At 39.3% G+C, this 61,053-nt stretch overlaps 4 protein-coding genes across 4 annotated transcripts; 2 read left to right on the forward strand and 2 right to left on the reverse strand.

Annotated features, from left to right (window-relative positions):
• Nucleotides 1-29,995: 29,995 nt before the first annotated feature.
• LOC125583192 (glutathione S-transferase T3-like) lies at nucleotides 29,996-30,877 on the reverse strand. Its single transcript, XM_048749815.1, has one exon. It carries the CDS (start codon nucleotides 30,875-30,877, stop codon nucleotides 29,996-29,998), a length of 882 nt encoding a protein of 293 aa, XP_048605772.1.
• A 1,401-nt stretch (nucleotides 30,878-32,278) lies between these two features.
• On the forward strand, nucleotides 32,279-35,081 carry LOC106389388 (GDSL esterase/lipase At1g29660). The gene is made up of 5 exons (XM_013829619.3): nucleotides 32,279-32,725; nucleotides 32,885-33,009; nucleotides 33,112-33,357; nucleotides 34,172-34,427; nucleotides 34,723-35,081. Exons 1-5 carry the CDS (start codon nucleotides 32,482-32,484, stop codon nucleotides 34,944-34,946), a joined length of 1,095 nt encoding a protein of 364 aa, XP_013685073.1. The 5' UTR covers nucleotides 32,279-32,481; the 3' UTR covers nucleotides 34,947-35,081.
• Nucleotides 35,082-38,944: 3,863 nt separating this feature from the next.
• LOC106389386 (GDSL esterase/lipase At1g29670) lies at nucleotides 38,945-40,476 on the forward strand. Its single transcript, NM_001316006.1, is given in 5 exon segments — nucleotides 38,945-39,179; nucleotides 39,325-39,449; nucleotides 39,574-39,819; nucleotides 39,910-40,162; nucleotides 40,253-40,476. Coding segments are annotated over 5 exon segments (1,083 nt in total).
• Nucleotides 40,477-55,423: 14,947 nt separating this feature from the next.
• On the reverse strand, nucleotides 55,424-58,760 carry LOC111204241 (MACPF domain-containing protein CAD1-like). The gene is made up of 6 exons (XM_022698514.2): nucleotides 58,291-58,760; nucleotides 57,734-57,972; nucleotides 57,446-57,641; nucleotides 57,187-57,370; nucleotides 56,939-57,093; nucleotides 55,424-56,351 (listed from the first exon to the last, which is right to left on the reverse strand). The coding sequence occupies exons 1-6, from the start codon at nucleotides 58,576-58,578 to the stop codon at nucleotides 55,713-55,715; spliced, it is 1,701 nt and encodes a 566-aa protein (XP_022554235.1). The 5' UTR covers nucleotides 58,579-58,760; the 3' UTR covers nucleotides 55,424-55,712.
• Nucleotides 58,761-61,053: the final 2,293 nt, after the last annotated feature.

Below are 61,053 nucleotides of genomic sequence, written 5' to 3' on the forward strand. Positions count from 1 at the left end.
GGGATTCAAATTCGAGATTTAGGGTTTCAGATTCAATATGCAATCAATCTAGCTGACTTAACTCACAATCAATAGAATCAATCAAGCAAGCAAACCTTATGGCTAAGGTTTATGGCTCACGGCCAAGAAGAAGCCACACGACCATGAGGAAGCCACACGGCCAAAACAGGAAAACAAGCCGCACAGCTAATGATTCAATTCAGGATCAATGCATATAGTTTGTTATGTAATTGCAATCCTAGCATAGATGAATTCTATCAGTCTATACGATGTACTCAACACAACCAAGCTAATCGGCCAAACAAAGAACAATCATACTTGATTTCAATTTCAATTTCAATTTCAATACCATCCTAACATGAGATTCTAAGTGCAATTGCAATCAATCAATGTGATTAGGTTTAGGTATGAATGCAACAAGGCCACACGGCCACAAGTATGATTATGTCTAGAACAGTTTAACCTAATTGTATACTTTCAGATTTTGATTTTTAAACAATCTAAACTAGATCATTAGGGTTTTGATTTAAACAAGCCAATTACTTCAGATTCAAGATTCAAGTTTAAACAATCCTAATCATAGTTCTAGGTGATCAATCAATCAAACAAAAATTTTTAAAATCCAAACAATTAAAATCGATTTTTCAAATTAGGGTTTTGGGAATTCGATTTGATCTTAGATCAAGGGAGTTTAATTTTGAGATTCAAAACCTTCAAGGTTCTGATTTTAATTGATCAATGGATCAAATTTCGATTTTAAGGTTTGGATCGAACTTATAGAGCTTCGATTTACTCATAGGGTATCGATCTATTATCCTATGGCTTTCATCCTTTTAGATATTATATTTTAGGGTTTCAATCTTTACAAAACAACCAGATTCGATTCATGTTTTCAGAATTCGAATTACCTTTAGGTTTCGAAGATTGTAGAATCGGACCACCAAGAGAACCTCGAGCTGGACGGGACGCGAGCTGGAAGAAGCTGGAACGCGAGCTGGAACGAGCTAGAACAGACGCATGCTGAGGCGCGATCTTGAACGGAATGCGTCTGATCGGGAACGCGAGTTGTAGCTGTCCGGGATGTAAGCTGAGAACGAATGGAGCTGAGGCTGAGTTCGTCTAGTATCAGGAACGCCTTAGGGTTGGGGCTGCACTACAAGAAAACACATGCTTAACGACGAAAATTAACGAGGAAAAACAATCCTCGTAAATTTGCGTCGAGTTTACGACGAATTTACGTGAAAAACTAAAGTCATCGTTATTTCCTCGTAACGTAACGACAAAACTGTTTCGTCGTAAAGTGGATGTAACTTTACGAGTATTTTACGAGGAAAAACTATTTCCTCGTAAATACGACGTAAACTTTGCGTGGTATTTACGAGGGAATAGTTTACGTGTATTTAGCGAGGAAATTTTTGAATCCACCAACTTTATAGGTGTTACACGTTTTTTTTGCCCACCTAATTAATTTTCGTCGTAAATTCATAGCAAAATTACAACTACCAGATTCGAATTTTCCTATAAATATGGATGTTTAAACATCATTTTAAACACACCAACAACAAAAAACGTGAAAGAAAAAAAAATGGCTGGCTCCGGGAATATTTACGAGTTGCGGAAGTGGATGTATATGCATAGAGATGCTAACGGGAGAGTGACGAAAGAATACCTTGCGGGTCTGGAGACATTTATGCATCAAGCAGATTCAACACCGCTCGCCCAAGAAAGTGGTAAGATGTTCTGTCCTTGTCGGAAATGCAACAATTCGAAACTGGCAAACCGTGAAAATGTTTGGAAGCATTTAATAAATAGAGGTTTCACGGCAAATTACTATATCTGGTTTCAACATGGAGAAGGTTTTAATTATGATCAGAATGAAGCTAGTAGTAGTAATAGCAATTTTCAGGAAAAAGAACCGGTTGATCATCATTTGCATAATGAACATAGTTACCAGCAAGAGGAGATGGTAGATTATGATAGGGTTCATGATATGGTAGCTGATGCATTCGTAGCTCATGATGGAGATGAAGAACCTAATATAGATGCAAAAAAGTTTTACGAAATGTTAAACGCGGCGAATCAACCACTTTACAGTGGTTGTAGAGAAGGTCTCTCTAAATTGTCGTTAGCTGCTAGAATGATGAATATTAAAACTGATCACAATCTACCTGAAAGTTGCATGAACGAATGGGCGGACTTGTTTAAAGAGTATTTGCCGGAAGACAATGTGTCTGCTGATTCTTATTATGAGATTCAGAAACTGGTTTATAGTCTTGGGTTGCCTTCTGAGATGATAGATGTTTGCATCGACAACTGCATGATCTATTGGGGAGATGATGAGAAGCTAGAAGAATGTCGATTCTGCAAGAAGCCACGATTCAAGCCGCAAGGACGGGGACGTAATAGGGTACCATACCAAAGGATGTGGTACCTACCAATTACAGACAGATTGAAAAGATTGTATCAATCAGAGCAGACTGCTGGAAAGATGAGATGGCATGCCGAGCATACTCAGACGGATGGTGAGATGACTCATCCATCAGATGCAAGAGCCTGGAAACATTTCAACAAAGTACATCCAGATTTCGCTAGCAATATCCGGAATGTGTATCTCGGATTATGCACAGATGGATTTAGTCCGTTCGGAATGTCAGGGAGACAATATTCATTGTGGCCAGTCTTTCTTACTCCATACAACCTGCCACCGGAGATGTGCATGCAACGGGAGTTACTATTCTTGACCATATTAATACCTGGTCCGAACCATCCAAAAAGGTCCCTGGATGTTTTCCTACAACCACTGATAAAAGAGTTGAAGGATTTGTGGTCAACAGGGGTGAGGACGTATGACTGTTCAACGAAGACGAATTTTACGATGCGAGCGATGCTTTTGTGGACCATAAGTGATTTCCCTGCCTATGGGATGTTGTCTGGATGGACTACACATGGGAGATTAGCTTGTCCATATTGTAATGGAACGACAGATGCGTTTCAACTGAAGAATGGTAGGAAGACAAGTTGGTTTGATTGTCACCGTCGATTTCTTCCCATTGGCCATCCTTACCGAAGAAACAAGAATTTGTTTAGGCACAAAAGGGTTGTGAGAGACACTCCTCCTCCATATCTAACTGGAGAACAAATTGAAGCGCAAATCGACTACTACGGAGCTAACGAAACAGTTCGTTGGGGTGGTAATTGGCATGTCCCTCGTAATATGCCAGATTCTTACGGTGTTCATCACAACTGGCACAAGAAGAGTATATTTTGGGAGTTGCCATATTGGAAGGATCTTCTTCTGCGCCACAACCTCGATGTGATGCATATAGAGAAGAATTTCTTTGAGAACATCATGAATACAATATTGAATGTCCCAGGGAAGACAAAAGACAACATAAAATCGAGGTTGGACTTGCCGGATATTTGCTCAAGAAGCGAGTTACATATTAAAAGCAATGGACAAGTTCCCGTTCCGATATTCAGATTATCTTCAGAAAAAAAGTCGGTGTTGTTCAACTGGGTGGCATCAGAAGTGAAGTTCCCCGATGGGTATGTTTCGAATCTCTCTAGATGTGTTGAAAAGGGTCAAAAGTTCTCCGGGATGAAGAGTCATGATTGTCATGTATTTATGCAACGACTACTGCCCTTTGCATTTGCGGAGCTACTTCCAACAAACGTACATGAAGCACTTGCAGGTACGTAGTGTATTATATCACAATAATTTACAAAATAATATATGACTAACAATGTGTTTAATTTTTTTTTGAATATAAAAGGCATTGGAGCATTTTTCAGGGATCTGAGCACACGCACTCTTAAAGAAGAAGTTGTGGAACAGCTTCAGGAGAACATTCCCATCTTATTGTGCAACTTGGAGAAGATATTTCCTCCCGGATTTTTTGACGTCATGGAGCATCTAGCTGTCCACCTCCCATATGAGGCATTGCTTCGTGGACCTGTACATTACGGATGGATGTATCAGTATGAGCGAGCCATGAAATATTTGAAGGGAAAAGCAAAGAACCTCGCCAAAGTTGAAGGTTCTATAATTGCTGGAAGTTTGACGGAAAAAGTTTCTCACTTCACATCGTACTACTTTGCGTCAAAAGTACGTACACGGAGAAGAGCTCCAAGAAGATATGATGATGGTGGTGTTGCGCCAACATATGCAGTTGCTGGTGTTCCAGACATCTTTAGCCAGATTGGGCGACTCGGTGGGAAGTGTAAAGAGGTTTGGTGGTCGAGTGAAGAAGACGCTCATAGTGCACACACCTATATTCTACTCAATTGCGAAGATCCATTGATGCGTTATTTTGAAAGGTAACATATATTGACACTTCGAAACACATATAAGTATAATTAATTGTATAATTGCGAGAGATTCATTCCTATAAAATGTGATTTTACAGCCTATTTGTTTCTCAAGTCGAAGAAACATTTCCTGATATATCCACAAGTGACGTAGACAAAAGGAAAGATCAACACTTCATTAAGTGGTTGCGGAATCAGGTACTAACTAAAACTTTTTTTCATACATTATCTGTATTTCATTAACATTCTCTTTATTTTTGCAGGTTGATTATGACGACGACGATGCAGATTATCCTAAGTGGTTACACGAAGTAATTCAATCTCCACTTGTAAAGGTCACCACATCACAGATGTATTTCACACGAGGCTATACTTTTCATACATATGACTATGGTAGACAGCGGGCGACCAGTAACTATGGAATATGTGTGAAAGGGGAAACAGATTTCTACGGGATCTTGACGGAGATTATTGAAGTCGAATTTCCAGGGATACTGAAGCTGAAATGCGTCCTCTTCAAATGTGAATGGTTCGACCCCGTCGTCAACAGAGGTGTTCGGTCTAACAAATTCGGTGTAGTTGATGTCAACGGTGGACGAAGGTACAACAAATTCGAGCCTTTCATCTTAGCTTCACAAGCAGACCAAGTTAGCTTCCTTCCATACCCTCGGATGAGAGATTCAGGTATAAATTGGTTAGCAGTGATCAAAGTTACACCTCGAGGACGAATCATCAGTGGAGAAGAACCACCATTGCAAGAAGAACAGATAAATGAAGTCGAGGAACCTGAACAAGAAATTGATGACATCCTTCTCATTGATCCGCATAATCACGAGTACGAAGATCTTACCGATGATGCCACAGACGAAGCTGTTGAAGACGAGTTTAATGAAAATGATGATGTTTCTAGTGATGATGAGAATGTCGATGTATCCGATTGATGTATTTGTTTTATGAATAAGATGAGGGAGTTTGTTTTATGAATAAGATAATGTGGGGTTTGTTTTATGAATAAGGTAATGCTGGGAGTTTGTTTTATGAATAAGCAAATGTGGGATATTGTGGTTTGGAATGGAAATAAAGATGGAGTTTGGAATATATGAAGTAGAAAATAAGGAATATGGGGTTTCGGGTTTTTGGTTTCGGGTTTTGGGTTTTGGGTTTCGGGTTTGGGCTTTCGGGTTTCGGGGTTTGGGGTTCTAGGGATATATGAAGTAGAAAATTAAAGATGGGGTTTGGAATTAATATATGAAGTAGAAAATTAAAGATGGGGGTTTGGGTTTCGGGTTTCGGGTTTCGGGTTTGGGGTTTCGGGTTTGGGGTTTCGGGTTTCGGGTTTCGGGTTTCGGGTTTAGGGTATGGGGTTTGGGGGTTGGGGTTTCGGGTTTCGGGTTTCGGGTTTCTGATTCTAGGGATTTAAACATAACACTCGTTAATTCCACGTAAGCACAAATCGTCGTAAAGTCCACGCAGGATGAAATCGTCGTAAACTCCACGCAGGATGAAATCGTCGTAAAGTCCACGTAGGATGAAATCGTCGTAAGGTCCACGCAGGATTAAATCGTCGTAAAGTCCACGTAAGACAACGAGGAAATAACGACGAAACCTAAAATTAAATATGGGGTTTGGGGTTCTAGGGATATATGAAGTAGAAAATTAAAGATGGGGGTTTGGAATATATGAAGTAGAAAATTAAAGATGGGGATTTGGGTTTCGGGTTTCGGGTTTGGGGTTTCGGGTTTGGGGTTTCGGGTTCCGGGTTTGGGGTTTGGGGTTTCGGGTTTCGGGTTTCGGGTTTCGGGGTTGGGGTTTCGGGGTTGGGGTTTCGGGTTTCGGGTTTCGAGTTTCGGGTTTCGGGTTTGGGGTTTCGGGTTTGGGGTTTCGGGTTTCGGGGTTGGGGTTTCGGGTTTCGGTTTTCGGGTTTCGGGTTTCGGGTTTGGGGTTTGGAATATATGAAGTAGAAAATTAAAGATGGGGGTTTGGAATATATGAAGTAGAAAATAAGGAATATGGGGTTTGGGGTTTCGGGTTTGGGGTTTCGGGTTTCGGGTTTGGGGTTTCGGGTTTGGGGTTTCGGGTTTCGGGTTTCGGGGTTGGGGTTTCGGGTTTCGGGTTTGGGGTTTCGGGTTTAGGGTATGGGGTTTGGGGGTTGGGGTTTCGGGTTTCGGGTTTCTGATTCTAGGGATTTAAACATAACACTCGTTAATTCCACGTAAGCACAAATCGTCGTAAAGTCCACGTAGGATGAAATCGTCGTAAAGTCCACGCAGGATGAAATCGTCGTAAAGTCCACGTAGCATAAAATCGTCGTAAAGTCCACGTAAGACAACGAGGAAATAACGACGAAACCTAAAATTAAATATGGGGTTTGGGGTTCTAGGGATATATGAAGTAGAAAATTAAAGATGGGGGTTTGGAATATATGAAGTAGAAAATTAAAGATGGGGATTTGGGTTTCGGGTTTCGGGTTTGGGGTTTCGGGTTTGGGGTTTCGGGTTCCGGGTTTGGGGTTTCGGGTTTCGGGTTTCGGGTTTCGGGTTTCGGGGTTGGGGTTTCGGGGTTGGGGTTTCGGGTTTGGGGTTTCGAGTTTCGGGTTTCGGGTTTGGGGTTTCGGGTTTGGGGTTTCGGGTTTGGGGTTTCGGGTTTCGGGGTTGGGGTTTCGGGTTTCGGGTTTCGGGTTTCGGGTTTGGGGTTTGGAATATATGAAGTAGAAAATTAAAGATGGGGGTTTGGAATATATGAAGTAGAAAATAAGGAATATGGGGTTTGGGGTTTCGGGTTTGGGGTTTCGGGTTTCGGGTTTGGGGTTTCGGGTTTGGGGTTTCGGGTTTCGGGGTTGGGGTTTCGGGTTTCGGGTTTGGGGTTTCGGGTTTAGGGTATGGGGTTTGGGGGTTGGGTTTAGGGTTTAGGGTTTAGGGTTTAGGCTGACTTTAGAGTCCGAACCTTATAGGTAATAGCCTGTACGGCCAAGCTGTTATATTCGTGTTTATAGTATGGTCATGGACCACGGATTTGTCCTCACTCCCCCTCATGATCATACTATAATCTGCAGATGCTTGGGACATTATAGCCTAATGAGTTTTCCTTGTGTACATGTTACACAACGTGAGATACTATGGGATAACTCTGTGTGCCCTTTTAATATCAATCTTTTTCATCAAGTTTAGACCAGGATGGCTAATCCGGTCATGCCATATAGTGTATAATTTTCATGGGGTATACCAATCTGGTTACCATGGCTCTTGCCTCTTATCATACTGATCTTTGCATAGTCTAGATCAGTAGAGAATGCAGGTATAGTTTTGGCCACTCTTTGTTTCCTTTGCCCATTGTTTCTATATGGAAACCATTCTTATATCATATATCTTATAAATTCAATGGGCTTCTATGGGTGGATATAGAGCATTAGGTCTTTCAAGCCTGCATGCTCTTTTTAGGCACCAGTGTACTTAGCCTCTTTAGGCGCCAATGTACTAAGTCTAGCCGTAGCCCTTTAGGCAATTCTATACCGGTTGCAGGCCCTTATCTGACTGACTATACCCGCAACATTGCCTTATATATTGGCGTTTTCTTAGTCATATCTAAAGTCATTCATTCATCTTATAATATAAGTTCTTAATTCAAGAAAATCACAAACATAAAGCAAAGCAAACACAGAAGTCGAAATCAACATTATTCTTTTTTTAGACAATCAGATGTTTTAGCCTAATGATTCACCATTACATATCTTATGGCACACTGACTTGGTCGAATGTGGTGGCTTAGAAATGCCACAGCCTCCTCTCCTTTAACCATGGCCAAAACTGGGTCCACAACCACGGTTATAGTGATTCCTATGTCCATGGTCGTATAAGGTGGTTTGGCTATGCCCACGTCCTTTCCATCCATCACGGTTACAGCCGTATGGTTTATCATGATGGACGTGGTTGCTTTCTTTAGATTTTTTTTTCTGCAGCCTCATTGGCTTAGGGTTGGCGAGTAATCATTATTGCCATGTATCTACTACTTTCACTTGCATTATTGTCCTCGATGATACATTCACCGAGGCCCTTTGATTTCAGGAAAATTTCTATGTCTAATGCCCATTGTAAATAATTATCTCCAAAGAGATTTAGGGCAGCATAATCTAGATTGCTGATTTTCGACATCTGTAATCATATATCACTCAATTTTTATAAGAAAATAAATCGTGTGACCAAGTAAACAATCAAGTTAATGCATTCCTAATAAACAAGCCACACGGCTATAGGGGTGATGTGCAATGAGGCCACACGGCCTAGGTGATGTATGATGCGGCCAAGCAAGCAATCAAGTAATGATCAATGCATCAGTAAGTAAGCCACACGGCTATGAGGGTTTAATGTAATACAATCACGGCCACACGGTCATACAGTCATGATGCAAGCAAAGAGGCCACACGGCTAGATAGATATATGATGCATACGATCTTAGCTTTCGGATTCTATATGTTATCAAGGTGATATGATGTATGCAAGCCACACGGCTATGATAGTAAGGTGCAATAAAGGCCACACGGCCAAGCTATGATGCAAACAATCTATGTTGATCCAATTAGGGTTTTATCATCTTAGCAATACAAAATGTGGCTAGGGTTTCAGATTTTATGAGAATCAAAATAATCTAGCACCTTAGCTTTCAAGACATCAATTAGATCAGTCAAAATAACAAGAATCAAACCTAAACTCATTTTGGATCAATATCATGCGATTTAGGGTTTCAAGGCCCTTAGGGATTCAAATTCGAGATTTAGGGTTTCAGATTCAATATGCAATCAATCTAGCTGACTTAACTCACAATCAATAGAATCAATCAAGCAAGCAAACCTTATGGCTAAGGTTTATGGCTCACGGCCAAGAAGAAGCCACACGACCATGAGGAAGCCACACGGCCAAAACAGGAAAACAAGCCGCACAGCTAATGATTCAATTCAGGATCAATGCATATAGTTTGTTATGTAATTGCAATCCTAGCATAGATGAATTCTATCAGTCTATACGATGTACTCAACACAACCAAGCTAATCGGCCAAACAAAGAACAATCATACTTGATTTCAATTTCAATTTCAATTTCAATACCATCCTAACATGAGATTCTAAGTGCAATTGCAATCAATCAATGTGATTAGGTTTAGGTATGAATGCAACAAGGCCACACGGCCACAAGTATGATTATGTCTAGAACAGTTTAACCTAATTGTATACTTTCAGATTTTGATTTTTAAACAATCTAAACTAGATCATTAGGGTTTTGATTTAAACAAGCCAATTACTTCAGATTCAAGATTCAAGTTTAAACAATCCTAATCATAGTTCTAGGTGATCAATCAATCAAACAAAAATTTTTAAAATCAAAACAATTAAAATCGATTTTTCAAATTAGGGTTTTGGGAATTCGATTTGATCTTAGATCAAGGGAGTTTAATTTTGAGATTCAAAACCTTCAAGGTTCTGATTTTAATTGATCAATGGATCAAATCTCGATTTTAAGGTTTGGATCGAACTTATAGAGCTTCGATTTACTCATAGGGTATCGATCTATTATCCTATGGCTTTCATCCTTTTAGATATTATATTTTAGGGTTTCAATCTTTACAAAACAACCAGATTCGATTCATGTTTTCAGAATTCGAATTACCTTTAGGTTTCGAAGATTGTAGAATCGGACCACCAAGAGAACCTCGAGCTGGACGGGACGCGAGCTGGAAGAAGCTGGAACGCGAGCTGGAACGAGCTAGAACAGACGCATGCTGAGGCGCGATCTTGAACGGAATGCGTCTGATCGGGAACGCGAGTTGTAGCTGTCCGGGATGTAAGCTGAGAACGAATGGAGCTGAGGCTGAGTTCGTCTAGTATCAGGAACGCCTTAGGGTTGGGGCTGCACTACAAGAAAACACATGCTTAACGACGAAAATTAACGAGGAAAAACAATCCTCGTAAATTTGCGTCGAGTTTACGACGAATTTACGTGAAAAACTAAAGTCATCGTTATTTCCTCGTAACGTAACGACAAAACTGTTTCGTCGTAAAGTGGATGTAACTTTACGAGTATTTTACGAGGAAAAACTATTTCCTCGTAAATACGACGTAAACTTTGCGTGGTATTTACGAGGGAATAGTTTACGTGTATTTAGCGAGGAAATTTTTGAATCCACCAACTTTATAGGTGTTACACGTTTTTTTTGCCCACCTAATTAATTTTCGTCGTAAATTCATAGCAAAATTACAACTACCAGATTCGAATTTTCCTATAAATATGGATGTTTAAACATCATTTTAAACACACCAACAACAAAAAACGTGAAAGAAAAAAAAATGGCTGGCTCCGGGAATATTTACGAGTTGCGGAAGTGGATGTATATGCATAGAGATGCTAACGGGAGAGTGACGAAAGAATACCTTGCGGGTCTGGAGACATTTATGCATCAAGCAGATTCAACACCGCTCGCCCAAGAAAGTGGTAAGATGTTCTGTCCTTGTCGGAAATGCAACAATTCGAAACTGGCAAACCGTGAAAATGTTTGGAAGCATTTAATAAATAGAGGTTTCACGGCAAATTACTATATCTGGTTTCAACATGGAGAAGGTTTTAATTATGATCAGAATGAAGCTAGTAGTAGTAATAGCAATTTTCAGGAAAAAGAACCGGTTGATCATCATTTGCATAATGAACATAGTTACCAGCAAGAGGAGATGGTAGATTATGATAGGGTTCATGATATGGTAGCTGATGCATTCGTAGCTCATGATGGAGATGAAGAACCTAATATAGATGCAAAAAAGTTTTACGAAATGTTAAACGCGGCGAATCAACCACTTTACAGTGGTTGTAGAGAAGGTCTCTCTAAATTGTCGTTAGCTGCTAGAATGATGAATATTAAAACTGATCACAATCTACCTGAAAGTTGCATGAACGAATGGGCGGACTTGTTTAAAGAGTATTTGCCGGAAGACAATGTGTCTGCTGATTCTTATTATGAGATTCAGAAACTGGTTTATAGTCTTGGGTTGCCTTCTGAGATGATAGATGTTTGCATCGACAACTGCATGATCTATTGGGGAGATGATGAGAAGCTAGAAGAATGTCGATTCTGCAAGAAGCCACGATTCAAGCCGCAAGGACGGGGACGTAATAGGGTACCATACCAAAGGATGTGGTACCTACCAATTACAGACAGATTGAAAAGATTGTATCAATCAGAGCAGACTGCTGGAAAGATGAGATGGCATGCCGAGCATACTCAGACGGATGGTGAGATGACTCATCCATCAGATGCAAGAGCCTGGAAACATTTCAACAAAGTACATCCAGATTTCGCTAGCAATATCCGGAATGTGTATCTCGGATTATGCACAGATGGATTTAGTCCGTTCGGAATGTCAGGGAGACAATATTCATTGTGGCCAGTCTTTCTTACTCCATACAACCTGCCACCGGAGATGTGCATGCAACGGGAGTTACTATTCTTGACCATATTAATACCTGGTCCGAACCATCCAAAAAGGTCCCTGGATGTTTTCCTACAACCACTGATAAAAGAGTTGAAGGATTTGTGGTCAACAGGGGTGAGGACGTATGACTGTTCAACGAAGACGAATTTTACGATGCGAGCGATGCTTTTGTGGACCATAAGTGATTTCCCTGCCTATGGGATGTTGTCTGGATGGACTACACATGGGAGATTAGCTTGTCCATATTGTAATGGAACGACAGATGCGTTTCAACTGAAGAATGGTAGGAAGACAAGTTGGTTTGATTGTCACCGTCGATTTCTTCCCATTGGCCATCCTTACCGAAGAAACAAGAATTTGTTTAGGCACAAAAGGGTTGTGAGAGACACTCCTCCTCCATATCTAACTGGAGAACAAATTGAAGCGCAAATCGACTACTACGGAGCTAACGAAACAGTTCGTTGGGGTGGTAATTGGCATGTCCCTCGTAATATGCCAGATTCTTACGGTGTTCATCACAACTGGCACAAGAAGAGTATATTTTGGGAGTTGCCATATTGGAAGGATCTTCTTCTGCGCCACAACCTCGATGTGATGCATATAGAGAAGAATTTCTTTGAGAACATCATGAATACAATATTGAATGTCCCAGGGAAGACAAAAGACAACATAAAATCGAGGTTGGACTTGCCGGATATTTGCTCAAGAAGCGAGTTACATATTAAAAGCAATGGACAAGTTCCCGTTCCGATATTCAGATTATCTTCAGAAAAAAAGTCGGTGTTGTTCAACTGGGTGGCATCAGAAGTGAAGTTCCCCGATGGGTATGTTTCGAATCTCTCTAGATGTGTTGAAAAGGGTCAAAAGTTCTCCGGGATGAAGAGTCATGATTGTCATGTATTTATGCAACGACTACTGCCCTTTGCATTTGCGGAGCTACTTCCAACAAACGTACATGAAGCACTTGCAGGTACGTAGTGTATTATATCACAATAATTTACAAAATAATATATGACTAACAATGTGTTTAATTTTTTTTTGAATATAAAAGGCATTGGAGCATTTTTCAGGGATCTGAGCACACGCACTCTTAAAGAAGAAGTTGTGGAACAGCTTCAGGAGAACATTCCCATCTTATTGTGCAACTTGGAGAAGATATTTCCTCCCGGATTTTTTGACGTCATGGAGCATCTAGCTGTCCACCTCCCATATGAGGCATTGCTTCGTGGACCTGTACATTACGGATGGATGTATCAGTATGAGCGAGCCATGAAATATTTGAAGGGAAAAGCAAAGAACCTCGCCAAAGTTGAAGGTTCTATAATTGCTGGAAGTTTGACGGAAGAAGTTTCTCACTTCACATCGTACTACTTTGCGTCAAAAGTACGTACACGGAGAAGAGCTCCAAGAAGATATGATGATGGTGGTGTTGCGCCAACATATGCAGTTGCTGGTGTTCCAGACATCTTTAGCCAGATTGGGCGACTCGGTGGGAAGTGTAAAGAGGTTTGGTGGTCGAGTGAAGAAGACGCTCATAGTGCACACACCTATATTCTACTCAATTGCGAAGATCCATTGATGCGTTATTTTGAAAGGTAACATATATTGACACTTCGAAACACATATAAGTATAATTAATTGTATAATTGCGAGAGATTCATTCCTATAAAATGTGATTTTACAGCCTATTTGTTTCTCAAGTCGAAGAAACATTTCCTGATATATCCACAAGTGACGTAGACAAAAGGAAAGATCAACACTTCATTAAGTGGTTGCGGAATCAGGTACTAACTAAAACTTTTTTTCATACATTATCTGTATTTCATTAACATTCTCTTTATTTTTGCAGGTTGATTATGACGACGACGATGCAGATTATCCTAAGTGGTTACACGAAGTAATTCAATCTCCACTTGTAAAGGTCACCACATCACAGATGTATTTCACACGAGGCTATACTTTTCATACATATGACTATGGTAGACAGCGGGCGACCAGTAACTATGGAATATGTGTGAAAGGGGAAACAGATTTCTACGGGATCTTGACGGAGATTATTGAAGTCGAATTTCCAGGGATACTGAAGCTGAAATGCGTCCTCTTCAAATGTGAATGGTTCGACCCCGTCGTCAACAGAGGTGTTCGGTCTAACAAATTCGGTGTAGTTGATGTCAACGGTGGACGAAGGTACAACAAATTCGAGCCTTTCATCTTAGCTTCACAAGCAGACCAAGTTAGCTTCCTTCCATACCCTCGGATGAGAGATTCAGGTATAAATTGGTTAGCAGTGATCAAAGTTACACCTCGAGGACGAATCATCAGTGGAGAAGAACCACCATTGCAAGAAGAACAGATAAATGAAGTCGAGGAACCTGAACAAGAAATTGATGACATCCTTCTCATTGATCCGCATAATCACGAGTACGAAGATCTTACCGATGATGCCACAGACGAAGCTGTTGAAGACGAGTTTAATGAAAATGATGATGTTTCTAGTGATGAAGAGAATGTCGATGTATCCGATTGATGTATTTGTTTTATGAATAAGATGAGGGAGTTTGTTTTATGAATAAGATAATGTGGGGTTTGTTTTATGAATAAGGTAATGCTGGGAGTTTGTTTTATGAATAAGAAAATGTGGGATATTGTGGTTTGGAATGGAAATAAAGATGGAGTTTGGAATATATGAAGTAGAAAATAAGGAATATGGGGTTTCGGGTTTTTGGTTTCGGGTTTTGGGTTTTGGGTTTCGGGTTTGGGCTTTCGGGTTTCGGGGTTTGGGGTTCTAGGGATATATGAAGTAGAAAATTAAAGATGGGAGTTTGGAATTAATATATGAAGTAGAAAATTAAAGATGGGGGTTTGGGTTTCGGGTTTCGGGTTTCGGGTTTGGGGTTTCGGGTTTGGTGTTTCGGGTTTTGGGTTTCGGGTTTCGGGTTTAGGGTATGGGGTTTGGGGGTTGGGGTTTCGGGTTTCGGGTTTCGGGTTTCTGATTCTAGGGATTTAAACATAACACTCGTTAATTCCACGTAAGCACAAATCGTCGTAAAGTCCACGCAGGATGAAATCGTCGTAAACTCCACGCAGGATGAAATCGTCGTAAAGTCCACGTAGGATGAAATCGTCGTAAGGTCCACGCAGGATTAAATCGTCGTAAAGTCCACGTAAGACAACGAGGAAATAACGACGAAACCTAAAATTAAATATGGGGTTTGGGGTTCTAGGGATATATGAAGTAGAAAATTAAAGATGGGGGTTTGGAATATATGAAGTAGAAAATTAAAGATGGGGATTTGGGTTTCGGGTTTCGGGTTTGGGGTTTCGGGTTTGGGGTTTCGGGTTCCGGGTTTGGGGTTTCGGGTTTCGGGTTTCGGGTTTCGGGGTTGGGGTTTCGGGGTTGGGGTTTCGGGTTTGGGGTTTCGAGTTTCGGGTTTCGGGTTTGGGGTTTCGGGTTTGGGGTTTCGGGTTTCGGGTTGGGGTTTCGGGTTTCGGGTTTCGGGTTTCGGGTTTGGGGTTTGGAATATATGAAGTAGAAAATTAAAGATGGGGGTTTGGAATATATGAAGTAGAAAATAAGGAATATGGGGTTTGGGGTTTCGGGTTTGGGGTTTCGGGTTTCGGGTTTGGGGTTTCGGGTTTGGGGTTTCGGGTTTCGGGTTTCGGGGTTGGGGTTTCGGGTTTCGGGTTTGGGGTTTCGGGTTTAGGGTATGGGGTTTGGGGGTTGGGGTTTCGGGTTTCGGGTTTCTGATTCTAGGGATTTAAACATAACACTCGTTAATTCCACGTAAGCACAAATCGTCGTAAAGTCCACGTAGGATGAAATCGTCGTAAAGTCCACGCAGGATGAAATCGTCGTAAAGTCCACGTAGCATAAAATCGTCGTAAAGTCCACGTAAGACAACGAGGAAATAACGACGAAACCTAAAATTAAATATGGGGTTTGGGGTTCTAGGGATATATGAAGTAGAAAACTAAAGATGGGGGTTTGGAATATATGAAGTAGAAAATTAAAGATGGGGATTTGGGTTTCGGGTTTCGGGTTTGGGGTTTCGGGTTTGGGGTTTCGGGTTCCGGGTTTGGGGTTTCGGGTTTGGGGTTTCGGGTTTCGGGGTTGGGGTTTCGGGTTTCGGGTTTCGGGTTTGGGGTTTGGAATATATGAAGTAGAAAATTAAAGATGGGGGTTTGGAATATATGAAGTAGAAAATAAGGAATATGGGGTTTGGGGTTTCGGGTTTGGGGTTTCGGGTTTCGGGTTTGGGGTTTCGGGTTTGGGGTTTCGGGTTTCGGGTTTCGGGGTTGGGGTTTCGGGTTTCGGGTTTGGGGTTTCGGGTTTAGGGTATGGGGTTTGGGGGTTGGGGTTTCGGGTTTCGGGTTTCGGGTTTCTGATTCTAGGGATTTAAACATAACACTCGTTAATTCCACGTAAGCACAAATCGTCGCAAAGTCCACGTAGGATGAAATCGTCGTAAAGTCCACGCAGGATGAAATCGTCGTAAAGTCCACGTAGCATAAAATCGTCGTAAAGTCCACGTAAGACAACGAGGAAATAACGACGAAACCTAAAATTAAATATGGGGTTTGGGGTTCTAGGGATATATGAAGTAGAAAATTAAAGATGGGGGTTTGGAATATATGAAGTAGAAAATTAAAGATGGGGATTTGGGTTTCGGGTTTCGGGTTTGGGGTTTCGGGTTTGGGGTTTCGGGTTCCGGGTTTGGGGTTTCGGGTTTGGGGTTTCGGGTTTCGGGGTTGGGGTTTCGGGTTTCGGGTTTCGGGTTTCGGGTTTGGGGTTTGGAATATATGAAGTAGAAAATTAAAGATGGGGGTTTGGAATATATGAAGTAGAAAATAAGGAATATGGGGTTTGGGGTTTCGGGTTTGGGGTTTCGGGTTTCGGGTTTGGGGTTTCGGGTTTGGGTTTCGGGTTTCGGGTTTCGGGGTTGGGGTTTCGGGTTTCGGGTTTGGGGTTTCGGGTTTAGGGTATGGGGTTTGGGGGTTGGGGTTTCGGGTTTCGGGTTTCTGATTCTAGGGATTTAAACATAACACTCGTTAATTCCACGTAAGCACAAATCGTCGCAAAGTCCACGTAGGATGAAATCGTCGTAAAGTCCACGCAGGATGAAATCGTCGTAAAGTCCACGTAGCATAAAATCGTCGTAAAGTCCACGTAAGACAACGAGGAAATAACGACGAAACCTAAAATTAAATATGGGGTTTGGAATATATGAAGTAGAAAATTAAAGATGGGGGTTTGGAATATATGAAGTAGAAAATAAGGAATATGGGGTTTGGGGTTTCGGGTTTCAGGTTTCGGGTTTGGGGTTTGGGGTTTCGGGTTTCAGGTTTCGGGTTTGGGGTTCTAGGGATATATGAAGTAGAAAATTAAAGATGGGGGTTTGGAATATATGAAGTAGAAAATTAAAGATGGGGATTTGGGTTTCGGGTTTCGGGTTTGGGGTTTCGGGTTTGGGGTTTCGGGTTCCGGGTTTGGGGTTTCGGGTTTCGGGTTTCGGGGTTGGGGTTTCGGGTTTGGGGTTTCGAGTTTCGGGTTTCGGGTTTGGGGTTTCGGGTTTTGGGTTTCGGGTTTCGGGGTTGTGGTTTCGGGTTTCGGGTTTCGGGTTTCGGGTTTCGGGTTTCGGGTTTGGGGTTTGGAATATATGAAGTAGAAAATTAAAGATGGGGGTTTGGAATATATGAAGTAGAAAATAAGGAATATGGGGTTTGGGGTTTCGGGTTTGGGGTTTCGGGTTTCGGGTTTGGGGTTTGGGGTTTCGGGTTTCGGGGTTGGGGTTTCGGGTTTCGGGTTTCGGGTTTGGGGTTTCGGGTTTGGGGTTTGGGGTTTGGGGTTTCGGGTTTCGGGTTTGGGGTTCTAGGGATTTAAACATAACCCTCGTTAATTCCACGTAGGATGAAATCGTCGTAAAGACCACGTAAAAAGATTTAAACATAAATCACGTTAATTCCACGTAAGCAAAATCGTCGTAAAGTACACGTAAAGAAAAACACGGGCCTTTGTGATTCCTCGCCATTTCCTCGTAAAAAAAAACATGGGCCTTTGTAACTGCTCGCTATTTCGTCGTAAATTTACGACGAATTTGCGACGATATGTAATCTTATATATACACCCGACCGCTCACTCTTTCTTTCCTCTCTACTTCCTCTCTACTTCCTCTCCATTTCGTAGCAATGGTAAGCCTCTTTGATTCCTCTCTAATTTGGTTAGTTTAGGATATATTAGGTGGTTAGTATAGGGAATTTAGATAGGTTTGCGGATTTTATGTTATTTAGTGTTGATTAGGTGGATAATGTTGGAAAATATATTGTTGATGTTAATTTTAAAAATTTCATTTTTTTTTCCAGGTTCGAAAAGGAAGACTTACTGCCCATTACAGAGAGATCTTTGGTGAGCCGGGTAGTCGTTTAGACCCGGCCTCTTCTTCCGCTCCCAGTTCTTCGGGCCAGGAGACTGTCCCCGAGACTCAGTACACTCAGAGAGTCTCTGGGTCTACTTCTTCTAGTGCACCATCGGCTCCTCATGTGCCTCCTCCGATGCCTCCTCCTGTGCCTCCTCCGATGGCACCTCCGATGGTCGCTGATATTCATCCTGATCTGATGGTGCCTCCGAGTGCTCCTTACTCGCAGTACACGGTAGAGGACATTCTCAGTCTGCCAGGCAGAGAAGGTTTACCAGTCATCGACCCAGACCGACCGGACGGAACGTTGTGGTATGTTGCATTAATTTTTTTAATTCGTTTAAATATCTTTTATAACATTAAAAAATAATTTATATTTTAAATTTGTATTTTTCAGGTGGGGGGTTGACGGATGTCTTGCATCAGACGTAACCGACACGATCAAGGGTTACTTCTCCATGGCACATCCAAACTGGAGTAAGACGCCTCACTACGTCAGAAAGACGTGGTTCAAAATTTACGCTGTAAGTTTCTATTAATTAATTATATATTTTTTAATTTTTTCATGATTTATATATATACTTTCTAAAAAACTAATTGTTAATTTATTTTTTCCAACAGCAAAAATATAATTGGGCTTTGGGGATCACTGAGAGGGTGAGGAAGAAGTTTAACGCGAAAGCGAAAGTTCGCTTGTTGGACACGGTCTCCAACTGGAAGGGTGACTGGATCGTGAAGGGGTATGAGCGTGGCAAACCCGCTGAGCTCACCACGGACGTGTGGGATGGCCTCATCCGTTATTGGCGCCTTCCTGATTCGATTAGAATCGCCCAGGCTTGCTCTAACTCCCGTAACACGGTCGATGAGCACGGGAACGGGCCGATGCTTCACACTACGGGCCAAAAACCCCACGCCGGTGTCCGTTTGGAAATGGTAATTAAATATTTTATTAAATAATTTTTTTAATAATTATATTAATTTATTCTAACTTTCTTAACTGTTTTTTAGGCCAAAGAGACGGGACATCTCCCGTCTCTTATGGAACTTTACGAGAGGACCCACAAGAACAAGGCGGGCGTATTTGTAGATGGCAAGTCCGAGCAAATCTACAACGACGTAGTTGCTCGGGTTGAAGACCGCCAGACTCAGCTGACCCAGCAGTCTACCGACGGATTACCCGTCACCTTATCCACACTTGAAGTGGATAAGATTTACGAGGAGGTAAATTTTCAAAAAAATTAATTTTTAATTATTTATTTAATTTAACTTTAAATATTTACTTACAATATTTATTTTTTTGTTTTTAAGGTTGTCCCTAAAAAAAAGGGACGGACATTGGGTATTGGTTCCGTCAACGATGTTCCGAGAGCGACATCGTCTTATGGTCAGCGACGGGATGATGAAGTCACAGAGCTGCGTAGAGAGTCCGCTCAGCTGCGTAACGAGTTGACCGCGACAAAATCTCGTATGGGTGGAGTCGAGGGCTTCTTAGACGTTATTGCGGCCACAAATCCGGAATGGGAGTCCATGTTGAGGAACATGCGACAACAACATCCCATTCATGGCGAGTCATCCGGCGACGTACATAACGAGGCGGATGTTACGAGGAGGAGTGATGAATTCTACCGGGCGATGAACGACCCTTAGTTTTTTTTGTTGTTGTATTATATAAATTCAAAACTTATTTATTTATAAAATATTTTCATATGAATTTATTTTTATTTTGAATTTTAATTTATTATTAAATTAAATAATTTTAATTATTTTTTTATTATATTTTAAAATTCTGTAAAATAATAAAAACGAAGTAAATTCGTAGCTAATGTACGACCTCTTTACGTGGAAATCTTACGAGGAAATGACGAGAAACAGTTTACGAGTATTTTACGAGGAAGTATTTACGAGGAAATAACGAGGAAATGTTTACGACCATTTTACGAGGAAATCATTTCGTGGTTGTTACGTGTATTTTGCGAGGAAAATCTTTCAAGGTATTTACGTGTAGATTACGAGGAACTGTTTTCGAGTTATTTACGAGGAATTGTAGCGACGTCCTTACGAGGAATTGTAGCGACGTCTTTACGACGAATTGTTCTACTTCGTCTTTACGACGAAATATATTCCTCGCTAAGTTACGACGAATTAGCGAGGAAATATGTGTTACGACGGACGTGTAACGAGCAAACGCGTTTCCTCGCTAATTCGTCGTAAAGCCTCTTTTACGACGAAATAACGAGGAAAACCGCCCTCGTTAAGATTATGTTTTCTTGTAGTGCTGATCGGACGAACACGAGCTGGAATGCTTGCAAGAACAGATTAGGGTTCGTCGGATTCGGATTAGGGTTCCAAAGCAAATCGGCACGCACTATATCGGTGCGTGAGGGCGCGTCGGTGGTCAGATCGACAAACGGTTTGCACTGACTGATTCGTCTTGGTAAGAGCTTCGATTTGATATCTTGATCTTTTTCTGGGTCCTCACGGTTTGGGAGAACGACCTCTTTGAAGTTCCGAGGTAGATTCTTTTTGTTTAGGGTTTTAGGGGTTTGGTTTTAGGCTCAGGGTGTTAGAGGCTATCGTGCTGATAATGTGTTGTAAAACGAAGGTTTTAGGTCTGAATATTTCTATGTTTTATTAATGAATAAGAGATCCCTTTATATAAGGGTTACATGAGAGATAAATTGAAATACATAAATGGAAAGATTACAAATCATAAACATACATGAAATAGGAAAACTAGAAGAATGTAAAGTCTCTAGCCGACTTTCCCTCTCTCCATGCCGCGGCCGCCGCCTCTCTCTCTAGGGTTTGGACCGTCTCTCTAGGGTTTGGGCCGATTATGGACCGGGACGATTATGGACATCCACCGATTAATTTATAACAAATTTGAAATTGTATTCAATTATTGTTTGACAAATAAATATATGAATTTAAAAAGAATTGGCCCATTAAAGGAAGCCTAACCCAAACTGACCCAACTGCATCATAGAATTTAGTACGCCAGGTCGGTCAGGATGGTTCAAGCTTTACAGTTAAATCAACCAATTTCCAATATGCCAAACAAATCATAACTCGAGTTCAAGATCAAGGATATATGAGTTAAGTGAACCAATAGTGTATGATTAGAATAATTTATTAGATTGGATACCCTTGTTAACATTTGATGTGTAACAAGTAATAACTAATAAGCAAGGTTATCAATCTAGATAGAATTATGAACTTGCCTTCAGCCATGGCTAGGGGTGGGCATTCGGGTTCGGTTCGGGTTTATTCGGGTTTATTCGGGTTTATTCGGGTTTCGGGTTTTCGGGGTTAAAGATTTCAGCCCCATTCGGGTATTTCTAAATTTTGGTTCGGGTTCAGTTCAGATCTTTACGGGTTCAGATCAGGTTTGGATAACCCATTTAAATGATTTTTAAAATTTTAAAATTCAATATATATTTTAAATTTTGCAAAATCTGTAAATAAAATACTATATTACATATAAATTTGAATAGCCTATGTCATAATACCTAAACTTAACATATAAATTGGTTTGGCTTGAATATTGTGATAGAGAATTCATAGATATTTCAACAATTTTTTCGTGTTTTGAGTATATTTTAGCTATTTTAGACATTTACTTTTTTGCTATTTGTCTATATTTTCAAGTATTTTAGACAACTTAAAAGAATCTTATACATTTTGGATGTTTTTCATATACATTAAATCTAAAAATAATTAATATATTTAGATATATAAATCTATTTCGGATACATTCAGGTACCTGGAATACTTCGGTTCGGATCGGGTTCGGTTTCGGTTCTCTGGATACCAAAATTTTGAACCCGTTCGGATATTTAATCAATTTTGGTTCGGGTTTGGTACTACTTTTTTGGATCGGGTTCAGTTCGGTTCTTTGGATTCAGGTTTTTTGCCCAGCCCTGGTCATGGCTCATGCTTACATTACATACTACTGCAGAGAGTTATGCACATATATGTGGGTTTTACTATTTACGTTGGAGGCCGACACTCTCGCTAAGCAAGCCTTGTTTTTTCTTCTTCTGAATTCATAAGCAAGCTCTATTGGCTGGATCCATTGTAAACTTTGTCCAGACATTTGAGATTTAGTTTGAATGAAAATTTGTGTTACAAAAAAAAACATAAACAAATCTATGTAAAGATGGATTGTTGACAACCAAATGAAACAATGGTTTTAGATTTTTAAAATTTAAAAGCAATATTCATAAATTGTATAGCCTCAAATTTTCTTTTAAATTTTTTTTATTAAAATTCTTTAAATCTCGGAAGTAGCCATTTAGTATTTTAATGATCGAAAAAGAGATTGCAGCTTTGTCTGCTAAAATTAGTAGCTGGAAGGTGATTGGTGTTGACTGTGAGTGCTCTACACAGCCACGATTCTCTCTAGAACAATAAATTCAAAGCAATCAAGCTTTATTAAAAAAATATAATGATGGCTCTAGAAATCAATTTTTCTAGTGCTTTAGGTTTGTGCTTTTAAAACTTTGAAATAAACCTACAGCAATAAAATTTAAATCTAAAACCACAAAATCTACGACTTAAATCTTAAAGCAAAAAATTCAAAACTATAACCTATACTAATCAACCCCGAAAATTAAGTTAGATAAAAGGTGTCATCGACGAGGATCATATCTGTATTAATTTCATACTTTTCAATCTCTCTGCAATCTAGTTGCGGTTGATTAGGACGTACGATTTTTCTATAAACTTCGTTGCCATATACTGAAACGTTACTAGTAGTTTCTTGCACTTGTAATATTCATATTGTCAAGTCAAGTCTATAAAAGTACATGTTTTTGTTTAAAACAAAATAAATACAACAATGTCCCGACAGAGCACTATGGCCTGTAATTGTTATCAGAAGCGATCAATTTTGAAATGATATATGATGACTCCCAACGATTTATTACAAAACCAACATTTTGGGATCAATAATGTCATCCCAATCGTTTCGATATTGCTTTAAAGTGAGGGTAAAGCAAGCAAATTTGTATAGTTTGCTTCATTTCGTCTCAAAATATGATGTTATCGATCATATACCATTAATATAACAACGACCTATATATTGTACCCTCCGTTTCATAAATAATGTCACTTTGACATTTTTCACATATATTAAGAAAATGATCGAAATGCATTTAAGTTCTTATTAATTACACATATTCAACCAATAGTAATTTAGATAAATAAAATTATTTATAAAATCAATGCATTTTTAATTATTATTGAGCTGAAAGTTGCATTGAAATTCTAAAACGATATTTTTTTTGTAACAAGAAAAAAATGTTAAAATGACACTTAATATGAAACAGATACAGATACAATTGCTTATATCTATATCTAGCAGTCCTACGATGTCAATATAATTTCTTACAAAAATATATAACCCAAATAATTTGTCAATTATTTAATGATCTCTGTCGTATAGCTGTCATACAATAATTTTTTTTCAAGACAAAAGAGAGAAATTGAAATAAATTCATCAAACATCACAAACTATAAAATTGGCGAATTAAAACAAATATATTTTCAGATAATCATGGACCGTCAACGTCTTGATAGATTTTCAAGCAAGAGCACGTTCCTCAGTAACCCAGTTATTTGACTTTTTTGGTCTGGTTGCCCTACAACTATAACTCCCCCAACTAACTTTCATTTATTGCAGTTTCAACAAACTAAACAAAAATGGCATTAAGAACCAATTAATCTTGTTGCCCAAAAAAAAAAAAACCAATTAATCTTAATCAATTTGGGCGCTAGTACATCGTGACATAGATCATGAACGCCACTTGTAAGTAAAAATAGTTATTCGTAGCGTTAATTAAGGCTAATGTACTATATATATAGTTTTGCTGGTTAACACAGATATTTGAGTTGTAGATTTGATTAATCAAAATTTATTCTGTGGCGAAAAAGTTTTCAAATTTAATTTGTGTATGAAATGTAGAATTAAAAACCCTTAACAAGATGGTTTCGGCATCATGCATGCACACCTTTCAGTTTTGACTAAATTATTATTTTATTAATATTATGATTTATTGGTTAACAGAAAAAAATAAGTACAATGTGTTTCTGTGAATCTTCATCTATTTGGTTTACTTTCACGCATGAACACTTGGCCATAAAAGCTGTTGTAGTTTTTGTTTTTTACAGTATCATCATGGTATGATATGTATTTAGCTTGGTTCAAAACTCCGCAACGAATCACTTGCAGGAGTTTCAATTTCGTATCCCCGTGAACTAGCTATTCCATCACTGCCAACTAAAAAAATGAACATTTATATATACGTGGGGGAGAAATGATCGTGATCAAGCCCCGTAGAGACACCTCTGATCACATGTACATTTGCTCTTGTTATCTATCCTAAATTCTTTTTAATAAAATTTAGTGGGGTTACTTAACTTTTTTTGTGGATATACTTAGCCCTCAGTCAGCTTGCAGAAGAGGAAAAAATTTATTGGACTCTTTGCTGCACTATAAATGCAGTAGGAATGACGTTAACGTGTAATATAGTATGATCACGTTAATAAATCTTATTACAATGCGACCGACGTTAACGTATGACGTTACTGATAACTAAAAAGAGTTCAAAATGAAGTTTGATTTTCCTGATAACTAACAAAAATGTTCAATTTAAGTCCATATTTTGATTTTCCTTTTGGATTCTATATATATCTTTCGACTGTTGATGGGTTCACCACTCTTTACTGTTATGTCGGCTTGTTTCCGCAGCCTGCATACTCCAAGTTACTTATGTATATACATAGTTTTGATATCGTTTACCAAGATATATAGCACCTTAGTATATGTCACTGGTCCTATATACTGACTGAAAATTAAATATGAATATATAAGAATAGCGATTTAATATAATACCATGATTTTTACCAGCAAAAAATAAACATAATACCAATATAAAAGGAATCGAAATTTGTTTTTTTTTTTGGCTGTTTTTTGTCATCGAATTAAAAAATGTCAAAATTCTAAAACATAATTCTTTTAAGAACGGAGTGAGTATTATTTTGTCTATTATTAGACAACATAAAAGTCTACATAGATAATAAACACATACTCCTCCTGTTTCACAAAGATTAGACTTTCTAACGTTTTTACACATGTTAAGAAAACACATTAAATCACTATAATAAATGTATTGTTTTTTGCAAATTTTAATTTTTAATATTTTTTAACCAATAATAATTCAATAAAATCAATTAATTGTTTTAAAGTTTACAATTTTTCCATAGAAAACACAAAATATCTATCTTTGTGAAATAATTTTTTTTCTATAAGTTCAAAAGTCTACGTAGCTCTGCATTGTGAGATACTGATTATTCAAGTAACTTATGCGTGCGAAAGTCCTTGGAAACTCCAGACTCGCCCTGGTTCCGCTACTTCGAAACAACTCAGAGCATGTTTATTGCAGGTCTCTTAGGTTGGAGTTTTTAGCGTAATATAAAATACGGTATCTTAGATTTTAACTAAAAACACTAAGAGACGTCTCTTAAATAAAAGATATAAGAGAAATCACTTAGTTTTTTTAGTTAAAAGTTAAGAGACCGTATCTTATATTACGCTAAGAACCTCAAACTAAAAAACATGCAATAAACATGCTCTCAGCGTCTCAGACTCTCAGCCACAACGATCAAAATATATTACTGACGTACTATTTTCTGAACTATAGTTTGAACCACCGAGTTCAAAAATGCATCATATGCCCAGTTTATAATTTCATTTTATATGTCAAAAATGCATCACGTGATCGGTTCATCAATTAATCTATATTTAACAAAATAGCAATTATGCATGTATATGTATAAACAACTATAAAACCCTTTAACAAAAAAAAATGTATAAAAAACATATATACACAAGGCGTACGTATAAGCCACCGCCCTATTCTGATTATTGCATGTCGAAAAAGATTTTTCACAAAGAGTCCGCGTGAAATTAATGCCCAGCCAAACTCTACTTAATTTCCACTCTTTCATTTTTTAAAATCGAATTTTCGAAATGAATGTAGGTTTTTGTACAGCGATAGACTCCACCACTTTATGCAATTAGTTCAATTTTCTTACAACCGAGTATTTGAAGTTTTTAACCGAAACCTTCATATTCTTCAATATATAATCTGCAACATTCATTTGAATTCTAACATAAGCAATGGTAATATACCCCACGGCCCACGTCGAATACTGGTGTAAATTTTTTTGATTTATTGCTGCATATATAAATGTTACAGTTAATATATATATCTAATTTAGAGAAAATAATCTATATGACCTCATTATTACATGGTGTAATTTTTACAAAAAAAAAATTGGTGTAATTAATAACAAAACATGAAAAACATGACTTCATGAGTGAGACAATTAACTACATACGTACTATTTTTCTTACAACAATCAACCTAAAACTGTAGGAACTTGAATAAGATTGTAAAAATTTACGATTAAAAAAATGGATATATCCGTATTAAATTTCTTTTGTCTTTAAGCTTTCAGAATATATGATTTCGTTAGACAATTTGTAAGTTAACTAAAGAGACACATTTTGATTTATTTTTTACAGTAAAATGTGATAGTTGTTTTAAGAACAAAGCCGCTAGTATAGCCAATATAGACAAAAGTTTTCTTGGTAAATTTTGAAAATTCTATTTATTTTCATGAAAACCAAGTCCACGACTAATTCTTACATAAAGTAAGACTAATTTCAAAACCACAGTTTTCAAAATTACAAGAACCATTAGTCAATATATACTATATATACAATTTAAACTAATTACTTTGTTTCAGAAAAAAAAAAACTAATTACTTATAAAATTTCTACCAACCAGACGATAGGATCGATCGTGTTTGAATATTATATCCAAAACTTTCGTTATCAATTTCTCAAAACGAAGTTATTAGTGAGACGACAAGTCCATTTACCACGAAAATACATTTCACAGAGTTTGCTCTTTCTTTAACCCCATAAGGGCAATATTATTGGTTGGACAAAATTTTGTCCTTAGAATAAATTAATATTATTTTTTAGTTAGGGACAAATGCATAAGGACTTTTTTAATTTTGTTGATTATTGGTAGGACAAAAAAAGTCCTTAGTATATTTTCACACATTTATTTTAATGTGTGATTAGATATAAAAGATACATTTTAAATAAAACATAAAAGAGAAGTTTAACATTAAATTAAAAGCAAAATAGAATTAGAACAAAAAAAAAAATTTAAATGGAAACAACCATTTTATTAAATTCATAAAAACTTATAAATTACATGTTATCTGGACGATGTCTAAATTTTACCCATATATTTTCAATCAAATCATATTTTAAATTATGATGGGTTTGTATATTGCGAACGCTCGTCCGACGATCCATTGTATTGCCGACCGGCGAAGGCATATTGACGAAAAATCTTTCCATATCACTTTCTTGAAATCCAGGAACCACATATTGTGTCTTTGATGCCCGTTCATCCTCCACAACCATATTATGGAGAATGATACATGCTCTCATAATATTTCTTATCTTGTGTTTATCCCATAAATTAGATGGATTTCTGACGACGACAAATATAACTTGCAGGACTCCAAAGGCACGTTCAACATCTTTCCGTACAGATTCTTGCTTCTTAGCAAATAATGAATGTTTCTCAGTTTGTGGTAGACGGATAGATTGAATAAAAGTCGCCCAGTGAGAATAAATCCCATCAGTGAGATAATAGGCCAAATGGTACGTATGACCATTAACATAGAAGTTAACTTCTGGTGCTATTCCGTTAATAATATCATCAAAAACTAGAGATCGATCAAGAATATTAAGATCGTTCATCGTACCTGGTGCTCCAAAAAAAGCATGTCATATCCAGAGGTCGTAATCAGCCACCGCCTCCAACACAATTGTTGGTTTTTCGGTTCCTCGTGAATACATTCCTTTCCAAACGGATGGGCAATTCTTCCACTCCCAATGCATACAGTCGATGCTTCCAACCATTCCTGGAAATCCACGTTGTTCTCCTATATATAGTAGTCTTTGCAGATCCTCCGGTGTAGGACGTCTAAGGTATTCATCGCCAAACAAGTGGATGATTCCGTTGGTAAAATGGTGCAAACATTTTCTTGCCGTGGTTTCACCTAGTCGGACATATTCGTCAACGGTATCAGCACCACCACCATACGCCAACTGACGAATTGCTGCGGTACATTTTTGGAGCGCGGTTAGGCTAGACCGACCGGTTGCATCTTGTGATGGTTTAAAATAATCCACTTCTTGCTCGAGACGATGCACAATACGCAAGAACAATGTCTTGTTCATTCGAAACCGTCTCCGGAAAACATTGTGTGGGAATGTTGGAGTATCGCTAAAATAATCATTCCAAAGCTGGTCTTCGCCTTCTTCCCGCTCTCTCTCAATAAAGATACGTCTTTTTCGCTCTCTCGGTACGCAAATAATATCTGGGATTTGTAAGAACTCTTCAAAAATATTTTCAAATGGATCATCATCATCGTCATTTTGGTTATAATGATAATGTGAAGATGAAGCCATTTTGAATGAAAAAAAAAGGCAATATTTTTAATATGAGAAGGAAGTAGATGAGTTGTAATTTTAACGAGAATATGTTGGTCACATTTATAGGCTCATGAAGTTAGAGGAGTTGTGATTTTAAACATGTGAACCTTTCAACAACTTTTTAGGTACACAACATGTGAACCTTTCAACTACTTTTTAGATACACTTCTTCTGAATTTTAAACATGCATATTGGTGATGAAAATGCTTGAATTGAATATTTCTCAAATATACTTACCAATATTAAATAGTCGACCTTAAAATGCAACAACAACACATACTTAAAACGGCAAGTTGGTGATGAACATGCATATTGTTTACAAAGAAATTCATTACAAACATGCATATTGGCGACATTGTCTCTCAGAAACACATAACCATAATCAAAGCCATTAGAGAAATACAAGGATGAGACCTATGAAAATTAAGACCAAAATCATACCCGCAACTAAGTAATCAAAGGTAGACTTAGATTTATTATTGGACAACTCACACGCCATGTTCTCTAACCTAACGAGCTTCTGCTCAGTATCATGGTGACTGCAGAAGGTCAGAGAATCTACCTTCTCGGCTAACTGAAGTGTGTGTCTGTCCCTGGCGCGCATCTCCTCCATTACAGCCTCGTCCCACCATTTCCACACATGACACTCTCCATCGTTTGCATTTGTACATGTGTAGTATCTGCGACCTGGTTCGATGCGAGACGTAGCTATCTTCGGTTCACTCCCACAGTAGCATATCTGTGGAAATCCGAATTCAACCTCCGGCTGCGGAGGATACACAAACGCCTGAGCTTGGTCTTGCTGAATGAGAGCTTGGTCTAACTGCGCTTGGTCTTGCTGAATGAGAGACTCTACTTCGTTGTAGTCACTGTCCGACTCAGCCCCACCAAATGTCTCATCCTGTGAAGCTTGTGAATAGCTGTGAAGACCCATGTGTAATCCGAAAACTGCAAAAAAATACAAGATAAGAATTAGACATGTACACTCATACGATCAAGTAAACATGTTAACAAGCAAGTAAACATACATACAATGAAGTAAACAATCAAAGGATGAGACATTTGACAACGTAGATTAATTGATAAAGGGTTTAGTACAAGCAAGTAAACATAGAAACCATACACATTTAAAACATAATAACCAACCTAGATTTAATAACCAGACAGACAAAACAAACAGACAGAAAACACACAAAGGTTGTAGCAGATATTTCTCTAAATATACTCGGCGAGGAGCTTGTTTTTGGCTGCTTCCTCAGCCTCACTGAGTGGTTGCGTTCTGGCCAGGAGTGTGTCTAAGATGGCAAGCTTCTGGAGCTTTTCTTTCCTATCCAAATCCACCTTCCTCAGTTCAAGTACCGTTGTATAGTAATCAACAGACTTCCCACTCCCATTACGTTTAGCTTTTGCAGCCTTTACACCTTCAGGGCGTATCTCTTCTTCACCAACACCTGTGGTTTCAGTTTGGGAATCTGATTCAACGGTTTTCCTCTTAGAACTATCAGAAGCTTTAGTGCTGTTGAGGTAGAGCCATTTCTGCTCATACCTCAACACACACCACGCATGCTCCAGTGTGAATTTGGACCCCTGATCCGCGAAGAAAATGTCATGGGCCACCTTGAGTACATCGTTCTCATGTTCACCACCGGATATCTGTCTCTCTGCAGCCGCATATGCACCACAAAACTTTGATGTGTCATTACTGATTTTGTGCCACCTCTGTTTATAGTGGAGATGCTGGCTACTTTCAACACAATCTCCACCACAAAGAGCTGCGAAGAACAAATCTCCTACACGTTTCCAGAAAGTGCCCGATTTTTGGTTATTGCCGACTATAGCGTCCTTAGAGGTATTTAACCAAGAACTTATCAGCATCTCGTCCTCGACCGGGGTCCATTTATGTCTCCTCCCATGCTCCACGGGTGGATCTGTGGGTGGAGTTGGAGCAACAGACTGTTGAGAACTGAATTGAGGGATCTGTGAAGATCCAGAAGGAAAACTCTCATAAGGAGAGTTCTCATCATTAACACTTTCGTGTTGACTGTAAAGAAAGCCCGTATGACCAACAGACTGGCTATACGGATTCCTTGGATCCATATAGAAGAAGGAATGTGAGAGAATAAAGAAGATAGAAGAAGGAATGTTACAGAATAAAGAAGATAGAAGAAGGAATGTGACAGAGTTATACCAGAGAAAAAAGAGAACGAAGATGATGGAGATAAACTCGTGAAAGAAGGGTTAAATAGTTGAAAATGATAATTAAAACTCCCATAATGACCTAACTACAAAAGTACATCTCAGTTATTGTATATTACACAACCATAATTACCTATCTACAAGTGCATTAACTACTTTCCAAACTAGCCTTGCAAACAAACTAGACACTTTGGTCACAATCAAAACAGACTCGACACTATGGTCACAATCAAAACAGACTCGACACTACCAAGAAAGTGTGGCCTTGCAAACAAACTAGACGCCTTTAACTATTGTACAAAATACATTACTTGGTAGCTGAAGAGAAATAAGTTTACCTTCAAGTGTGGAGGAAATGGTTGTTTCTCTTTGATCTCCTTGCTAATACAATCCTCGTGATCGAACCTCACCTCACCTAATAAACTCGGAAACATAAGAACACACTTCTCAGTTTCAAGAGTTAAACAACAAATAATTACACAATACACAATCTACTGAATCGTTACACGTCTATAACAGAACACATTTACCAGATGCGAAGAACACATTACACGTCTACTGAATCGATAAACTCATCTCACCTCACGTACACAATCTACATCATAATCCCTAAATCTACACGATAACATCACAAAATACAAATGAATCATTTATCATCAAAGATTAAAGAGACTAAAATATAAATACGAAATCCCTAAATCTATAGAAAATCAAGCAAATGATTCAAAGTATAAATACATGCAAATCCCTAAAATCACCCTTTCACCTTCGATTCGCGGCGATAAAGGTCGGGAGGAGACGATCGAGAGGAGATCCGTCTAGAGGAGACGCTCGGGAGGAGATGCGTCCAGAAGAGATGCTCCACAAGCAAACCGTCTAGAGGAGACGCTCGGGAGGAGATCTGTGGTTCTGTTATCGAATCGGGGGGAGATCCATCGGCGGGAAGGAGATGCGCCGTTGATGAGAGCTCTATCGCATATTCGATCACCGCGAGAGAGAAAGAGAAAGAAGTGAAAAGTTGATTCTCGATTCTTTTCGGTTTTGCCCAAACCAAAACGCTTCCACCATTCCCTTGCCGACACGTATCACCTAAGGACAAAAAAAAAATATGTTAGCCAACGACAAACCGCGTCCGTCCCAGCGATATTATACAATTTTTATTTAGATAAAATCAAATAAAGCCTAACGACTTCCTCTATCATACCCCGATAATGTTGCCCTAAGTATCTTTAACTATAGTATTTACTTTGGACCCACCGATCTTAAAATAAAGTGTTCCCAAACAGCCAAACTTAACAACAGCTAAGAAAAGAAAATATTATAACAATACATTTTCCGACTCCCTCCCTATATAGACTCAAAACTTCTTTGGGTTCTTCACATTTCACAACCACCACGACTCCTACATTTCCCATTATAAAGAAAAAACTCACTTCACCGAAACATTGTGTTACACCATACATAAAAATCAGTTCCTAAGTGTTTTTTATTTCTGGTTGTGGTCAATGGAGAGTTACTTGAGGAAATGGTGTTTGGTTTCTGTGTTGGTTTTATATCTAGGTTTAGGGTTCAATGTAAAAGCAGAGCCTCAAGTTCCATGCTACTTCATCTTTGGTGATTCTTTGGTTGATAATGGAAACAACAATGGTCTTTCCTCTCTTGCAAGAGCCGATTATTTACCTTACGGCATTGATTTGGGCGGGCCAACCGGTCGCTTTTCCAATGGAAAAACAACCGTGGATGAAATCGGTAAACCCTAAACTATATCTTTCTTCTTTACAAAACATGTTTTCCCCACTATTCCTCAGAGATGTAATCTCATTTTGGTTAACTAAACTAGAGTGAGATTTGAAATGTTATAATCATAATCTAACATCGGGTTTTGACATTTCTTGTGATATAATGAAGCTGAGCTACTTGGATTTGATAACTACATTCCTGCGTATAGTGATGTGAGTGGAGAGCAGATACTTCAAGGAGTCAACTACGCATCTGCAGCTGCTGGAATTAGAGAAGAAACCGGTCAACAATTGGTAACCAGAACAAAATTTTGATAAATCTATGTATGTTTCCATATAAGACAAAACAAAACAATAGCTTTTCTTCCTTTTGTTTTTTTGGTTTTGGGAATGAAGGGACAAAGGATACCATTTAGTGGACAAGTTCAGAATTATCAGAACACAGTGGCACAAGTGGTGGAACTCCTTGGAGATGAGAATACTGCTGCTGATTATCTTAGGAAATGTATTTACTCTGTTGGTTTGGGAAGCAATGACTATCTTAATAATTACTTCATGCCTCAGTACTATTCCACTAGCAGACAGTACACTCCCGAACAGTACGCTGATGATCTCATCAATCGTTACCGCGACCAACTCAATGTAAGTTCTCTCAAGTTCAGTGATGTTAAATTGGTTTGATGAGACTATGCTCTATGCAGTAACTTCTCTGTTTTGTGTGAGTATGTGTGTGTCAGATATAGTTATTTTTGACCAATAGATATGAACATGATTTGGTCCAAATCAATATTGATTTTCAACCTTTATCCCTTTTGAAAAAAAATTCAAATTGTCGAAAGTAATCTCAAACAAGCCTTAGAGCATGTTTAAAAGGGGAGTTCTTAGGGTGGGGTTCTTAGCGGAATATAAGAACACCCGCAATGGGAGTCCTTAAGTGAAAGTTCTTAGGGAAAAAATAATTAAATAACCAGTGGACCCTACCAAAAGCTAAGGATTCAATTTTTAAAATTTCTAAATAAGGACTCTTTCTTAGTGAATCCTTGCACTATTTACGGGTCCCCACGACATGTAGCGACCCGCGATTGGTTGATATATATCTTTTTTTATCTAAAAAAGAAAAAAAAATAATATTTAAAAAATTAAAATACACTTTTTCTAAAGATTCTTCTTTGGTAACACCATTACGGGTGCTCTAAGAATCTCACGGTAGGAACCTCCCATTACGTAACAACAGAATCTATAGAGTTAGACAAGATATACACCAAACATTAAATAATAAATATAATATTTTTTTATAAATTAAATTTTAATCTCTATAAAAGTGAAAAAGTATCCGTGTACCCAAACTTTAGTTTTGGTTATAAGTTTCACATTTAGCTCTTTAGGAGGGATCTATCTAGTTCAATTCTGAGTATACATTGCTTGTTCCACAATATTTATTTGCGTGTTTATGAAGGCACTGTACAACTACGGAGCTAGAAAGTTTGCATTGGTAGGAGTGGGAGCCATAGGGTGTAGCCCGAACGCACTCGCACAGGGCAGCCCCGATGGAACAACTTGTGTGGAGCGTCTTAACTCGGCCAACCGAATATTCAACAACAGGCTTAAGTCTATGGTCCAACAGCTCAACAACGAGCACTCTGATGCTAAGTTCACCTACATTAATGCTTATGGCGTTTTCCAGGACATAATCGCCAATCCCTCTACTTACGGTATATAATTCTTCATGAATCTTAGCCATGGTCGGTTTTGAGATTTTGAAGGTCATAAACATTTAGTAAAATTTTAATAATAAAAAAAAAACAATTTGAATACCTATACCTATCTATATCTTCAAAACCTTTGGGGGAGCAGTGTCAATATATCACTGAGTTGTACCAAGATCCGCCATGATCTTAACTCTATCACAAAAATAAAACGTGACAAAATTATATTTTCTTTGTAATTTATGCTAAAAAGGTTTTCTTGAATCTTGATATATTTGGGTCTGTGGGTAAATGTTTTCAGGGTTTACGGTTACTAACGCTGCGTGTTGCGGAGTTGGAAAGAACGGAGGCCAGCTAACATGTTTACCGGGACAAGGCCCGTGCCCGAACCGTAATGAGTATGTGTTTTGGGATGCGTTCCATCCAACGGATGCTGCGAACACGATCATTGCTCAGAGATCTTACAATGCGCGATCGTCTTCTGACGTATATCCAATTGATATCTCAGCACTGGCACGGCTTTGAAAGGACAGCGAATAGGAGACCTTTCAACCAAATGTACTTATGATTTTCTAGTTCTAAATTCAGTTACTGGGAAAATATTCTGATGATATGTGTGTACCATTGTTATACTTTATAAAAGTTGCACTTTCTGGTTCACTTCCACAATGCTTTGTTTTTTCTTGGGATTTAATAATCAATATATAAGAGAAAATGAAAAATGTTGCGATCATACCAGGAAGATTACTTGGGTTCTTCCTATTGGAACTCTTAAAATATGTATTATGCATATATATATATATGTATGTATATATTATATAGGTATAAATATGAGATTTTAAGAATTTTGTCTTTTTTGTTTGATCAAAAAAAAAGAACTTTTGCATATGGGGTTTCACAAAAATCGTGGACCCTATAGATACTTATACCTATATAATATATATATATATATATAATATATATTTTAAGAATTCTAACGGGAAGAACCCCCGTTGCAGATGGTCTAAGAGTTCCAAAGAAATAAAAAAAAGAGAGAATGAAAAATGTTAAGCATTCCAGTCGAACCAAAATTATCAACCAAACGAATGGAGTTACAATGCGAACAAACAGATGATCCAAAAAGTTGTACAACACGAAACAGTATAAAATGGTGTGCTATTGATTTTTGTGCCGCTATCTGCATCCACTTTTTTTTTGTAAAAATCTATAAGAACACCTTCATGAAAACCTCTTACCAATGTATCTCGCGATATCCTATAGTTTTTAACTTTTTATATATCACCGATCGAACCGAAAATACGAATTTAGTTCTAAACCAATCGGTGTTAAGATGTTTACGCAAACGAAACCGATATAATACGAAATTACTAAATAAATCAGAATTCTTTTCAATATAAACCAAAGTTTTTAAATGACGTTACTAAATACTAATTGATATATAATTGATATTGTTACAGGTATTTAATTTATTTTATAATTTGTTATCAATTTTTCTTTTTTAAAAAATTAAATCAGACCGAACTCAAACAATTAATTTTAGCTACAGTTTGGTCACTTTGGTGACAGTCATAGTAGTATTACATCAAAACAAAAAGTGACCGAATCAAACAATCCAAATGTCCATCTCATCCATACTACATTTTCAGTTCATCGATCTTACGTGGTCATGAAAATCTCCTAGCTATTTCTTCTCAAATCTCATCCTACGTAATATTAATTACGTACATGCTCTAATATAATATGTTATTTAAAATTCAAGCTTAAATGATTATCAATCATTACTTGATTGTGATCTTAATCTCAAAAAGTGAATATAATTCAAACTTCTTGTTTTTGGTTGATTAATATACCTTGTTTATCTTCTTCTTATGATTATATGATTGAGACTAATGACGGTCGAAAGATTGAATGATCAGTCTTCTAGATATATCTTGGAAAAGTTTTATGCCTTTACATTTAATCTTATACATACTTAGAATCTACATATTGGTTTTTTGAAAACATGACTTCTGTTATGACCAAGACCTTTGTGAAGAAATCATTTAAGGGCAAATGTATCTGTCACCACTAAGTCCATAATGATTTTAGTTACAAAGTGGTAGTACATTTGGTTAATAGGGGAATGTGGCAATCGCTTAGCGTTGGATTGTAAATGTCTTTTGATATATTGAAATTTGAAGAACCAGTGAATCGCCAAGCCGTTTGAGTTTGAGTCGGATCCTAAACTACTCTAGTATCCAATATGAGGTTTCCAGACAACTGTATACGTGGAAATTCACCGTATATCATGCAAGATATAATATAATAAATGTGTTATTATCCTATGCTAAGAGTTTCACCTACGATCTTAAATTGAATGAGTTGGAGGAGACATGGAAGCATCACCGGCCCTGGTCAATTATGATACAAAGTCGTTGATTTATTCACGAAGAACCCACTTTTTCATTTAATGCTCAAACCTAATTCTTCATCTGTTTTCTTTTCACCAATTTTCCTCTCCATTCTAAATAATTGAAATCTTTTAATTATATATATAGATATTAGGGCCGGCCCGAGTTACGCCCAGGTTTTTATTTAAATATTAATTATAATCATATATTTATGTTATTTTGATATATAAATATTATAGAAATATAAATAGCTAGATAATTGTAAAATTATTTTTAATTATTTATTGTTTTATGTCTTATGAATTTTAATTAACCCAATTTCTTACAATAAAAATTTCATTTGGTTTATTTATTGAATGAAACTTGTGTAGCTTAAAATCATGCATGCATTTAAGCTGAATCGAATCTAAACTAAACCGAAGTAAATCTGGTTATGTTATGTCGTTTTTCTTTGAAACAAAAGGCTAAAAAAAAGATCCAATGGGAATAGAACGCATTGCTTCCTGTCTATTTCCCTTTTAAATTTAAAATATGTATCTCATATCTCACCAACACGCATGTCTCTGCGCGTGTATGGCACTTCCATTCATGTTAATTCCCAATAACTAATTAAAAAATGAAATGAAAACCTTTGATTGCTTCCCTTATCTTCTTATGATTCGTTCGGAGCAATCTTTGCTTTGATAATATCTATATTTTTTTGGACCAAAAAAAACTATATTTCTCTCTTGATCGAGTCATAGTGGAATTGAGAAACCGATCTGATTTACTCTCCACCGCTTAAACTGTGGAATATTTTTATTAATTGGCTCGATTTTCTTTTTTAACCTCTTCAGTGTTGTTGCTCATCATCCTCTTCCCTCTGCCTCTTCATACTCTTCAAAATACATCTCTAATAATTTTAAACTCTTAAATGTTATTGAGTTACCGGAGGTGGCGGCGAAATGAACAGTCACCGTTGATATCGCCTCCAACCAAGGCGAAGTCAGTAGCATCCAGAAACTCACGGTACGGTCCTTCTTTTCCTTCTCGTTTCAAAAGTTTCAGTCTTTACATATGTTTTCATTATAGTGGCTATCTCTCTGTATTTGGGCTATATCACGGTGTGAACAAAAAGCCCACTAAACCGTAAACAATTATGAAACGCAGAAGCCCACATCAAAAATTAATGAAACGATGAGTTTTAGGCAAAGAAGACATGTGTCGCACTCACAATCAACGACTTTATGACGTGGCGCAACAGGAGGGAAACAAACATTTGTTTATATATATAGATACACACACAGGAAGTGACACCAATAATACACGATCTATCACGATTTTATATCTGATTTGTTATATATAAAATGATTTTAGTTGATGAATTAACCAAGTTTGGATTTTGTACGTGGAATAAACTCTACTTCGGACGCACAAGTGGCTTTGTCAAAACCTACGTACGCGTTTTTGTCTTCTCAGATTATGCTGCAAAATATCTTTACAAAATTTTAAAAAGATTGAGACGATAAAATTCTTCATCCAATTATCAAAAATAATATTATGGTAAGTAGATATATATCAGAGGTAGCATATGCTTTTTACTTGTATGAGAATTGTTGAGTTTTGATTATAGTTTTGATATTACTAGAAAAAATCAAATTGTTTTCTTTTCTGCTTTTGTTTCTTCATAGTTTTATATGGACTTACTTTACTATTCAAACCAAACTAAAACTAATCCGCTTTTTTTTTTTAATATGCAAATGATTCTTATATTTTTAACTTTTAAATACTCAAAAGGGAAACTCTCAAATCAAACCGAACCAAATATGAAATACCTAAACGTACAGTTTATCACTTAAACTCTTTAAAGCAATGATGATCTTTTTTGAGCTAAATATAATGACGTTCTTAAGTCTGTGATTGCTGTCGATGAGGTTGTCGGCACATACAAAGTTTAAATAAGTACTAGTATTTAATTTTGATCAATGGATGAGAACAAAAACAGATTTTTTTCATTGAAGCCACCAATGTTAAAGTGAGTACATAACATTAATGCTACGCATATAAATACACACAACCTCTACGGATTTTCTTCACATCACTCCACTTTCCATTTCCAATCTCTTTTGTCACTCAACAGATTTTGGTTTTGAAATGGAGAGTTACTTAAGGAAATGGTGTGTAGTGTTTGTGGTGTTGGGTTTAGCGTTTAGTGTAACAAAAGCACAACAAGTTCCATGTTACTTTATTTTTGGGGACTCTTTGGTTGACAATGGAAACAACAACGGTCTTGTTTCTTTTGCAAGAGCCAATTACTTACCTTACGGCATCGATTTTGGCGGCCCCACCGGCCGTTTCTCCAACGGAAGAACCACCGTTGACGAGATCGGTATGCATCCTTTTCCACAATCTATCTTCTCAATATAACACTTTTAAGTAAACAGAGTTAATACTAGTTACGTAATCTAATGTATCTAAAATATTAATAGTCGTAGTCTAATATGGTTTTGACCTTTCTCTGTGATGTATTGAAGCTGAGCTACTTGGATTTAATGACTACATACCTGCGTACAATAGTGTGAGAGGTCGGCAAATACTCACAGGAGTTAATTACGCATCTGCAGCTGCCGGAATCCGAGAAGAAACCGGTCGACAATTGGTAACTAAAAATATATAACACTTTTTATCAACAATCTTTATACCTAAAAGGAATATTAGAAGAAGAAAAAAAGAAGGAATATTAGAAGATTTCTTAACCTTTTTTGTTTTCTTGAAAAATGAAGGGACAAAGGATAAGTTTTAGCGGGCAAGTTAGGAACTACCAGAACACGGTGCAGCAGGTGGTGAGTCTGCTAGGAGGCGAGACTCAAGCAGCTGATTACCTCAAGAGATGCATTTACTCTGTTGGTATGGGAAGCAATGACTACCTCAACAACTACTTCATGCCTACGTTCTACTCTTCTAGCAGACAATTCACACCAGAACAATACGCTAACGATCTCATCAGTCGCTACAGCACTCAGCTTAACGTACGTTTCATCTAAATATGGCTTGTCTACCAAACTCTGTTTTTATGTCATTAGATAATTAATTAACATAAAATTACAAGCTTCGTGTAGGCACTATACAACTATGGAGCTAGGAAGTTTGCATTGATAGGAATTGGCGCAATCGGTTGTAGTCCTAACGCGCTCGCTCGTAGTCGTGACAGAAGGACTTGCGACGAAAGAATCAACTCAGCAAACCAAATCTTCAACAGCAAGCTACGGTCTCTGGTTGATCAGCTCAACAACAACCACCCTGATGCGAAATTCACCTACATCAATGCTTATGACATTTTCCAGGACATGATCAAGAACCCGTCTAGATTTGGTATATACACTGATACACATGTGGTTTTGTTTTTTTTTTATATTTGAAGAAACCGAACTTGATATAGGTTTGAAATGTTTTCTTTTTCAGGGTTTAGAGTGACGAACGCAGGATGCTGTGGTATCGGGAGAAATGCTGGTCAGATCACATGTTTACCGGGACAAAGACCATGTAGAGACAGAAACGCGTACGTGTTCTGGGACGCGTTTCACCCAACTGAAGCTGCAAACATTGTTATCGCAAGGAGATCGTACAAGGCAGAGTCGCCTTCAGATGCTTACCCTATGGATATCTCAGGGCTGGCACGGCTTTGAAGAAAACTGATGAGAAAAATAAAAAAGAAACTAAAAGAAGTTCCACAAACTAATGTGTGTATCTTCTCGTGTATTGTCATTTCATATGTTATATTTTTGGCATAAATTTGAAAATCAACCATTTCTATATATATTCATACACATTGTTCATAGGAATTGCTATTATAGTCACGATATCGAGTAGAACACACTTAACATGTTGCTTCCAGTAACTTGTCACCTAAAGAAACACAGGGGACCAATGATTGTGCAAACCAAACTAACCCGGAAAAAATCGAACCCAATTTCACCACTATAAGTTTCGTGATTCTTATTGATGTCTGATTTTAAATGATTACTCCTAATTGTTAAACCATATGATTAGTTGGTATACTAACTTTTAGGAACCGTTTATGTAACGGCCCGGTTCCTGTCCCAAAAATTTTCATAAAAGAATTGGCTTCTCTACGGCCCATTTGACAAAAACCTAGGGTTTCCTTCATCCTTTCCTATAAAAAGAGACGCAACCCTTCTTTTCTCTCATTCTGAAACTTGAGCGAAGCTCTGCAGAGATTTAGAGAGACTAGGAAACCCTAGTCGTCAAGCTTCTCTTTTCCTTTTCTCTCTTCTTCTCTCACGCCTCTCTCTCTCTCCCGCGCGTTGCTCTCTCTCTCTCTCCTCGCCGTCACCCTCTCTCTCTCCTCGCCGTCGCACGCTCTCTCTCTCCCTCTCGCCGGCGCCGTGAAGTGGTGGTGGTGACCAGATCTCCATCTTCTTAAATTCTTGTTTCCAGATCCAGATCCAGATCTAGACTAAGGTGGAGTGTCTCGAACCCAACCTTCTTTCATGATTCTGTATACTCCTTTATGTTGGAGTTAGGTTTGATTAGACCCTGATTGGGAGTTAGGTTGATAGGACATGGTATTGCTAGGATGATAGATGAATGGATCATGATGCATAAGAACCCTCATACTGATAAATGGGACTCGATGAACTGAATTGAATGGTTGTGGTGATGATTGATTGGTAGTTGATTCTTGTATGTCTGGATGTGTTGTCCCATGTATTGTTGTGATTGAAGTTAGGATGCTAGAGAGAAATAAATGCTAGAACGATAGATGAGTAATGATTATAAAAGTTATTGAAGGAGAACTTGAATGCGATGTGTATTGTGTGTGGCACCGATAACGGGTGGCGTCTAGTGAATTGAGTCCAAGTACAAGTATGAATGAATAAGGAAGGTAAATGAGAATGGGAAGGGATAAGTGAAAATGATAAGGAAGTGAAAGGATAAGAAAAAAGTATGAGAGAATGATGTTAAGGTTAAGCATGGGTGGGAAAGCATATAGAGGGTCTAAGGAAAGTATGTGGGGTAGTAGTCCACGCTAGGTATCCATAGGAGATGTGGCCAATCCACAAGAATATGGGGTAGAAGCCTAGTTGGGGCTACCCACTGTTGAAAAGGACGAAAAGATGAAAAGGATGTGCATTGTAGGGTTTTTAGCTCATGGTTGGGTAACAGGGAGTTAAAGGTGTCATAGGATCGAGTCGGACTGGTAAGATGAGTCGGTTAAGTCTAGGGTTTGACGTGTGTGGCAATGAGTGAGATCATTGTATTGATTGATCACTAGGTTGTTAGAAATGAATGGAAGTGAATGTGGAAAATCATAGATGACGTTAGGAAATGATAAAATGCATTAACTGATTGTAGTGGCTAGTCAGCCCTAGTTCCCGCATAGAGTAGTATAGAGTGTCATGCGGGCAGGCTGGTCTAGAACCACTTCACTGAGTAACTTGTTGCTCACCCCTCCATTTCCATTTTTTTTTCCTGTGCACAGGACTGTAAGTAGAAGTATATGGATGTGGGTGTGACGGTATTTCAAAGAAGGTTATGCGCTCGTCTCTCGGGACCAGTAACGGGACACGTAGGGTTGTCTAAATGAGTAGACACGTGTCCATAACGCCCCTTCGATAACCCCGGTCGGACGCCGGGGGATCGGGCAGTTACAATTGGTATCAGAGCCAGGTTAAGATTCCTTAGTTCTGCCCTAAGGGATCAGCATTTCCGACGTTTTCAAAAAAAAAAAAAAAAAAAAAAAAAAAAAAAAAACTTGTTTTCATTAAAAGAAAAGAGTTTGTGAAAGTTTTGATTGCCCTAAAAGTTCCGTAAATGATTTCAAAACCACCCACTATATCTATAGGTCTATTAAGGTTTTGATCAGATCCATTTTACTTGCAAAATTTCTTTCTCAGCTTAATTCATTCATTGGTTTTTTAAAAAAAAAAAAAAAAAAAAAAATTCGAGCAAAGTTGTTCTCGTCTTGTATGCCTCCCTTGATTGTTGTGTGAATGTGTGAATCCATTTAGGTAACGAACGATTAGTCCGAAGGATGTGGGCCTTGGAATTCGGGGACGAATTCTGATTAACGGGGGAGGATTGTAACGGCCCGGTTCCTGGCCCAAAAATTTTCATAAAAGAATGGGCTTCTCTACGGCCCATTTGACAAAAACCTAGGGTTCCCTTCATCCTTTCCTATAAAAAGAGACGCAGCCCTTCTTTTCTCTCATTCTGAAACTTGAGCGAAGCTCTGCAGAGATTTAGAGAGACTAGGAAACCCTAGCCGTCAAGCTTCTCTTTTCCTTTTCTCTCTTCTTCTCTCACGCCTCTCTCTCTCTCCCGCGCGTCGCTCTCTCTCTCTCTCCTTGCCGTCACCCTCTCTCTCTCCTCGCCGTCGCATGCTCTCTCTCTCTCTCCCTCTCGCCGGCGCCGTGAAGTGGTGGTGGTGACCAGATCTCCATCTTCTTAAATTCTTGTTTCCAGATCCAGATCCAGATCTAGACTAAGGTGGAGTGTCTCGAACCCAACATTCTTTCATGATTCTGTATACTCCTTTATGTTGGAGTTAGGTTTGATTAGACCCTGATTGGGAGTTAGGTTGATAGGACATGGTATTGCTAGGATGATAGATGAATGGATCATGATGCATAAGAACCCTCATACTGATAAATGGGACTCGATGAACTGAATTGAATGGTTGTGGTGATGATTGATTGGTAGTTGATTCTTGTATGTCTGGATGTGTTGTCCCATGTGTTGTTGTGATTGAAGTTAGGATGCTAGAGAGAAATAAATGCTAGAACGATAGATGAGTAATGATTATAAAAGTTATTGAAGGAGAACTTGAATGCGATGTGTATTGTGTGTGGCACCGATAACGGGTGGCGTCTAGTGAATTGAGTCCAAGTACAAGTATGAATGAATAAGGAAGGTAAATGAGAATGGGAAGGGATAAGTGAAAATGATAAGGAAGTGAAAGGATAAGAAAAAGTATGAGAGAATGATGTTAAGGTTAAGCATGGGTGAGAAAGCATATAGAGGGTCTAAGGAAAGTATGTGGGGTAGTAGTCCACGCTAGGTATCCATAGGAGATGTGGCCAATCCACAAGAATATGGAAGCACCCATAGGAGATGTGGCCAATCCACAAGAATATGGGGTAGAAGCCTAGTTGGGGCTACCCACTGTTGAAAAGGACGAAAAGATGAAAAGGATGTGCATTGTAGGGTTTTTAGCTCATGGTTGGGTAACAGGGAGTTAAAGGTGTCATAGGATCGAGTCGGACTGGTAAGATGAGTCGGTTAAGTCTAGGGTTTGACGTGTGTGGCAATGAGTGAGATCATTGTATTGATTGATCACTAGGTTGTTAGAAATGAATGGAAGTGAATGTGGAAAATCATAGATGACGTTAGGAAATGATAAAATGCATTAACTGATTGTAGTGGCTAGTCAGCCGTAGTTCCCGCATAGAGTAGTATAGAGTGTCATGCGGGCAGGCTGGTCTAGAACCACTTCACTGAGTAACTTGTTGCTCACCCCTCCATTTCCATTTTTTTCCCTGTGCACAGGACTGTAAGTAGAAGTATATGGATGTGGGTGTGACGGTATTTCAAAGAAGGTTATGCGCTCGTCTCTCGGGACCAGTAACGGGACACGTAGGGTTGTCTAAATGAGTAGACACGTGTCCATAACGCCCCTTCGATAACCCCGGTCGGACGCCGGGGGATCGGGCAGTTACAATTGGTATCAGAGCCAGGTTAAGATCCCTTAGTTCTGTCCTAAGGGATCAGCATTTCCGACGTTTTCAAAAAAAAAAAAAAAAAAAAAAAAAAACAACTTGTTTTCATTAAAAGAAAAGAGTTTGTGAAAGTTTTGATTGCCCTAAAAGTTCCGTAAATGATTTCAAAACCACCCACTATATCTATAGGTCTATTAAGGTTTTGATCAGATCCATTTTACTTGCAAAATTTCTTTCTCAGCTTAATTCATTCATTGGTTTTTAAAAAAAAAAAAAAAAAAAAAAATTCGAGCAAAGTTGTTCTCGCCTTGTATGCCTCCCTTGATTTTTGTGTGAATGTGTGAATCCATTTCGGTAACGAACGATTAGTCCGAAGGATGTGGGCCTTGGAATTCGGGGACGAATTCTGATTAACGGGGGAGGATTGTAACGGCCCGGTTCCTGGCCCAAAAATTTTCATAAAAGAATGGGCTTCTCTACGGCCCATTTGACAAAAACCTAGGGTTCCCTTCATCCTTTCCTATAAAAAGAGACGCAGCCCTTCTTTTCTCTCATTCTGAAACTTGAGCGAAGCTCTGCAGAGATTTAGAGAGACTAGGAAACCCTAGCCGTCAAGCTTCTCTTTTCCTTTTCTCTCTTCTTCTCTCACGCCTCTCTCTCTCTCCCGCGGGTCGCTCTCTCTCTCTCTCCTCGCCGTCTGTAACACCCCCGAACCGTCCTAGGCATAGGTCAACCCACCGGCCAACAATCAAACAAGAACATGACCGACGGACGACCCACACCAAGGGTTAGAGATGAAAGGCCAACCGGCCAGCCAACAATCAAACAAGAACATAACTGACCGTCCAACCCAACACCATGGTCCGGAAGCGCTACGTGACGGGTTAGGGACGATCCGGCCAGAGTCACAAAATTTACTCCACGACCTCGACCAGTTCGTCCACTAACACGTCCCGCTGCGTCAAGGCACAAGGCTTGGCAACCCGTACCTAGAGTTAGCGTTTTCCGTTAGATCGAGGCCTAAAGCTTTTCAACCCGTACCACGACCTAACGTTGTGTTAGACCGGACTAGTCAAATATCAGAGTATTCATGAAGCGCATATAAAACAATTACTTTTATTGATTTAAGAAATATTCATACATTGAATAATTCAAGACTGGGCCCGGCCTAATGCCAAATCGAGTCAACATAACACAATTCACAATACCGTTTACAAAAGGCATGAAAATCTACACCGGCGGTCCTAACGTCCAGCACCATGCTATCCAATCATCCTTACCTAAAGCGACCTGCAAAAAGGACAACGGAGTTGGATGAGTAATCTAGTATTACTCAGTGAGCTGGCGGCCTCTACCCGCAACCTAGACTCTAACCCAGACAACCCAAAATAACAATCAATCTAGCCCTAGCATGCAATATAAGCTAAGGCTAAGCAAACCGTTACTAAGTTAGACTTGGCCTCCTGCCATAATCTAACTTCAAGTAACGGGAACCTGCATTTAAACAAGTCAACAACCAATCCCTAGTTAACCATATATACGCTTGAGTTCAGTACTCATGTAGTGTTAGACACTTAGACTATACAAGTATCATGAGCCGGTCGACCAACAATCAAACAAGAACATGATCGGCCAACCAATGATACCGCATAGCTTTAATATCCACCACCCTTCACAAGCAATCCCTCAAACACATACAGGCCAACGTCAGGCCTACACTAACAAAATACACACAAGCCTAATCCGGTACCTAAACCAGACTTAAGACTTAATGTCAGAACCTGCAAGCAAACAATCAACAACCAAACACAATCACAATAATAACAAGATAGTAACTACCAATGACTCGATCTTACTTGTAACACCGTATATCGGTGCTACATTAACTCGAGGGTTCTATAACCCTCTACGACACACTAACACAACACTCTAACCTGGGCCCTGGTGACTTCGTGTTCCTCCTCTCTATCGGCAATATCCTATCTCCCTACCACAAAGGCCAAAAGAAGGAACTTTCAACCGACCGCGGCCCACAGTCCTTCGGGTCACCGCGCGACAGCCCACAGTCCTTCGGGTCACTGCCACATTACACCGTCGTGTAATCACTCAGCCATAGGCCATGACCCCGTCTATCTGAGTCTTCCCGATCCAGCGAATAAGGGGTTTCCTTAAACCCGCTGAATACGAGGGCGAGGAAACACTAGTCCACCCCAAAACATGCCTAGCATGGGCGGGTTTCGCACCTGCTGTCGGCATAACACACACTCGACACAATTATCCCTAGGAAAGACCTAAGGGACAAGACTCCAACCCAAAACTAAACAACTCAACCAGTTAGTCACTCCCTTACCAAGAGATGACTAACCTCAATCAACAAGATTAATTAAACGAGCAAGCATTTAATTAAATCTACTCAATCAATCTACTCAATCAAACCGTTACCCAGATAGTTCGGCCTCCTGCTACGACACTATCTTTAAAGATAACGGGAACCTGCACTCAATCATATCAACACGCAAGAATAGAAAACATGATGCATCCTAGCCCTAGTCCTAGTCAGGTTATCAACTCAGTCTTAATTCCATTCATCTCAGCTTAGCCCTTGCTAAACTGAGTCCAGTTCCATAAATAAATAACCCTAAGGACTCTACCATTCAATAGACTGATCATTCCAATCTATATGCTACTCGATCTACCCTAAATTCCAAATGGAATTCACACAAAACCAACTCACAGTGTTCTAGGCGAGAAGTAGCTGGTTGATCGGAGAGGACTTAGCCAAAACCCAAGGGACGACTTGACTGGACTGGACTGAACTGATCTTGACTTGGACAGAACCTCGGCTTCACCATGAAGAAACTGACAAGCCTCGACAGACTGATCTGGACTCGGACAGAACCTCCTTTAGCTTCTGGACAGTTCTTCGGACTTCCCGGCGGAGTATCGAGCAGAACTTCGACTGATCTGAACCCGTAGAACTGAACTAACTCCGGACAGCATCTCCACTTGATCATAAAAGGAACTGAGTGCCCTGGACGAATTCAGTTGGACAGAACCGTCCCTAGGCGCTGACTCGAAATCAGTAGAGAACTGACCTCGAAAACTCTCTAAAATTCTCGAAATAGCTCGGAATCACTTCCTTTCTTTTTCTACTTCTCTCTCACGTTTTTAACTTGGTTTGGACAGGTCTGGATGTGAAGAAATGAGCTGGGGTCGTGGGGTATTTATAGGAGACACCAGCCAATCAGCTTCAGGTTGGTGGCAGCCCGTGTGTCGCTTCGCATGGCTCCGGACGCATGCGCGGCGGCACCTCGTGCTCCACATGTCAGGCTGCATGTCCAGGACACATGCAGGACGCCACCACTCCTCCCACATGTCAGGATGCATGCCTGGAGTGCATGCAAGAAGCCACACCAGTACACACATGTCGATCAGCATGCTTCGGTTGCATGCGCGGAGACACCTCGTGCTTGGTCGATCCACCTCGTGCTTCTACATGTCAGGCTGCATGTACAGCTTCCATGCACGGCGACACCTCGAGCTTCTGGAGACACTCAGCTTGTTAGATGCTTGACACCACGTTCTGAACCCATGCAACGAGCCACCTCGAGCTTCTCGGTCGGTTTACGCGATTTTTTACCCTTCCGGCAAATTTCTGACCCTTGATCAATCCCGAATATTTTTCCGCTCCCGTTCTGATGCTCTAAATATTTTTAATAGACTCCAGATGAATTCTGATATCCTGTAAAAATATTTCCCGAGCCTCCGGCTTCCTCGAAGAATTCCATAATACCGAAATTAGGGTTTTTGCCCGATTTCGGGTTTTCTCCGTCGTGCTTCGATCCCGTCGTGCTTGCTTCCCGTCCTGCTTAATTCCCGTCCTGCTTCCAACTTATTATGTCTCCAGAATAATATTTTACTGATACGAAGATTTTCCGAGAAAACTTCGTAATGAAGAAACGTCGGTCTTCAAAACGTCGAGCTTCTGAAACGTCGTGCTTCCAAAAATGTTATGCTTCCAAAACTTTCGTCTGATCAATCTAAGACATCTTCTAACTATGGTCGAGCAGCTTATTCGACTCATAGTTCCCTCGCAAACAATTCTTCGACCACCTCGTTCTTCGAAATTTGTCGATCGATCCTTACCGCCCGCGGTTCGACCACCAAGTTGATGTTCGACCAGTCTTCTCTTTTCTTCGAATCATGTCAAGTTTTATGTGATCAAAACTCAACATTCCTCCTGATACTTAGACTCCCAAATGCTCGGCTCCACATTCATTTTTTTTTTTTTTTTTTTTTTTTAATCCCGAAGGGCGGGTTATCACATTCTCCCCTCCTTAATAGAATTCGTCCTCGAATTCTTAGTTGCGCAATTGCTTAGCTTCACGAAATGTTCCTCCTTGATGTGTAGTGATGATGTTCAGCTTTTGAATAACTTCGTCTTGCGGTCTTGGTCATAAGATATGGTTCTTTGCTGGCTCGCCTTTCTTTCGGTTTCTTTGGGTCTCCATAAACACCTTGGATTTTGAACGTGCTCCACCTTGATAACAACTCTTCCATAACTCCTCATTACATAACTTTGTCTTGATCACTAGATGTGCTTCTTTATCGGTTGGCCTTAGATATCTCCCCTTGATTTCTTCAGTCTTCTTCTAGATTTTCTGATTCTGAACTCGCTCCATCTTAATACATCTCCATGCATTTCCTCGGTCTTGAATCCTTTCATTTCTTCACTTCTTGATTTCTCATGCTTCACTTAATCTCAACTCGTCTTCATAACTCTTTACTTTGCTTGCCCATGTCTCTTTGTGTATACTGTCTAAAGTCGCCATAATCGTCTTTATATCTCTTCACTCTGCCTTTCACTGTCCCTTGAGTGTCCTTCCCAATGTCACCACAATCATCTTCATAAATATTCACTTGAATGATCACTGCGTCTTCTTCTTAGTTTTTACTTTGCTGCCCAACTAATTTCCCATGATACGATCTTGCCAATCTGCGCCTCTGATTACTCCAACCATTTCCTCGATCTCTTATTTCCCAGATACTGATGAAGTCCTTTCCCAACGAAGTCTTGTTTCCTCCCATCTGTCCAGTCCATACCACAGCCCAGTTCTCTGAATCTGTCTCTCCTCTTCCGCTTCGGGTTTGGGTTTGGCCTCGAACTCCCTCTACTTTAAGGTTTTCATCCCTTAAAGTTCCGATCAACGAACACACTTACTCGCTGCAATTCAAAAGAACACTTCACACACAAGTTAGTAGACAACTAATCCCAACAGTCTACTAACAACAACCTAGCAATGCTAATCAAACAACCTAGCAATGCTAACCAGCAACCTAGCAATTCTAGATTCCACTATTTCAATCATAATTCCTTAAACAATAAATCTTATTGCTGGACGTGACCGGTTTCCCTAATGTCTTTTGTGACTCATTTTGACTCGATAAATATTTAAAACCGATTAAATCATGAGTTCCGGAAGCATGGACGAAACCATGCTCTGATACCACCTCTGTAACACCCCCAAACCGTCCTAGGCATAGGTCAACCCACCGGCCAACAATCAAACAAGAACATGACCGACGGACGACCCACACCAAGGGTTGGAGATGAAAGGCCAACCGGCCAGCCAACAATCAAACAAGAACATGACTGACCGTCCAACCCAACACCATGGTCCGGAAGCGCTACGTGACGGGTTAGGGACGATCCGGCCAGAGTCACAAAATTTACTCCACGACCTCGACCAGTTCGTCCACTAACACGTCCCGCTGCGTCAAGGCACAAGGCTTGGCAACCCGTACCTAGAGTTAGCGTTTTCCGTTAGATCGAGGCCTAAAGCTTTTCAACCCGTACCACGACCTAACGTTGTGTTAGACCGGACTAGTCAAATATCAGAGTACTCATGAAGCGCATATAAAACAATTACTTTTATTGATTTAAGAAATATTCATACATTGAATAATTCAAGACTGGGCCCGGCCTAATGCCAAATCGAGTCAACATAACACAATTCACAATACCGTTTACAAAAGGCATGAAAATCTACACCGGCGGTCCTAACGTCCAGCACCATGCTATCCAATCATCCTTACCTAAAGCGACCTGCAAAAAGGACAACGGAGTTGGATGAGTAATCTAGTATTACTCAGTGAGCTGGCGGCCTCTACCCGCAACCTAGACTCTAACCCAGACAACCCAAAATAACAATCAATCTAGCCCTAGCATGCAATATAAGCTAAGGCTAAGCAAACCGTTACTAAGTTAGACTTGGCCTCCTGCCATAATCTAACTTCAAGTAACGGGAACCTGCATTTAAACAAGTCAACAACCAATCCCTAGTTAACCATATATACGCTTGAGTTCAGTACTCATGTAGTGTTAGACACTTAGACTATACAAGTATCATGAGCCGGTCGACCAACAATCAAACAAGAACATGATCGGCCAACCAATGATACCGCATAGCTTTAATATCCACCACCCTTCACAAGCAATCCCTCAAACACATACAGGCCAACGTCAGGCCTACACTAACAAAATACACACAAGCCTAATCCGGTACCTAAACCAGACTTAAGACTTAATGTCAGAACCTGCAAGCAAACAATCAACAACCAAACACAATCACAATAATAACAAGATAGTAACTACCAATGACTCGATCTTACTTGTAACACCGTATATCGGTGCTACATTAACTCGAGGGTTCTATAACCCTCTACGACACACTAACACAACACTCTAACCTGGGCCCTGGTGACTTCGTGTTCCTCCTCTCTATCGGCAATATCCTATCTCCCTACCACAAAGGCCAAAAGAAGGAACTTTCAACCGACCGCGGCCCACAGTCCTTCGGGTCACCGCGCGACAGCCCACAGTCCTTCGGGTCACTGCCACATTACACCGTCGTGTAATCACTCAGCCATAGGCCATGACCCCGTCTATCTGAGTCTTCCCGATCCAGCGAATAAGGGGTTTCCTTAAACCCGCTGAATACAAGGGCGAGGAAACACTAGTCCACCCCAAAACATGCCTAGCATGGGCGGGTTTCGCACCTGCTGTCGGCATAACACACACTCGACACAATTATCCCTAGGAAAGACCTAAGGGACAAGACTCCAACCCAAAACTAAACAACTCAACCAGTTAGTCACTCCCTTACCAAGAGATGACTAACCTCAATCAACAAGATTAATTAAACGAGCAAGCATTTAATTAAATCTACTCAATCAATCTACTCAATCAAACTGTTACCCAGATAGTTCGGCCTCCTGCTACGACACTATCTTTAAAGATAACGGGAACCTGCACTCAATCATATCAACACGCAAGAATAGAAAACATGATGCATCCTAGCCCTAGTCCTAGTCAGGTTATCAACTTAGTCTTAATTCCATTCATCTCAGCTTAGCCCTTGCTAAACTGAGTCCAGTTCCATAAATAAATAACCCTAAGGACTCTACCATTCAATAGACTGATCATTCCAATCTATATGCTACTCGATCTACCCTAAATTCCAAATGGAATTCACACAAAACCAACTCACAGTGTTCTAGGCGAGAAGTAGCTGGTTGATCGGAGAGGACTTAGCCAAAACCCAAGGGACGACTTGACTGGACTGGACTGAACTGATCTTGACTTGGACAGAACCTCGGCTTCACCATGAAGAAACTGACAAGCCTCGACAGACTGATCTGGACTCGGACAGAACCTCCTTTAGCTTCTGGACAGTTCTTCGGACTTCCCGGCGGAGTATCGAGCAGAACTTCGACTGATCTGAACCCGTAGAACTGAACTAACTCCGGACAGCATCTCCACTTGATCATAAAAGGAACTGAGTGCCCTGGACGAATTCATTTGGACAGAACCGTCCCTAGGCGCTGACTCGAAATCAGTAGAGAACTGACCTCGAAAACTCTCTAAAATTCTCGAAATAGCTCGGAATCACTTCCTTTCTTTTTCTACTTCTCTCTCACGTTTTTAACTTGGTTTGGACAGGTCTGGATGTGAAGAAATGAGCTGGGGTCGTGGGGTATTTATAGGAGACACCAGCCAATCACCTTCAGGTTGGTGGCAGCCCGTGTGTCGTTTCGCATGGCTCCGGACGCATGTGCGGCGGCACCTCGTGCTCCACATGTCAGGCTGCATGTCCAGGACACATGCAGGACGCCACCACTCCTCCCACATGTCAGGATGCATGCCTGGAGTGCATGCAAGAAGCCACACCAGTACACACATGTCGATCAGCATGCTTCGGTTGCATGCGCGGAGACACCTCGTGCTTGGTCGATCCACCTCGTGCTTCTACATGTCAGGCTGCATGTACAGCTTCCATGCACGGCGACACCTCGAGCTTCTGGAGACACTCAGCTTGTTATATGCTTGACACCACGTTCTGAACCCATGCAACGAGCCACCTCGAGCTTCTCGGTCGGTTTACGCGATTTTTTTACCCTTCCGGCAAATTTCTGACCCTTGATCAATCCCGAATATTTTTCCGCTCCCGTTATGATGCTCTAAATATTTTTAATAGACTCCAGATGAATTCTGATATCCTGTAAAAATATTTCCCGAGCCTCCGGCTTCCTCGAAGAATTCCATAATACCAAAATTAGGGTTTTTGCCCGATCCCGTCGTGCTTGCTTCCCGTCCTGCTTAATTCCCGTCCTGCTTCCAACTTATTATGTCTCCAGAATAATGTTTTACTGATACGAAGATTTTCCGAGAAAACTTCGTAATGAAGAAACGTCGGTCTTCAAAACGTCGAGCTTCTGAAACGTCGTGCTTCCAAAAATGTTATGCTTCCAAAACTTTCGTCTGATCAATCTAAGACATCTTCTAACTATGGTCGAGCAGCTTATTCGACTCATAGTTCCCTCGCAAACAATTCTTCGACCACCTCGTTCTTCGAAATTTGTCGATCGATCCTTACCGCCCGCGGTTCGACCACCAAGTTGATGTTCGACCAGTCTTCTCTTTTCTTCGAATCATGTCAAGTTTTATGTGATCAAAACTCAACATTCCTCCTGATACTTAGACTCCCAAATGCTCGGCTCCACATTCATTTTTTTTTTTTTTTTTTTTTAATCCCGAAGGGCGGGTTATCACACCGTCACCCTCTCTCTCTCCTCGCCGTCGCACGCTCTCTCTCTCTCTCCCTCTCGCCGGCGCCGTGAAGTGGTGGTGGTGACCAGATCTCCATCTTCTTAAATTCTTGTTTCCAGATCCAGATCCAGATCTAGACTAAGGTGGAGTGTCTCGAACCCAACCTTCTTTCATGATTCTGTATACTCCTTTATGTTGGAGTTAGGTTTGATTAGACCCTGATTGGGAGTTAGGTTGATAGGACATGGTATTGCTAGGATGATAGATGAATGGATCATGATGCATAAGAACCCTCATACTGATAAATGGGACTCGATGAACTGAATTGAATGGTTGTGGTGATGATTGATTGGTAGTTGATTCTTGTATGTCTGGATGTGTTGTCCCATGTGTTGTTGTGATTGAAGTTAGGATGCTAGAGAGAAATAAATGCTAGAACGATAGATGAGTAATGATTATAAAAGTTATTGAAGGAGAACTTGAATGCGATGTGTATTGTGTGTGGCACCGATAACGGGTGGCGTCTAGTGAATTGAGTCCAAGTACAAGTATGAATGAATAAGGAAGGTAAATGAGAATGGGAAGGGATAAGTGAAAATGATAAGGAAGTGAAAGGATAAGAAAAAGTATGAGAGAATGATGTTAAGGTTAAGCATGGGTGAGAAAGCATATAGAGGGTCTAAGGAAAGTATGTGGGGTAGTAGTCCACGCTAGGTATCCATAGGAGATGTGGCCAATCCACAAGAATATGGAAGCACCCATAGGAGATGTGGCCAATCCACAAGAATATGGGGTAGAAGCCTAGTTGGGGCTACCCACTGTTGAAAAGGACGAAAAGATGAAAAGGATGTGCATTGTAGGGTTTTTAGCTCATGGTTGGGTAACAGGGAGTTAAAGGTGTCATAGGATCGAGTCGGACTGGTAAGATGAGTCGGTTAAGTCTAGGGTTTGACGTGTGTGGCAATGAGTGAGATCATTGTATTGATTGATCACTAGGTTGTTAGAAATGAATGGAAGTTAATGTGGAAAATCATAGATGACGTTAGGAAATGATAAAATGCATTAACTGATTGTAGTGGCTAGTCAGCCGTAGTTCCCGCATAGAGTAGTATAGAGTGTCATGCGGGCAGGCTGGTCTAGAACCACTTCACTGAGTAACTTGTTGCTCACCCCTCCATTTCCATTTTTTTTCCCTGTGCACAGGACTGTAAGTAGAAGTATATGGATGTGGGTGTGACGGTATTTCAAAGAAGGTTATGCGCTCGTCTCTCGGGACCAGTAACGGGACACGTAGGGTTGTCTAAATGAGTAGACACGTGTCCATAACGCCCCTTCGATAACCCCGGTCGGACGCCGGGGGATCGGGCAGTTACAGTTTACATTGAATTGGTCTGGTTTATGGGGATATTTTGGTACAGAGACATACCTCGATCTATCTCCAGGTGCACCAAAATTTCCCGTACGTTTTGGTTATGTTACTTGAGCTCAGGGCCTCAGCCCTCGGGCAATAAGCCCACGAACCTGACTTAACATCATAAGTTATAAGCATGGGAGTGCATATTGGAGGAACTCATCGTTGATTAGGTGGACCTAGTGAATCTCAGATCCGGCCCTGATCCAACATAAATTGAAAATGCTGAGACATGAATGTTCATTTGTTTCACTGGTAACCTCTGCATGATTGTCGTTCCAGCATGTCGAAACCATCACCGGATCTTCAAGAGTCACCTGATCTTCGTACCAGCTCGAAGCCATCTTTGATTTTCTTTTGTAATGATTAAATGATTAAACGATAAATGGCATGCAAATTTCACAGAAACGTGATATGAAACGTCCTTACATCCACCATGTGTTGAAACTGAATCACACAAAAATTTACATCTCCGACTTGATAATAAAAGTCGTCTACAGAACCCAAACCGGACCAAAACTTAATAGTCAACCAATACAAAACCAAAGCACTCTAAAAGTCGAACCCAACCGAGCGGTTGCTTGCTTACCGAACCATGTACAAGAAAGATTCGCTGTGCAAAGAATGCTGTCGGAAAAACATGATCTCATCTTCTAAAACCTCTCAATAATTAAGCAACGAATACTTCACACGCAACACAATCTTACCCTTTTCAACGCCTAGCTTTGCTCCAGTCACAAGCCAATGTCCAGGCAAATCTTGTGGCCCTTTCAACATCTCAGACGAGTCCACAATCTTAGCCAGCTTCCCTGCCTGCCCCGACAAGTCTTCTCTCTTCTCCTCAGACGAACTACTCGATGTAGACGCACCTCCCTGTTCGAGCCTCCCGGTGGAAGCAACCGGCGTGTGGTCCCAAACAGACCGTCTTATTGTGCAACCAGGGACTTTAGAGAAAAGTAGTTTCAAATGCAAAACGTTCTTCGATCCGAAGTTCCACACACCGAGCTGAGCTCCCGTGACAATGTGAACGCCGGAAAGATCGCCGATGTGCGTCTCCGTGTGCTCGATCGGCGAGGTGCTCACGTGAGAGAAGTTCTTCCATTTGATAGGCTCAAACCAGCGGCTGTCTTGCTCTTCTGGCCCTTGCCATTTCGGTGCACCTATAGGCACGTGAGAGTCCCAATGTGGCTGCAAGATTTTGGGGAGAGAGACTAAGTGTTGTAGATGGATAGAGAGACGGTTTTGTTTGCTTCCTTCTAAGCTTAGCCTGAGACCCGTGACCGGTTTACGCCCAACCGTTACCTGAAAATACCCAAAAGGCAATCAATATGTTCAGTTTATATAAACAATACCAGATCGAAAAACCAAAACCGGATCCAATCTCATAAATACCCAAACGTCTCCTATATTTCTATATTCAAAATATTTAAATGGAACCAAAACCGAATCAATAATAGAATGAATATCCAAATTTATGAAATATAATTTTTATACACACTTTTTCCTAAAAAATAGCATTAAATATATAAACTAAAACTAACTTAGCCAATCATCAAAAAATTATTAAAATCATTGATCACACTGTTTTCAATAAAATAAAATTAATATTAAAATATCAAAACATCATGTTTATGAAACAACAAAAACTCTTCAAACATCATTTATTTTGGAACACAGAGAGTATAACATAACCAAATATCTATAACAAAACCAAACTGGAACTAAACCGAACCAAAGACTACCTCCTTCCTTGGATTTTAAATGGATCCTAAACTCCCCTACCCGAACTACTTCATACCAGAAATAACTGAATTAAAACGAATATCTGAATGCCTAAGCCTAAACCTAACGATAAACCAAACCGGAAGAATCTTCTGCTCTGTGTTTACCTGATCAGCGCTGACGAATAGTTTGGGACCCATTAAGCTGAACTGAAGAGATTCACACACAGGTTCTTTACGTTGGAGGTTACTCTGCTCAGGAGCCCATGCTCTAGCTATTTGGAAGTCCAAGAAGTACTGTAAATCTTCGATAGGAGGCTTATCTGGTAAACAGATTTGTATGTTTGTAAGAATGCTAAAAATGTAGATTCAAATATAAAGATGTTTTCTTTTAAAAAAAAAAAATAGAAACTCACATTCCAGATAAAGCTCGATAGCACGGGTTAAATGCCTTAGACCAGGCACACCTTCGAGGAGAGAGACAATAGGAGTAAAAGTCATGTTGATAATGTCTGGAGCTGCAGGTACCGTCTTAGCCCATCTAGTGTGGCTTTGCTCAAGATCGTCTCCTCCTCTTCTCCTAAATATTACTGTAATATCCTACAGGAGAGAGCTCTTTCAGCTACATAATGAAACTAAACTCTGTTTACCAAGAATAATCTCGCCTAGTCTAACCTTGTCTTTGTATTTCAACGGCCCGGTGATAGATTGACTCTCTGCATCTTGAAACCTGTGCTTCCTCATGTCATTGACGTAGTTATCGATTTCGGATACTGGTAAAGGAGAAGACATATGCTGTCTGATGTAGACCACGTCTCTTCCACCAATCGTCACAGAGGTTACAATATGAGTGCCGTAGTTTTCGATAAAACTGTGCCAAAGGAGTAAGCAAGTGGAGAAAGAAACCATAAGATAGAGAACTGAAGGGACACAGGGTGTTGTTAAAGAAGAGAGACTATATACCTAGCTAAGGAAGCAGGATCCCATGAGGAAGGCACGGCGCGTTTGATCTCATTGCGCAAAAACAATGTAAGCTTTGCTAATTTGACTTCATAAAGCCGATTAAAGTATCCAACGACTGCGAGAGACTTTGTGGAAGCTGCATCTACTTGCCAAGAGCCAGTGTAGTTGAACATAGCGTTAAAGCATCCGAGTGGTATGTTCCCTTTGACACCTGATATCTCGTTAAAAGCTGCTGCCATCTGCCAAAAAAAAAAAAAAGAAAATTAAAATACAAATCCACCAATTGTCCCAAGCTTCTAAATTTGGAAATGTCCAAAGGTTACTGTGAGCTAGTGGTTCCACAAATATCAGATCAGGCAACATGACAAAAGACAAAACATGGCTTAATGTAAGAATGACATTTTGAACATCTAAATTTAGATAAGTCCAAAGGTTAATTAGGATGGCTTATGTTCCACAAATATCAAATCAGACAACATCCTAAAGACATAAAGGGCTTAATGTAAGAGTATCATTTTCGAACACCAAGACTTAAGAATCCTAAGCTACAAAATCACCTCATGGAAGGTGCAAACAGGGATTCTTTGTATGCCTTCTTCGCCTGGTGAGCACTCGATATCAACTGGGACATTAGGAAGAAAAAACCCATCGGACAATTCAAGATCTCTGTTTTGTCCTTCTTCGATGTGAACAAGTCTCGACCCAGGAGCTCCTTTGCAGTACAGAAGCCTCACATCGGATGTGACATCGAAACCACGGCCCAAAGCTTGGATCGCATTGCGAAGCGTCGTGGTCAAAGCTTCGGAGCTGGGTACGCTAAAGTTTCCTCCTTTACGATTCTCCATGACTAATAAGGCGGCGATGATGGTTTACGAAGTCGTCTAGGGTTCGTGAGTTTGATTGAGGAGGAAGAAGAAGAAAGTTTTGAGCTTTTTTTTTTTGTTGTTGTTGTTCGATTTAGCTTCTCACCAACACCATTGCTGGTTTTGACTCCAATAATCGTAGAAACCGCGTTTTCAGATTTTTTATTTTATTTATTTATTTGTTGTTTATATATATTTTGTTGTGTGTGATATCAAGAAGATTCTTATGTTTGACTGGTCTTGTAGTTTGCTAATTAGATCCTTTTTTCATTTCCATACAGACAAATTCTTTGACTTTCTGTTCTTTAATTTTTGCCCTTTTATTCAGGGTTTCCTTATATCATCATGTCCTTGTTCTTGAAATCGAGGGAGCATATGCTTTTCTTTTTCGGGGAATATGTTTCGTTTTACTAAGTAAAGAAGTTTCGGTCAAAATATTAAATATGTCTTTTGACAAAGTACATTGTTTATTCGTTATGTTAATTCAAGTTGTATATATTCTATGATTCTTTTCAAAAGTAACATTTATCTAATACTCTTCCCGTTTCATTTTAATTGTCGTTCTAGTTTTATGCACACAGATTAATAAAACGCATGATTTTGCATTGAAACTATAAAATGATACTTATTTTGAAACGAAATTTTTTTTCCAAAACGACAATTAAATCGAAACGGAAGAAGTATGTTATAACTGTATGTTATATGGATCAGACAATATTAGCATTCCCATTAACAGGATAAACAACAGGTCGATTTGCGATTGTTTTACCCGTATATTAGAGGAACCGTGATCTTTCTGTTCTCACCAACATGCATGTCTATGGTATTCAGAAAAAATTTGAATTGGGATCAAAACAAAATGATGTGTAAACAAAACAAAATTAGTTTCATACCATGAATGCTAAAATTGAATCTTATACACATTGTAGCATTACCTGCACATTGCAACCAACAACATAAGCATCAAGTACCCTGTCACATAATGTTTTTTTTAATCCACTTAAGCATTTTACTGAATTTGTCATCAAAAATCTTTCCATTCTTCTGAAGCCTTCCGGTGTAGCGAACACGAACCCGTCATCCTGAAACAACTATCTTGCCATCCGGTTTACCAATGACCAAAACTTCAAAGGTGAACCAATTCTTGGGTTTTGGCACTTCAGAATTGAGTTCAAACAGAAGAATTTCATCCCTACACAGTAATATATAGAAGACACATTTGGCTTTGAATTAGATTTGGTTGAATGTATATGATTATCTGCTTCTTTGGATTAAGAGAGTTGTTGCTGATGTTTTTGAAGGTTGACACAAGAAAAATAGACGCGGTATAAAGATTGTCTATACATATTGTTTCAAAATGATTTATATTTTAGAAAAAAATTATTTTTTTTTTAAAACATCTTTTTTACATTTCCAGCGCATTTTTGTTAGATAATAAATTATAATTGTAAATTTTGAAGAAATTAATTATGGATGGGAGTTCGGTGGAATGTGTCTAAAACATAATGAACAGGATATATATATACATATATCTGAAACATGTTCAAAGTTACTAATCTCATTTTATCTAAGAACAAAAGCGGCTTGGATTGATGATCAATCTAAAAAACTTAAAAATCTAAGTTAAAACTGATGTGAAGCAAAATAACTGATTCATACTTAGTCATTTTTTATCTTAAGTTAAAATCGAGTTGTTTTGTTTTTCACTTTAAAATTGCGTTCATTAAAATTTAGTTAAATTGATTCATGATTTTCATTATTCATCAACTATTCACTAAGATATGACAATTCTTCATCAAATTCGTTATCGATTTTTCATGTTCTTCATCCATAAAGTTTGACTCTCTTTTATAAAACATTTAAATTGTTTAGTCGAAGTTTGATTTAGCCATGGTTTTCTTTGGAATTGAACTATCAATGTCTAGAAAAAAAATCTAGTTAGACATGATTATTTGAACCTAGATAATCCATTTGATATCCCTAAACAAGGGACTCAAACATCATGCAAGTTAAACACACTTTTCAGAATTTTTTTCATGGAGTACTAAGGTTCGCATAGGTGGTTTGAAAAGACTAATTTTAAATGAGTTAATTTTGTAGTTAAAACGATTAGATTATCTACAAGTTTTCACATACAAGTTAACTAGAAAAGTCTATAATCCTAAAGAAAATTAAATTACACCGTTTGAGTTATACCTTAGACGAATTACAAACCCAAACCTCTTAATTTTTTTTAAAAAAAACTAATGGTGTGAATTTCGGAGACCCAAATTAGGGTCAGCAACGCCTACCTCATCATCGCCTCACAACCAGTGGCAACACGAAGATCATAAATAAACTCGCACATATAGCAAATATTAAGGGCTTATTTGTGTATTAGCCATATTTGGGAGACAAATTAAGTAAATAACAATGATTTTGACATAATTAAGAAACTAACATTTACATCATAATTCA

Source organism: Brassica napus, chromosome C3, assembly GCF_020379485.1.
Source record: "Brassica napus cultivar Da-Ae chromosome C3, Da-Ae, whole genome shotgun sequence".
NCBI lineage: Eukaryota > Viridiplantae > Streptophyta > Magnoliopsida > Brassicales > Brassicaceae > Brassica > Brassica napus.

Bases quoted from the DNA above. Each gene is read 5' to 3' on its own strand.
- LOC111204241 (XM_022698514.2), bottom strand. From the start codon at position 58,578: ATGGAGAATCGTAAAGGAGGAAACTTTAGCGTACCCAGCTCCGAAGCT. The intron at 57,371-57,445 runs GTTAGACTAGGC...TCTCTCCTGTAG, and splicing joins CGTTGAAATACAAAGACAAG to GATATTACAGTAATATTTAG. The intron at 56,352-56,938 runs GTAAACACAGAG...GGGTATTTTCAG, and splicing joins TATTCGTCAGCGCTGATCAG to GTAACGGTTGGGCGTAAACC.
- LOC106389388 (XM_013829619.3), top strand. From the start codon at position 32,482: ATGGAGAGTTACTTGAGGAAATGGTGTTTGGTTTCTGTGTTGGTTTTA. The intron at 33,010-33,111 runs GTAACCAGAACA...TTGGGAATGAAG, and splicing joins AAGAAACCGGTCAACAATTG to GGACAAAGGATACCATTTAG. The intron at 34,428-34,722 runs GTATATAATTCT...AAATGTTTTCAG, and splicing joins CGCCAATCCCTCTACTTACG to GGTTTACGGTTACTAACGCT.
- LOC125583192 (XM_048749815.1), bottom strand. From the start codon at position 30,877: ATGGATCCAAGGAATCCGTATAGCCAGTCTGTTGGTCATACGGGCTTT.